Raw genomic sequence first — 70,157 nt, 5'->3', positions numbered from 1 at the left:
TGCTTGCAGCCGAGCCCGGCTTCCAGCTGCCAACTTCGTGCCTTTATCTGTCTCCTCGCCTCTGCCCTCGGGGTATGTAACCGCCATGCCTGTGGACACGCTGAGCCCTGCAGCCCCCGCCGCTCCTGTCCTCCCTTTTCGCCTGCGAACCAAGGTCCCCAGCTACCTGCTACCAAGGCCAGCGGATGGGGGAGCTCGGAAGCTGAGTGCTGTGGAACGCCTGGAGGCTGACAAGGCCAAGTACGTCAAGAGTCTCCATGTGGCCAACACCCGCCAAGAGCCTGTGCAGCCTCCGTTAGCCCGACAGCCCCTCTTCAGCCCTGGTTCTCGCGGGCCAGTGCTCACACCCAGCCGCCGAGCCCTGCCCTGTCCTGGCCGCCGGCCCCAACTGGACCTCGACATCCTTAGCAGTCTCATCAACCTGTGTGACAGTCCTGTGTCCCCAGCTGAGGCCAGCCGAACGCCTGGACGGGCAGAAGGATCTACCCACAAGGTCCCACCAGCCACCCCTCCTCGTCCTCCACCTAGTACGGTTGCCGTGCGCCGAGTGGATGTTCGTCCACTGCCTGCTTCACCTGCTCGGCCCTGTCCATCGCCTGGTACCACCGCCACCTCCAGCCCGGGCCGGCCCCCTGGTCTGCAACGCTCCAAGTCGGACCTGAGCGAGCGCTTTTCCAGGGCAGCAGCCGACCTCGAGCGCTTTTTTAACTTCTGTGGCCTGGATCCAGAGGAAGCACGAGGATTGGGGGTAGCCCACCTAGCAAGGGCCAGCTCGGACATCGTGTCTCTAGCCGGGCCAAGTGCTGAACCGTGCAGCTCTGAAGGGGGCTGCTCGCACCGCAGCTCTGCTACCGTGGAGGAGCGAGTCCTGGAGCGTGTCCCCTACGGGGTGTCTGTGATTGAGCGCAATGCCCGTGTGATCAAGTGGCTGTATGGGTTGCGGCAGGCACGTGACCCTCCGGCTGCTGAGGGCTAGGTCTCCTGGACTCGGGCTTCCCGGAAGGACATTGTCAAGAGGCACCTCGTCCTTTCTTGTATCCATTGGCTGCCTTCCGGCAGACCAGACGCGGCTCCCTTGGGTGAACTCGGTGTAGAGGCCAAGACTTAGTCCTAGACCAGCATCCTCTGGCAAGCAAGGACTGACCTACAGAGGCTTGCTGTAGGCCTTGGCCTCCCCCACCCCCTAACAAGGTTTGTGACACAGTGTGCTTCTGCCTGGTTCCTCTGGTGAGGCTGGGTTTGGGGTGCTTACCCTCCACTGAGTTGGGAACCAAGTGCTTGGCCAAGCTGACTGTCGCCCCGAAGCTCCATTTCCTCCTTCCTTCTCTGTCCTTAGCTGACTTCCTCTTCCTTACCGAATGGGCCCTGGCTTCCTGGGAACTCACTCTGGGGAGGAGGTTGAGAGGATGGGATCTGTCTACTGCTCTTCCTGGTCTTTGGCAGTTGGCCTAGGCGGGTAAACTGTAGGAGGGACTGGTTAGGAGCCTGCCGCTCAGACTTCTCTTTGGTTAATAAACACAAATGTTTGTTTCTCAAGGTCTGAGGCTTCAGACTCTTCTCTGTTCACAGTGGAAGGAGTGTGAGAGGTCTTGGGATAGGGCCTTCAAAATGTAATGATTGTTGACCCCAAGATCTGGTACGCAGGAGGTCAGTGGCTCACCTCTGTCAGTGCAGGAAGGCCTCACCTGAGATTTACCCTACAGACTCCTCCACAGGAGATGGCCAGCCAGTGAGCAGAGCCAGAGCTGAGAGTGGCCTCTTCCCCTGAAAGGAAGGAGCCTTCAAGGAAAAGGCTGGCAGAAGGAAGGCATGGAGCCTCTCACCCTGAGGGCTTCCAGCACCCCCGCCCCCAGCCCTGCTGAGTTCCCTAGGGAAGGAGGTCCAGCAAGAGAAAGCTCTGACTGTGGGTCACCAGGACACAGTGGGGACTGGGGGCTTGAGTTTTTGGAGGAAGAGGAACTTGGGGAGAACAGCCCAGATTGGTGGCCTTACCTGTGACTCTGGGTGACCCTGGACAGGCCAGTCTTACTTCTGGACCTCAGTGGAGAGCTAAGTGGTACAGGTCTTCGGTTGGAACCTTATATTCTGGGACTTTTGAACTGCTCTATATCCCAGTGCCTGGGCCCTGCAGAGCAGCTAACCGTGGGGCCATGGCCAAACATCTGTCCAGTCTCCCAGGCTAGTCTTCCCCATGTGACAGAGCATCAGGACTCTCTGGGTGCACAAAGGGTGACCTGGGGGATGGCTGGACTGTCTCCCAGGGGGAGGGGGACTGGGTGGTGTTTCCCCCCTGCAGACTGCCTTGGCTCCAGTCTTTAGAAACAGGAAACATCAGGGGAGGCCTGGCGACAGGGTCGATGCTGGTTTTATTTTAAGCATAAAGAGATTTCCGTTGGGCTGTTGACAAACATCTGGGTCAGCACAGCTGTTTGTTTACCACCAACCCCCAAAGTCTTGGGTGGCTTAGAGAAAGAAGGGGAAACTGAGGACAGGTTCTGCCCACTGGGGATACAGATGGAGATGGGCACAGGAGGGCAGTTACCTTCCACCGGGGAATTTTCATTGTCCCCGTGCTGAAAAAGGAATGGGACTGGGCAGAGATCCAGGCCAGCCTCGCACAGTGATGGCTCTCAAGATGCTAAAAACCACCCTGCCCCTCTGGGTACCACTGGCCTTAGGTCAGTGTCTCTCTCTGGCTGTGATCCTCCATGCCCCAGGAGGGTAGGTGAGCTGGCTGCACTTTGCATGTAAAGAAATTAGGGCTCTGGCCAGGTGGTGGCGCACGCCTTTAATCCCAGCACTCGGGAGGCAGAGGCAGGTGGATCTCTGTGAGTCTGAGGCTAGCCTGGTCTACAGAGCGAGATCCAGGACAACCAAGAGTATACAAAGAAACCCTGTCTTGAAAAACAAAAAGACAAAAAAAGGAAAAAGAAAAGAAGTAAATAAATTAGGGTTCTAATTTTCTCACTCCAGGAAAAGTGGGTGAACCCTGTTCCTGGAGGAGGGGTTAGTGCTGGCCACACCTCTCATTGGATACTCAAGGTGATGTTTGGAGAGGCAGGTGTGTGGTCTTAGGGCAGAAAGTAGAAGAGGGAGTGGTGGTGATTTGTGGGCCACCACAGGGCAGGACTCTAATACAGCCTGGGCCACAGTCTGTTCTTCCAGACACTCCACAGCCAGCATCACCCTTGCCCCCTCCCTCGACATGTACCCAAACTCTCTTCCTCACCAGTTTTATGGTTAAGCGTGTACTGGGTACCCATATCGGACACGATCCCCATCCCGATGTGTGGGGAGAACAGGTAATCTGGTGGAATCTAGAGCTGGTGTGCCCAGGAGCCTCAGCTCTGGAGGGCGTTACTGGAAGTGGTAATGGGGCTGGACCAGGCTCGATTTCTCCCTCAGGTGCTGCCTGATCTTGGGAGAGCGCCCAGTCTTCTAAGAGTCTGTGGAAGCAGCAGGCTGTGAGGGTCCCCTCTTCCCAGCAGCCATAGTGTCCGGGGCACCAGCTCCTCCATTGTTCTGCCTCTGTTATGTGAGAATCAGCAGTCAGCCCAAGTGCTGCTGCTGTTCAGCCCTACAGAGGCCCGGCAGCTGCGGCCCTGGCTGCTGGAGCTCCCAGCCAGTCTGGCCTCAGCTGCTGGGTGCCTAATTAGGCAGAGATGAGACCTCCTTTCTGTTCCTCCCTATTAGCTGACCATACACATGCCAGCTTGGGAGAATGCAATTTGGTGATCCATTTCAGTGCTGGAGATGTAAAAGGCCCCTGGGAAAAGCCCCGTAGACCAGCCTCAGTTTACCCTTCAGCAGAGAATGGATTGCTGCTGCCTGTAGGGGCTGTCTCTGGTGGAAATGGTTATTGCTGCTAGCAAGGCATTCCAGGAGATTCAGGACAGACCTCCATCTGGCCTGGCATCTTGGGTGCAGGGGAGCACAGAGCAGTGAGGAGTCAGGACAGTGGGGACACAGGCTGGAACACAGTGACAGCTACCCCCTCATACACAGAAGGTACTCGGTTTATCCAGGCATGGGCAGAGCACCCCTGCTAGCTTGGTATTTGTTTTGTTTTGTTAGTTTTGTCTTTTTTGGGTTTATTTTATTTTGTAAATATGAACATTTTGCTTGCATGTATGTATGTGTACTACGTGGATGCCTGGTGACTGTGGGGGTCAGAAGAGGATACTGGGGACACTTTCAAAATGGAATTATTAGATGGTTTGTGTCACCATGCTAGGAATTGAACCCAGGGCCTCTGCAAGAGCAACAAGTACTCTAAACTGCGGAGCCAGCTCTCCAGGCCCCCAGTTAGGTTTTTTAACAATATTATATACTTCAAGTAACACACTCAGTTGCCCAGTTCCCCCAGCTTGTTATTAGAAAACCTTGAAATATGAAGGAGTTAAACAGTGAACACTTACCCACCTCCAAATGCACTTTAACGTTCTACTGTGTCTGTTTTGCCTGACGTCCATCTGACCACCCATCCACCTATTCCTTAAATCAACACTTCTTACAACGCTTTTCAAAGTAAAGTGTGAATCTCAGGGTATGGTATATTATTGTATGTGATGTGTGAGTGCGTGTGTCTGTACAGGGGCTCTTGCCTGCACATGCACACACGGAGGCCAGAGGTTCACATCTGTAGCTGGCCTCTGTTGTTCTCCACCTTTTTTTTTTGAGACAGGGTTTCTCACCGAACCTGGAATTCCCCATGCGCAGGTGTGCTGGTTAGCCAGCAAGCCCTGGAGACTCACCCTTGTGTGTCCCTGCCATGCTGAGGATCCGAACCCAGGTCCTCACGCTTGTGTGGCCAACATTTCACTCACTGAACCGTTTCCTCAGCCCCTATGTATTTTTTCTTTAAATAACAGTGAAACACACAGCTCTTAAAAGGCCTCACTTTCGGAGTTTAGCCAAGTGTGTGCGGTGCCCCAAACCCCAACACCGTCACGTGAACTGTACCCCTCCCCTCCTAAGTCCTACTCTCACCAGCAGACTCTCTTTGCGTATATGTGGGCTAAACAGCCACAGTGAGAACATCTTCCCCTCCCAGCCTGATACTCTAAAGTTCAGGTCTTTCAGTGATCCCCCCCCCCCCCCATACCTACCTCTGTTTCTAAGGAGCTTTCCCCTCTTGCTCCTGGTTGATTGTGGGCAAATATCAATTGGCTTTGTCGTCTGGGGTCTTTATAGTGAGCCCAAGCAGGGCTCAGCCCTTCCCTTCACCATGTGGTCAGTTTTCTCATTTGTCAGCAGTCATGACTTTCCGGTGATTGAGTTGTTGGGAGGACCTGCACTCATGTGATCAGCGTGATGCACAAGTCTGGCAGCTGTTCATGCTTCCTTTTGGTTGATATCAAGGAAGTCAGCTTTTTATTCACTGACTTCTCTAACTTGGTGCGCCACAATTTTTCATTAAGTGATTATCCGATGTTTAGGTCACAACTCTACAAATACCGTCTCACATCACAAATCTCCTTTGCATACCATGCCGTCGTTTTCCCATGAGTTGCTGTTTGCATTGCTCTTCCTGTTGGCCTGGTGCCTCCTAACCCGGCCACAGTTCCCTCAGTTTCCCCAGAGTTGTAAGACAGCAGCGCATTTATTGGTTTCGGTTTCCTTTCTGAAACTCTTCAAATGCTTTTGAACAAGCGCTCCTCGTGTCCTTTAAATTGGAAAAAGAGAGTCTGTAGAATAAGATTTTGTAAGAAAAGCATCCATAAGAGCCCACAAGTGGGGACTGGAGAGATGGCTCAGAGGTTAAGAGCACTGGCTGCTCCTCCAGAGGACTTGAGTTCAATTACCAGCAACCACATGGTGGCTCACAACCATCTATAATGAGACCTGGTGCAGGCATACACACAGCCAGTTGTACAGAATACTGTATACATAGTAATTTTTTTTTAAAGAGCCTCAAGTGCTAGGAACCCAGATACATTCCTATGTAAAAGGGGGATCATTTAGTCACTCTGCAATCAGTCCTTGACCACAGGATTTGGGGCTAGGTTTTGGGTGTTACATGTATAGATATGGTAATGATCTCCCTGTCCTTTGGCGGCCTCAGAGAGGGATATGGGATAGAGAGGAGGCTGTAATGGCAAGTGAGCAGGAGGAGGTGGGGATTGGGTTCAGAGGAAGTACCCTGAGAAGAGGCAGGTCAGACGGGTAGGGTACACTGAGAATTTGTTTCCATCCTGGAAGAATAAACTGACTGTTCACAGGGCTGGAACAGGGAAGCCTGAGATGTTTGAGCTAGGATGTGAAGATTAGGTAAGAGTTAACCAGGATGAAGGGTGGAAACAGAAAAGGATTCTAGATGCCGTGTGCAAGGCCCCTGTGGTTGAAGTCTGGAGAAAAGGTGGGTTTGGACCTGGAGCACCAGGCCCGGTTATGAGGAGCTGTGGCAGCCTTTGAATCATGTGAGAGTCTACCCTGCCAGACAGCCTGGACTATACCCTCATGTTCACGCTGTGCTTGACCAGGCCGTCATGACCTGGACCCTGTTTCTCCACACCCCATGCTACCTCCTTACTGTTCTAGGAGCACACGAGACATTTCTGCCCAGGGCCTTTGCACATGCTGTCTCCTTACCCAGGGCCTTTGCACATGCTGTCTCCTTACGGGTGCTGGAGACCCGCAGGACGGATTTTCTCTGCTTTTCAGTGTCTGTGTTACCTCCTCAGAGAGCTCTTCCCTGTCCACACCTGAGCCCACAGCAGAACCGTCAGCAGTGACCTCTGTGCTTCTCTCTGGCTTTAGTTCTGCACAGGTCACATGCTGTGATGTGTTACACAGGCCACACGCTGTGATGTGTTACACACAGGCCACACGCTGTGATGTGTTACACAGGCCACACGCTGTGATGTGTTACACACAGGCCGCACGCTGTGATGTGTTACACACAGGCCGCACGCTGTGATGTGTTACACACAGGCCGCACGCTGTGATGTGTTACACAGGCCACACGCTGTGATGTGTTACACACAGGCCGCACGCTGTGATGTGTTACACACAGGCCGCACGCTGTGATGTGTTACACACAGGCCGCACGCTGTGATGTGTTACACACAGGCCGCACGCTGTGACTCCTGTTTCTGTCACTAGAACAGGAGCTCCAGGAGGCAGGGACTTTGCTGTAGTGTCCCCAGCCTCTGGGGTGGAGCAGGTGCTGGATGAAGGGATGAGTGACAGAGGGAATGGGTTCAGGTTCTAGCTGGGTCTTTCCTCTACCTGTTTCTTTTCCCAGTTGTGTGAGGCAAGAGAGCAGCTCTGGACTGGGATGCTTAGCTCCAAGCTTTCAGAAGCAGAGTCTGGGGGAGAACAGAGCTGGCCTCCTGCCTGGCCTCTGGGATTTGAAAATAGCTCGGCATGGCTCCTGGTGAGGCCCCTACCCTCCTATGGTGTCCTGCTGAAGGGGCGAAGGGTGGCGGGGGTGGGAGGGGGGGCGGGGGGATCTGTCTGGAGCCTCCTGCCTGGTGCTGGGCTGGAGCCAGGTCACCTGACAGCTGGGCCCCTGTTTTGAGGCTCTGCCTGGCAAGCTGGCCTCCTCCCCACCTGAGGGTAAAATAATCCCTTAATCCTGCAGTTTGAAAAGCTTGCTCTTGCCTGGGATCCAACTTCACACCTATACTGCTTGGCTGGTAAAGACATGGGATTAGATAGGAAGGCTGCTTTACTGAGGTGGCATTCTGGGACAGAGCATTGCTGTCGCTGGAGCCCAGGTAGGCCTGCTCACCTCTGCCAGTGGATGGGTGTGTGTGTGTGTGTGTGTGTGTGTGTGTGTGTGTCTTCCTTTCAAAAAATGCCTTCTTCTCTTGGGATTGGTGAGGTTGGTGGCCAGGAGCATATGGAGTCACATAGGTAGTTTGGATTCAAATCCCATTTTGGTACCTCCATAGAGGGTGCACTGCCCAGCCCTAATGTCAAGTTCAGCAAAGGAGAAGTACCACCATCCCCAACACTGTCAGGATGAGTATCCTAAGTGCTACACAGGGGCTTTCAACTTGGATTTGTTGTCAATATTTAAACACTTGAAGTGTTGGAAAGAAAACCATATACCCACTCAGTAATGAATTCCTCTGTAACCACAGACACCCACAGAGCAGGATGGGGTACAGGTTCAGCATGAATTAGATCTGGCTCCATTATGGTCTCAGAAGGGGAAGTCACGTGCCTGAGGTCACAGGTAGGGCAAAGGCTCACACACACCCTGCCTCGTTTGGTCACTCTGGGTATCTGTGGATCCCTCCACAAATGTGGGTATGTGATGGAGGTAAACGAAGATGCTTGCCCCAGCCCTCTGTCTCTACCTCAGAGCACCCACAGTCTCCCGAGAAGTGGGGTTTAGAGCATGCTCAGTACCTGGTGTCCCCTCACAGTCTCAGTGTGGGCAAGTGGCTGAGCGCCAACAGACTCCTCCAGCAACTGTGCAATATCCTTTCTCACTCCACTGCTGTGCTAGCAATAAAAAAACAGCTGTCTGAGAAACTGCTAAATTCAGGCCAAGCTGTACCATGAAACCTGTGTAGCAGTCAAACGTGCTCTATGCACACACATTTGGTCTGCAAGCACGGAAGAATGCTGAGTGGCAGTGACGGGTGCTTGCAGGGACAGGAACACGGCTGCAAAGGCATGGGGACTCCAGTAAACACTCTCCCTGACCCCTGGAGATGGAATTCACTGGCTGGCTGGGGTCGGTGGTGGGAGGGAGACTTCTTCCTTTTGTGCCTTTGGAAGTTGGGATCATCTATAAATTTATTATCTATGCAGAAAAAGTAAATAGAGTTCAAAGGAAGTCCCCAAGAAGCTCAATACAGACAGGCCCAGCTGGACGCCTGGACAGCCTTTTGGGTTTGGCCCAGCTTGGCTACGCGGCTCCACCTCTAGGGTAATATTTTGGTTTTCACACCTACAGGAAAACCCAGCCAATGGGCATCAGGTTCTCTGCTGGGTGCCCGCCAAGGCTGGTTGTGGGTATGACGAAGCCCCAGGAATGGCGTGGTCTAAATACCTGAGGGATGATGCAGCCTGTCCGAGAGGGATGGAGAGATGCCACTTTTCACAGGCTCCCAACTTGCCGCTGTGGCTCTATGCACACCAGTCCTGCCTTCCTTCCTTCCTTCCTTCCTTCCTTCCTTCCTTCCTTCCTGCCTTCCTTCCTTCCTTCTGCCCTCCATTTTTCCTGTAAAGTACCCATTCAAATAGGCCTCGAGGGGATAAAGCAAGTGAAAATCCCTGCCTGTGGAGCTAAGGCAATGAAACTTTTGGAGACCTACATAGATGTGTGCTCCAGACTTCCTCACCACAAGCCTCAGTTGCTACATGTGCTAAAGGATTTGAGTGTTGGGGCAGGACTTGCCTCTCTAACAGTTGACCATCTAAAGTCTGAGATTCTGTTTCTGCCTCTTGCTTGCTGTGTGGCTTTAGGGAAGTCACCCATGCTCTCTCAGCCCCAGTTTTCTTAGCTGCAACCTGAGACTATCGATAACACCTACTATGATAAGAAAGATGCAGGTCAGATGCTACAAGGCCTGAAAAGGTCAGCTAGCAGCATCATCATTATCACGCCACCAGAAGGAACAGTAAACAGAGCCTCCCAGGTTGGGAGAAGTTTTATTTCCATGGAGACAAGTGCCATGGGCTGGGCTTTACAAGATCTGCATGTATTTCTGGGAAAACTAAACCAGCCAGTATCCTTCTAGCCCTCTGGGTGTTGGTGCAGCTAGCCCGGGGTCATAGCACTTGGAGTCAGAGCACATGAGCAGTACAGGGGAAGAAACAGACTGTCCCTAACTCCTGGAATCATCTGCTTCCTTTAAGAACACTGGCTATCGCCTGTGCACATGCTCAACCCATGGCGTGGATGTCACTACGAGGCCCCGCTACCCACAGCTGCTTTCCTGTGTTCACAGATGCCAGTTCTCTCCTGGGCACCTGAGTCTTGAGTGAGGGCAGGACGGCAGAGGTGGGTAGAGCCATGGCATTCTGGCTAGTCTCCCAAGGGGTTCTATCCTGCTCTTCCCCAGGGAGTAGCATGCTGGACTCCAGGGTTCACCCAGATCCATTCTGGGAACACCAACTTGTAACTATAGCCATATTTCTGGGTCAGTCAATTTGGTGTCACTCAACTCCCCCTGGCCAAGGTAACCAGAGAAGCAGCATTGTTGGGGGCGAAGTGGGACAACTTGGTGGCCTCTGACCTGTGCAAGCAGTCACGTGCATCTCTGGGAAGAGCACTGATCTTGGAATCTGATTCTCCAGAACATACTGCTGGGAGGTTTTGGGGGGAAAAAAATCACCGTTTGTGTGGAATGGAACAGTCGGGGTAGAAATGGGGAACCTCAGTGAGCAGATACAGTGAAAGATACAGGGGAGGGGCTCAAAGCTACACCCCAGGTTTAGGGTAGATCCAGGAGAGCCACCCCTGACTTTGAAGACCCCCTCCTGGGTTGGGAAGCTTATTCCTCCCTAAACCCCAAAACCCTGGGTCCCTGTGCAGTTCTTTGCTCTGGCAATCGTATTAATGTCCCATGATCTGGCTACTGCCACTTCATGGATGAATTACAGTTCTGAGGCAGGAACCAAAAAGTGGGTGCTTTTTGCTCAGAACTTAAACGGGAATTGGGATGTGAGGGGAGGTTTGTGAACCCGACAAAGGAATTTTTATTTATTTATTTATTTTTGTGTTTTTTTCGAGACAGGGTTTCTCTGTGTAGCTTTGGTGCCTTTCCTGGAACTCACTCTGTAGCCCAGGCTGGCCTCGAACTCACAGAGATCCACCTGCCTCTGCCTCCTGCGTGCTGGGCTTAAAGGTGTGCACCATCACCACCCGGGTCAGGAATTTTTAAATTATTTGCTTTTCTGTGGAGTTGAATCCTGAAATAGTAACTCATAGACACCATACCATATACCATCAGTATAAGTGTGGATCCCATCTGACCTTGCATTTGGTCCTTTTGCATGTGTGTGTGTGTGTGTGTGTGTGTGTGTGTGTGTGTGTGTGTGGTGTGAACTATGGGCTAGGCACTGTGCTTTGTGCTTCTCCTCTGTTTTCACTGAAGCCTTACAACCCTCTAAGACTGCTAACATTTCCTCTTCCAAGATCGGAAGTCAAGGCCCAGAGAGATTAAGGTACTAGCTTAAGTTCAAGAGCCAAGATCTAAACCCGAGGATTATGATCATGCCTAGTGGGTTTTACCCCTGGTCACTGGCTCAAGGGTAGAAAGGAAAAATTGGAGGTGGCTTTGTTATGCACAGATGAATTCCTACGGATCAGAAGCTGTGTGGTGCAGAGGTAGGCAGTTGGAAGAAATTTCTCTGTGGGTGGAATAGAGCCACATGATGGGAGCACAGCGTCATCAGCATGGTTGGGTGGAAGTGTGGAATGACCTGGGATGGAATGGCATCTTGTTGACTGCCCCACATTCACTCTGCTGGTGGCAGGTCAAGTTCAGCAAAGCAGCATTACCATGTTATTGGCTAACCCCGTCACACTGAAGATAAGGCAGTGTGGTCTAATGGTCAGGGCCATGTGCTCAGGAGTCAGGACCTGTGTGTGGTGAATATATGTGTGCATGTGGAGGCTGGAGGTTGATGTTGACTGTCTTTCTTAGTTACTCTTTGCCCTATTTTGTAGTTAATGTGTTAGTTATTGTGTGTGTGTGCATGATGTGTGTGTGTGTGTGTGTGTGTGTGTGTGTGTTTGTGCATGCGTGCGTGCGTGCACACGTGCATGTGTATGCCATGGTGCATGTGTGGAGGGTGTCTCTGTGTAGCTCTGGCTATCCTGGAATTCGCTTTGTAGACCAGGCCAGCCTGGAACTCAGAGATTCGACTGCCTCTGCCTCCTGAGTGCTGGGATTAAAAGGATGCACCACCATGCCTGGCACCCATCTTATTTTTTGAGGCAGGTCTCCCTCTGGACTTGGAGCTCACTGTTTAGATCCCTGAGATCCACTTGTCTCTCTGTCCCCTGGTCCTGAGTACTGAAGTTACAGATGTGCACCATGACCTACTGTTTATGTGGGTGCTGAGAACCCACACTCAGGTCTTGATGTATGTACAGCAAAGACTTCACCCTCTGAGCCTTCTCCCCAGCACCCAAGAGTCAGGGCTCTGGCTTTAGATGTGACATCCTCCTTGTCTGGACCCCGGGCTATGGGGAAGCCACCCGTTCTGTTGACCCTCAGTGTGCCCATCCTAGTTTGGTTTCCGTTGCTGTGGTAAAACATGATGGCCAAGAGCAAATTGGGGAGAAAAAGTTTCACTTGCCTTACACATCCCAGTCACAGTCCCTCAGTCATAGTCCGTCCCGAGAGAAGTCAGGGCAGGAACTTAGGGAGGGCCGGAACCTGGAGGCAGGCACTGACAGATTCCTGGAGGAATGCCACTTACCAGCTTGCTCCCCACGACAAGCAGTCTGCTTTCTTATACAACTCAGTACCACACCCGTCCAGAGGTGGCGCCACTAACAGTGGGCTGGGCTCCCTCACATCTATCAGTAATCAAGAAAATGCTCCACAGGTTTGCCTACAGGCCAGTGGGACAGGGGCATTTTCTCAGCTGAGGTTTCCTCTTCCCAGATGACCCCAGATTGTGTCAAGCTGACAAAAAACTCAACCCGTACCTCGCTCATCTCTAAGACAGAATTAGACCAGCCCTGAGGGTTGGTGCTTGCCCCTGCACTTTCCTGCCCTCTGCTTCCTTGTTTCCCCAAACCTCCTCAACAGACTGTAGTGCTGGCCGCTCTTGAGGCTACTGACCGCCAGAAAAATGCAAGTCATTAGGTGAGACCCTCTCTGAAATATCCCTAGGAGAGGCTTGTACCTCCGGGAGGAAAGCCCCTTTGCCTCACTTTCTCTTCCTGAGTAGGACTCAGGGCGTGATGGTGAGAGCCCAGTTGCCGTCTTGGATCAAAAGGTTAAAAATGAACCACTTGAGTCAGGCTGAAGCAACCTGAGGTTAGGCAGGAACTGAGAGGTTGACAACGCGTGGAATCTGGATCAGCTCTGTTCAGACTCTTTCTATACTTCTTTTTAAAAGATGAACAGCTGGGGACTGGATGGTTCAGTGGTTAAGAGCACTTGCTGCTGTTGCAGAGGACCTGGGTTCAGTTCCCAGAACTCACACGGTGGGGTGGCTCATAAACATCCCTAACGCCAGTTCTGACCTCCAAGGCACCAGTGTGCATGTGCTAATGCCATGCATAAATGCAGGCAAGAACTCAAACACGTAAAATAAATCCAGAAGCAGCAACAATACCCAGTGATGGACTGGAGAGATGATTCAGTGCTGAGAGCACTGGATTCTCCTCCAGAAGACTGGGGCTTGATTCTCAGCACCCACATGGCAGCTAACAACCATTTATAATTCCAGTTCCAGGGAATCTGATGCCTTCTTCTGGCCTCTGTGGAAACCAGGCACACATGTGGTATGCATACACACATGCAGGTAAAGCACCCAGACACGTAAAAATGAAAAACTTGTGTTAGAACAATTTTGCATTTAAGAGTTATTCCAAAAGCTGGGCATAGTGGTGCACACCTTTAATCCCAGCACTCTGGAGGCAGAGGCAGGTGGATTTATGTGAGTTTGAGGTCAGTCTGGTCTACAGAGTGAGTTTCAGGACAATCAAGACTATGTAGAAAGAACCTGTCTAAAAAAAAAGAAACCAGACAGACAACAACAAAAGTGTTATTTCAAAGCTTGTGCAGAGTTTCTAAAGGTTCCACAGCACTTCCCCTACCATTAGCATATTAGTATGTAAGGGCCCCGGCAGGGGTGAAGCTATTCTAAGGAGAGACACTTGTGCCCCTCCTTTGGGCTACGACACTATTGAAATTGTGGTCCTTAAGAAATTGGAATCTCCCCAAGAGTCTCATGCTGGGAAAAGAACAAGGCTGAAGGCTGTTACTAGCCGAGGAGGAATTGCCTCCAAGAGAGGGACCTCACTGCTCAGTTACGCATACCTCTGCCCTTCTGCTTGAACATAAGCCTCATGTTGGGACCCCAGGAAGGGCCTGTGGGGAGGGGACTTCAGTGGTCACTGATGACTTTGTTCCTCTTCCCCATGTGAACTGAATACATCTCCTTTCTCTGCTTTCCACTATGACTTGTCTCCTTAACTGGCCTATTGAGAATGAGGGGTCCAAACCTGGCTTGTTAGGGCCCAGGCTCACACCTTAAGAACTCGTATACTGCTGGGTGGTGGTGGCGCACACCTTTAATCCCAGCACTCGGGAGGCAGAGCCAGGCGGATCTCTGTGAGTTCAAGGCCAGCCTGGGCTACCAAGTGAGTTCCAGGAAAAGGTGCAAAGCTACACAGAGAAACCCTGTCTTGAAAAACAAACAACAACAAAAAAAGAACTCGTATACTGCATGCATCAGTAACGTTATACTGCATGTATCACAATTAGTCAATATTGTCACATTATCATTAGCTGGTTCGTTTATACCACGTCATATTTCCTCAGTTTTTCTCCCCAAGGCCCCGGGCCGAGGGTTCGTCTTGGACTGCTTTCCATCCAGCTGTTTCATCTCCCTTGGCTCTTCTGGGATGCGGCAGGTACTTGGTGAATTTTCAGATGACTTCCTTGTGTTTGGGTCCTGTGACTGGAGAGGGCCAGCAGATCCCTCCCCTTTGGGTGTGCTCTCAGAAGGACTTACTGGTCCTCTGGTAGATTGTCTGTCATGGTGCCACTCTGTTTTCGTTCTCTTCTGTCCTAGTGCAGTCCATGTTTTGGGAGTGGGCAGTTCCATCCGGCTAGTCTGGGTAGCCCGCATGCACATGCAGAATGCTTCTTCGTGGGAGTTTATCTCTTCTTGATATCTCATAATTGGTTTATGTAGACATGACTCATACCTATTTATCTGGGAAGTTGGAGTCCACTGCTGCCCTCCAGGCTTGTGCAAAGGATGCTGTCTGGTCCTTAGGGGCTTCGGCTGGTTCTGCAGACTCCTTGACATGGGAGAGGAACACCCTGAGGTGGGCGTCTCCCGGCAGCGGCGTGAGAGTCCTTCCATCCTCTCGCCTACCTGGTGAAGCATGACTGCAGAGGTCCCTCAAAGCCTGGCCTTTCTTTATCCTTCCCTCTGACCTCCACATTATCTTGCCCTGACTGACTAACAGGGAAGGCCAAAAAAGCTAGATACCGGCAAGTAGCATTAGCCTCAGCCAGGCTGCGGGGGATAAGGTTGTACAGCAGCCTCTTAGCTGGTTGCAGATGCGCGGTCAGTCAGAACCTGCTGCCCCCCCAGAGCCTGTCCACACAGCCAACAGAACCAGGCAAATCCAGAGGTCAGACCCTGGGCCTTGCACACTCTAGCACCACGCCTTTTGTTTGTTTGTTTTTTCTTTTTTAAACACCATAAACCATTAAAGGCCCGGTTTCTTTTCTTTTTTTTTAATATAGCAAAAGCTTAACTGCTAAATGAGGGCTATTTGAATTTTCCTTTTTGTTCTTGAGACAGGGTCTCATTATGTAGCTCTGATTAGCCTCAACCTTGGATCCTCCTGCCTCGGCCTCCTGAGCGCTGGGATTTCAGGCATGTGCTTTAATGCTCCATTACACTCAGTCCAGCCTCATGGGAAGTAGAAGGAATCACATTGCTCCAGGGAGGGCGAGTTATGAGAATCGAATTCATGAAGCAAGGAAAGTATGTGCACAGAGGTTAGGTAAGTAACGATAATTATTATCGATATTGATAATTATGCATACATTGATAGAAGCAGAGAAAGAGATAATGTTGGGGGCGGGGGAGTTGGAGGGAGAGTGTGGGAGGTGGATATGAACACAGCACACTGAATACATGGATGCAGTTTTCAAAGAGAAAAAGACATACTCCAGAATTTACAACATTCCTAACTGTTGTGGTGTTTCAGTCGGCTAAGAGCTGAGGGGGCTGACATAAGAGCTGAGGGGGCTGACACCTCATTTTATTTTAGTATGTATTCTCTATATATTTCTTAGCATATATTAATTATTTTAATTTATTTTCAGCCTGGGAATCTCTAGCCTAAAACCCTGGGGAGCACCCCGACAGTTTCTAACGAGAAGGATCATTGCAGCTGCAAAAGGCGGCTGGCTGGGGACCCATCCGTGTCAATAGGACAGTCTCAGTGAAGGCTTGTGATGGGATCTGGGCTGCCTGGGTGATCACGAAGAGGCCTGGGGGATGAGCTTTGCTCTGGGTTGGATACCATCGAGATGTTGGGGTGATGTGGTGTTCTTAGTAAATCTCCGTAGTGCAGGCAGACAGGACAGGATCTAGACCAGAGCTAACCCACATGGAAACAGTGGTCCCTCCTCTTGGGCACAATTTGGAGAAATCAAGCTAGGTTTGTGGCCTAGATGTGGTCATGCTGGGTTTTGTACAGACACAGTGATGGAGAGGACTTGTTTCTGTTCATCAGCCACAAAAGGGTATCACTTTTGATGGTGTTGTGTGAAGTCCTTATGCCCCACACAGGCCAGACCTGTCAACTGTGAGCCTTGGACTATCTTGCAGGGACACCTGAGCCTGGCAGTACCTTCCTGAGTTCAGCTCCTGGAAGTTGACCTGTTTCCTTTCTTCTCAGCTGACATCAGCACCAATTCGAGTGGACCTTTTCCCCTTTGAAGAGTGGACTGGGGTGTGAAGAGTGGACTGGGGTGTGACTCAACGTGAGACCAAAGAGGAAGTGTGGGAATTTGAAGACCACGCATAACATTGGAAAAATGCACAGGCCCCTGAGCCCAGGCCCTGAGCCACCAAACATGCAGATTATTACTCCAGACCAGTCACGTACAAGCTTTGTGGTCTTTTGCAGTGTGCTGTTCCAGGTCACCCTATAGCACCTCTTCTGCCCTGCTCTACTAGTCTGAGCAGTCGCAAGGCTCCAGTAGGGAAGGACAAGGTGGTGAATCACCCCTTGATGGAAGACTGTCAAAGAATGTGCAGCTCTTCACACACACACACACACACACACACACACACACACACACACACACACACACAATTGCAGGTTATGTCCACATGCAGAAGTCACGTTCCATATTAAGCAGGCATGTGATTAGGTTCTGCAGATTATTTTATTTATTTTTTTATTATTTCAGTCTGTGGGCGTTTTGTCTGATTGTGTATCTGTGTTCCACATGTGTGCCTGGTGCCTCCTCGAGTCCGGAAGAGGGCAAGGCAGTTGATTCCCTGGAACTGGAGTTACAGAGAGTTGTGAACTGCCTTGTGTGTCCTGGAAAGCAAACCCTGGTCCCCTGGAGGAGCAGCCAGTGCTCTTAAACACAGAGCCATCTCTCTGGCCCCTCGGCAGATAATTTATAAGGAGGAACACCTGAGTAGAAGATAGGCCAACTGCTTGCTGGAGCTGACTTGGCCAGAAGCAGGGCTCTTGGCACTGCCCTTTTCCTTGTCTATGAGGTACGGTGTGATGGTCGGAGCCTGGCAGCTTGGTCCATGAGGGGAACTTGAGCCATACTGAGACAAAACAATAGTTAAAGGCTTGGGGTTCTTTTCATGAGGAGCTGACCTGTTAACCTTGGCCCACCTTACATAAGAGATGAATGGATTTTAACTCATTTAAACTACTGTCTGACGAGACACTGCAGTGGACACATGAGCATCCTTTTTTACCCTCCATTTCCTCAGTTCCTCATATCAGCTCTGCCAGCTGCTGGCCTCCAGGACCCCTGGCTTCCTACCAGGCAGGAAGGGCTCTTCTCTTGTTTTAAGGCTCTCTTGTCATCATGTTGAAACTTATATTTGAACTTGATGTTGGAAGTGAGGTCTGATCAGAGAAGTGGGCATCTGCAGCTCACGGGTGGTGTGCACAGTTCCCCGTGAGCATAGAATTGTGGGGATCCCGCATGCCTGGACACTTGGTGAGACCCAAATCAAGCACAGGGTGGTGTGTGGTTAGCTGCCTAGGCTGAGGCTTCAGTGTTGGAGCCCATCGGTGGGACAGGATACAGAGTGCTTGCTGTTTCTACTAAGACAGGTGTTCTTGGACATGCACAGGCCAACAGTATCATTTGCTCATCTGGGTTGTAGCCACCAGAAGTGCAGTGAATCCATGAGGTATCAGGGAAGGTCCTAGAAGCTGGGATGCCCACATCACAGGGAAAGGCACATGTAATGTAACTGCCTCTGAATTCCTCTACAAAATTGTATTCTTCCCAGGATGGCTTTCTTTTTATTTTCAGTGTGTGTGAACATGTCTGGTCCCTCCTCACATGCCTGCCATCATGTAGAGGCATATGTAGGGAAAAGTGTGAGCGTGCTGCGTGGCCTGATGGGGATCTCACAAACTGAACACACCTGCAGCCCTCAGGGAGGTCGGGAGGCCAATGTTGGGTTCAGTCCTCAGCTCTGGGAAAAAAAAGGAATGTCTTCTTAGTAGAGAAATTCTACTCTGGAGAGCCACTGAGGGCTTAAGTCAGGAGGAACACAGGGAGGCAGGGTCCTCTTAGGAGGCTAAGGCATGAGGTTGGCTGGGAGGGTGCTACTAGAGAGGGTAGGTAGGCTACATGGCCTGCTTCCCTTCCTGCCAGTTAGGAGATGGTACTTTTGTGCCAGTTCCCTGCCCAGGGAAGAGAACTCTGGCCGGGGACAGCAGAGCTACCCACTAGGCCTGGTTATTCCATTCCTGGTCTATTGAATCCACTGAATTCTGGCTCCATTAGCTTAGCCTATATCCTAATGTCTCTGAGCATCGGTGTCCACACCTGGAACACAGGGCAGTAGAACCTACCAGGGTCCGGGTAAATGGTATTCAGGTAGTTAGTACTGAGAACACACAGCAAAAGGTAGTTACCCCATGTGTCTCCTGGCTGGTCTCTGTCCCTCTTTAGCCTAAGGCCAAGGCATGCATTTCCTTGCTCTTTCTAATACCCTGGCTCCCGACAGCAGACAGAGTGACCTTTGACCCCAGCAGTGGCATCTGGAGGATTTCCTCTTGTGCTGCTTGCAGGTCTAGACAGCAGATCTTCTTCAGCCCTGCAGTGAATCAAGGGAGTGGAACAGCAGAAGCTGGTTGTCGGGGTGGGGTGGGGGTGGGGGGATGTTGTTCTCATGGTTGGAAGGCCACATTCTTCTTCATTTGCTCTCTAGCCTCATCACACTGGCCTCCTGTGGCTACACAAATTCACCAAGCTCATGCCAACCTCAGGGCCTTTGCATTGGCTGTTCTCTCTAGTAGGAGGCTACTCTTCCTACATCTAGAGGCTACATCCTCTTCATCTGCCTGTGTCCTCTGCACCTGCTTAGTCCTTGATGTAAAGATTGTCTCCTTAGGGGCTGGAGAGGTGGCTCAGCTGTGGTGATGTATTTCTAATCTAAGAAATAAAGCTTGCCTGAAGATCAGAGGACACAGCCAGCCACAGAGTTAGTTATAGAGGTCAGGCAATGGTGGCACACACCACACACCTTTAATCCTAGCACTCAGGATGCAGAGATCCGTCTGGCTCTCTGTGAGTTCAAAGCCACCCCTGGACCACACGAAATTAATCCAGTTTAAAAGAGTAACAGCTAGGCAGTGGTGGCACACACCTTTAATTCCAGCACTTGGGATCACACACCTTTAATCCCAGCACTAGGAAGGTTGAGACAGGAAGTGATATGGCTGGACAGAGAAAGGAATATAAGGTGGGAGGAGACAGGAATTAGGCCCTTTCAGCTGAGAACTCAGAAGCATTCAGTCTGAGGATTCTTGGAGACAGGATCTTTTCTTTTCAGCTGAGGAGTCGGCGAGGTGAGACGTGGCTGTGGCTTGTTTCCTCTGATCTTTCAGCATTTACCCCAATATCTGGCTCTGGGTTTTTATTATAAGACCATTTAGGATTTGAGTAACACCCAGTGGTTAAGAACACTTGTTGCTCTTGTAGAGGACCTGGGTTCAGTTTCCAGCACCCACATGGTGGCTCACAATTATCTGTAACTCCAGCACCAGGGGATCTGATACCCTCTTCCTGGGTACTGGGCATGCACATGGTGCTTATACATGCATGCAGGCAAAACACCCCCACACATAAAATAATGTGGCTTTTTTTTATTTGTTTTTGAGACAGGGTCTCACTCTGTGGCCTTGTAGACCAAGCTGGCCTTGAACTCACAGAGATCTGCCTGCCTCTGCCTCTTGAATACTGGGATCAAAGGCATGAGATTTACCAGCTAAAATAAATAAAATCTTGAAGAAGAAGAGAAGGAGGAGGAGGAGGAGGAGAAGAAGAAAAGAAGAAGAAGAAGAAGAAGAAGAAGAAGAAGAAGAAGAAGAAGAAGAAGAAGAAGAAGAAGAAGAAAAAGAAGAAGAAGAGGAGATCGTCTCCTAAGGGCTGGGGAGACGGCTCATTCAGTAAGTAAGGTGCCTGACACACAAGTGTAAGGTATAAGGACCCGAGTTTAGATCTCTAGCAACACATTAAAAGCTGCACGTGGTGGTGCATGCCTGTGATCCCAGCATGGGTGAGGCAGAGACTGAAAGGTTCCTAGTGCTAATTGGCCAGTCAGTCTGGGATCTCTGGGTTCATTGAGAGACCCTGTCTCAAAACACGACGTGGACAGCAATTGAAGAAGACATCTGATGTCAACCTCTGGTCTTCCCAGTAGACACACGCATGAAAAGGAACACACACACACACACACACACACACACACACACACACACACACACCCCAGGTCTCTTCCTTGGAGGTCTCTGAGTGGTTTCTTCTGTAATCCTCTCTGGTCTATCCTGTGTATTGTCTACGTTTGTGATGTTTTCTTTATTCACCTCATCATCTTGACTACTTTTAATTTGCTCTTTTGCCGCCTTCCCCTAAGCCTGTTCAGTTCAGTGAGGTGGACTGCAGACATCTGTCCATACACTGCTCCACCCCCGTCCCTCAGTCAGGCCCTGGTCCAGATAGTTCTTCAACCAATCACAGCTGTGCCAATGAGTGCACCCATGAAGGGATGACTAAACGCTGATGAACCCACCAGGTCTGATGCTGCATGTGTCTGAAAAGCTGCTCCACTCGAGAGGCCGCTGCTGCTGTGGCCAAGGCAACCGTGCCTGCTTTCCAAAGCATCTTTAAAAGAGAGGCAAAGGCTCACACAGGCAGTGTGATCCAGTTCCCAGAGAAGGATCCATTCCTGAACCTCCCACAAGGGCTGCGCGTTTTCTCTCTGCCCCCCAAGGGCCACTTTTCCTGTTGCCCTTCGTTGGGTCCCTGATATGAACACAGTGAACTCCAGTATAGAAACAGCCTTTTCTGACCACACACAGTGCTCACAGGAACAGTGTGTGCTGCCTGGCTGGCTCCGCCAGGACCCACCAGGACTCGCCAGGTACCTGTGAGAAGGACAGGCTGGTCTTGTAGGTCTTTCTAGAAAATTCCTTTAGCCCTTGTGATGGGCAGCAGGGACAGCACTGTAGCATTTTTATGGCAGGTGTCTCCGCGGAGCTCAAGGAAGGAGGCAGCTCAGGGCTGTATGTGAGCTGGAGTAAGTAAGTGGCTGTTCACCTGGACGAAACTCTCTTCCTTCACCACAGAAGTGGAAGGACACCGAGCTGAGGCAAGAAGAGGTGGCAAAGATTTGGGGTGGGAATTCCTATTATCCCTGATCCAGTTCCCAGGAACTGGGGCCCCAGGAGATGCAGCCTGATCCCCAAGCCACCCCTTCAGCAGCGGCAGTGAGTCAGCACTGCCGTCCCCAGGCTGACGTCAGAGGCTGGTGGTGGGTGCTTTGTGGGACACTGAGGCTCACAGAGGACCAGGGCTCTTCAGAACCATGTCTGGCATCTCTAGGCAGGACACCTCAGGTCCTCGTTTATCTGAGGCAAGCTGGGGCTCACATGACACCTGAGGCAAGACTTAGGGACAGAGAGGCTGGGGCAGGGGCAGTGGTGGGGAGACAGAGAAGAGGAAGTAGAATTCGTCCTGCCTTCCTGCTTCCTGCAAACAAGACTTGGTTTGGTCCCGGCGGCCCTACCCTGGTCAGATATGTGTAACCTGGCTTTGGCCAGTCAGAATCCCAGACCTGTGCTGGCCAGAGAGGATCTTCCTTGATTGGGATCTCTGTGCCAGAGCAATTCTCTGACTCAAGATGCTGAGCTGGGGCATGAACTGAGGCTGCTGGAACCATTGCATCAGAGACCCTGCTAAGAATGCAGTCGACCAGGGGTATGACAAGTTCCAGGTAGAGGCATCACTTGAGTGTGTGGGGCTAGCTGTAACTGAAACCGTCCCAGGTCTGTGAGCGATCCCATCTTCAGGATGCTGTTTTTGTGACCCGGTCAGGAGGAAGGAGGGTGAGAGGGCGTGATGGATATTTAGAAGCAGGAGTCCAAAGGTAAACTGATGGAGGGGCTGCCTCCCGGGACCCACAGCTTTGCCTTGCTCTACTTCTCAGCATGCAGTAGCCTAGAAACATCACAACACAAAGGTAAATGGTGTGAACACAAGAGCAGGATGCTCCCTGCTTGCCAGGACCAGGAGAAATAGTACACATCGGAAATGGGTGGCCTTCCTCACTCCCTTTTCCTTCCGGGGAACTAGCATGTGCATACATGGTGTGTGTGTGTGTGTGTGTGTAGGCCAGAGGTCAACCTCAGATGTCATCTCCTAGGAGCTATCCTTTCTGTTTTTCATTTGGATCTGGAGCTTACCCATTAGACCAGACTGACTGTCCGGTGAGCCCCAGGGACCCACCTGTCTCTGCCTCCTCAGGGCTGGGATTACAGGAGCTGCCACTGTGCCATCTTCTCATGTGGGTTCTGGGGATTATGCTCAGTTCTCATGCTTTGCCCACATGGGCACTTCACTGATGAGGCCATCTCCTCAGCTCAGGAACTAGCATTCTGCCAGGAGACTAGGACATTGGTACGTGTGGCTTCATTCCTCCACAGCACAGCACAGCTGGAAAGGGAGCATTACTGGGTCCATTTCTCAGGCAGGACAATAAAGGCCATGGGAAGCTGAGCCATTGGGTCTCAGCGCCAATATGACCCCCTGCCAAACCTTTCCCAGTCACATACAGCAGACGCTAAGTAAAATTCTGCTGGGTAAATGCTGAGTAAGACGATTTGAACTGTCTGTGCCGCAGCCTGCTCCTAAGTCCTTTCCAGTCCAGCAGGAAATGCCCCTGAATTGTTGGACTCCAGGGAGGATGGAGCCATCCCTGCAGGCCTAGCTTGCCCGGGAGACCTCAGGAAGGTGATTCCTGGCTGGGCTGGGTGAGGACCGTGGAAGGGAACACAGTGAGGCACCGGGTAAGAGAGTGGCTGTGTCCCCCCCCTTTTCAGTTAGAGCTTCTTAGAGGTCATGGGGAGAGGTCATGGGGGCCCCGTGACTGCTGAGGCCTCACCTTCTCCGGGGACAGAGGGGCAGTGCTGTGTTGAGTGAGGCAGGAAGGATCCCTTGGTACTGGTGTCGGGGCTGACGGTTGCTTGACTGAGCCAGGGTAACTGAGGAACCCTGAAGGCAGCCACGCAGGCGGAGGGCTAGCTTCTTGTGGCAGAAGGATCCCTGGAGGAGATGAACTCCTAGCACCGACAGGATCTCTGTTCTAGAACCTTCTTTAATGGCATGTGCCTATTTTAATGCAAAGTTCCTTCCAGTTGTGTTTTTGAGGCTGTCTGGGGCTACCCTATGATCCTTGTAGCCAGTAAAGGTGGGGTAGAGCTGGGGTGGGGGACACATCCCTAGGGATCCTCCTCATGACAGGAGAGGACCAGCTTTTCCAAGGGAATCCATGGCCCTGAGATGGGACAAATACAGCTTCATTAAAAAAAAAAAAAAAAAAAAAGCGGTGTGTGTGTGTGTGTGTGTGTGTGTGTGTGTGTGTGTGTGTGTGTGTGTGTTTTCCTGTGTCATATACGTGCATGTGGAGGCCAGAGGTCAGCTCAGGTCTTCCTCAGCTACTTCTCCACCTTTTTTTTTTTCTCTCATTGACTCAGCTAGGTTGGCTGGTCAGCAAGCTCCAGAGACGCCCCAGTCTCTGCCGCCCCAGTGCTGATTACAGGTCCTCACGGCCACACCCAGCCTTCTATGGGTGCTGGGGATCTGAACTTTGGGCCTCACATTTGCATAGCAAGAATTTTTACCAGTGGTGCCGTCTTCCAGTCCTCATTTTCAAATAAGTACATTTGGAGAAAGCTGCTTCCCCCAGCCCCCTCACGGGTGGCCTCAAGGCTTGGGGACACAGGAAAGGCTCTGACAAGTCCCGCGGTTGAGAAAGCCTGTTCTTTTTATCTGACCCGCTGTTTCTCTCTCACTTAATCCTACATACTTTAGAGAAGAGCCTTGGTTATTACCTGTGGAACACACTCTAGGGCACACTGGAGTAAAAAGATCCCTCTCATACTTCTAGAAGCTTCTGAGAGACCTGACTGTCAGCCATTGAAGTCCAGGAGCCCCAGAGCACCGGGAAATAAAGGCTGGCACTGGGGTCATGGGTAGGGGAGTGGGAACAGTGCCCAAGCCTTGGAAAGAGAGTCTGCTGTGATCTCCAGGCTGGGGAGACTTGGAATTGGAGAAGGAGAATAGACTCTTAGCCTCCCCTGGAGGAGGGCACCCCCAGTCTGCAAGCTTCTCCCACCTGCTGCAACCCCACCTTCTGAGGTGTCAAGTTCAGTCTGCCTCAGGTCATGGCAAGGCGTCCCTGCAGTTGGCAGGAGGAGGAAGAGTGTAGGTACCACAGAGGCCGTGCCTCGAGCACCCAACATTTCACAATGGACGGACACAGGGAGGCAGGTGACTCTTTGTAATTTGGGGGCAAGGTAAGTTGTCTCTGGTGTCCTAGAATGTCAAGGATGAGCCCTGGGCACTGATTTCTGGGTGGGGCCCAGCTTGCACAGAGCCATCTGGGTTGAGAATCCTCCTACGGCATCAGTCTCTGTAGGGCTGTGTGTCAGGCACCCATTGGCCGCAGCATCATGCGTGTGCCATGCAGTGAGTAGCTGGGGCCTCGGAAGTAGTGCCAGCGGATGCCATTGATCTTGTGCAAGTGTTGATGAACTGGATAGTAGATGCCGTTGAGGTTGGAAAGGCCACAGGCGTCAAACCACCACCCTAGTGGAAGAAGGAGGACAGAGTTTGGGGGAGGTGGGATGTGGTGGCCTGGATTCTAGGAGGGTAGGGCTGGTGGACTGTTGTCTTTGGGTGCCAGCTTGCTGAGGGCAGTGGACTGGGTATGGGCAGAGGTGAGGCCAGAGCTTTGGAGGGCAGCAGAGGCTCTGGTCACAGCTCAGGCCCCTCTGTGACTTCCTGCTGTCTCTCTGACACCCCTATCTCCCTGTTTTGCCCTCGACGACCTCCTACCATGCTCTGTCATGTCTTCCCGTTGTTCTCTCTAGAGGTCTCTGTCTGTGTCATCTTGCTTGTGTGGTTTCTGTCCTTGCTGAACTGTCTTCCCGTGGGGCTTGGTCTCCAGTGTGGTTTGCACACCTCCTGCCCATCTGTTGGGCTTTATTTCTCTCCTTGCTCTGTCTGCCGACATCTGCACCTCTCTGCCTCGGCCACTTTGTGTCACTGTTGGCCTCCTCTGGCCCTGTTCTCTATGACTTGAGTCTCTTCCACCTGCGTTTCTCCTATCCCATCTCCTTCCCCCGGCCTTTGCTCCTGCCAGAGCACTGCCTGACACGGAGGTGTGGAATGGACCTGCCTTTCCTGCCTCTGCTCTCCCCCATGCTGTTTCCACCTGGCCTGGGGAGTAGGGGAATCCTCAGACAATTGATGGACATCATGCTTTCCTGGAGCTACTCTTGGTGTCTCCCAGCTGGTCTCTAAGGAAATCTAGGGGTGTCTCTATAGGAGGTACAACCCCATGAGGACTCCAGTGACCTGGAAGAGGGAGGTTTGTCTGGAGCTTCACCAGGAACACCGCCTCCAGACATCATCTGGACACACGCACTTCTATACATCATCTGGGCACACCCACCTCCAGATGTCATCTGGACATACCCTCCTCCACCTCCAGATGTCATCTAAACACACCCACCTCCAGACATCTGAACACACCCACCTCCAGACATCATCTGGACATACCCTCCTCCACCTCCAGACATCTGAACACACCCACCTCCAGACATCATCTGGACATACCCTCCTCCACCTCCAGACGTCACCTAAGCACACCCGCCTCCAGACGTCATCTGGACATACCCTCCTCCACCTCCAGACATCATCTGGACACACCCACCTCCAGACATCTGAACACACCCACCTCCAGACATCATCTGGACATACCCTCCTCCACCTCCAGACATCTGAACACACCCACCTCCAGACATCATTTGAGCACATTTGCACATGCAGTTATCATTGTCCATGTCGCTGGTGCTGAACTTGGTGCCGTGTGGAGCCAGGCTGTTCTTGAGCCCCGATGAGCTGCTGCTAGCGTTCACGGAGAGGCTAGAAGCCCAGGAGAGAGGTTAGGGTAAGAAAGGGGTGCAGAGTCAGGTTGGTGCTCCCCAAAGGGCTTTGTTCTGGCAACGTTTCCTTCCTGATGTTTTTGCAGGGGAAACAGCCTGCTCTGATGCCCAGGCCATTGTCCCTCCTGGTGACCCTCCTCACTTCCCTGGGGTCACAGCACTTACTGCTGCTGGCTCTTTCTTATTTCCTGAATTTGGGTCCTAGAGAGCTCTGAGCGGGAGACACAGAATAAGGACAGCAGTCAGCATCTTTTGAGCATCTCTGCTCTGGGCTAGGCATTGTTACAATGTCTTGAAAGGGCTAACTCATTTCCATTTACACCTCACAATACCTCTTTCTACGTGAGGATGTGGGGATGCAAGAACCAAAGGAAGCTGCTCGGTTTTCAGAGTCAGTTACTGTCAGAGATCTGGTCCAGTCTGGAGTGGCTTGGTATGGGCAGGGCTGCATCCTTTGCCTGCCAGCTCACAGCCCTGTAACTTCAATGCATTGCAGCCGCTCTATTCCACACCTCTGCCTGAAAGCCTTCCCTGGACACACCAGCCCCCATGGATCAACACTCAGAAAACCCCCAGCTAGGGGACAGAGGGCTTCTAATTCTTTGCCAGACTCTGTATCCCTGGTGACTATGTCCAAGCCTACAGGGTGATAACGACTGTGGGATGGGGGTAGGGCCGAGTGCCTGCATTCAAACCCCAGCATGGCCGGTTGGTCACTGCCTGGCTTTGGGAAAGCATCTTCACCCCACTGAGGCTTAGTGTCTTCACTTATTCAAATGGTGACAAGAGACTTACTGTGACTTTGTTCACCTTGTGATTTAGTGACATCAGCAGATGAAGTACACTGAGGGGTGGGGGTGAGGGGGGGCTTGGTGAGAGCCATATACATTCGGGACTGGGGATTTAGTCCTTGGGACAGGTGAGTCTGGCTGAAAAATCTTGCCTGAGCAGCCGAGGCAGGGGTTGACTTGGGAGCCACTAAGATGCTTCCATAGTAGAGGGAAGCAGATGGCTGGGACAGCCAGGGCAGGACCTCGCAGCCAGCCCTGCGGGCCCAAGGAAGCATGGGGCCTCTATATGGCTGGCTCAGTCCATGCCTCTCACCCAGAAGCTCTATCTGTCTGTGGCAAGGCAGGGCATTCACGACCAGCCATGAAGGCCCAAGTGTGCCCTTAAATGTGCTGCTCTAGTCCTGAAGACCAGTGTTGCATAGAGGTGGAGCCAGCTAGAGGCTCCAGGGAGGGGACTCACAGGCTGCCCACCCACTTACAGGCTCTGGCTTCTTCCTCTGGCCATTAAACTCAGTCATGTCCCTCTTCTTTCTGGGAACCAGAACGGGAGTCAGTGATTCTCTGGGGACCTCAGGGTCCAGGAAACCTCACTTTGATCATGTATGCCTGAAGAAACCCAGGTACTTGAATCTCTTGTGAATTCCCAAGTGAGAGCATGAAGCGTGTCCCACCATGTTCAGAGGGTTCCTGTCACTGCATCTGACAAACAAGGGCGCCTCCTGCCTGTCGCTGCTAGCCCTTTCATCCCCTCCTCTGGGCTTTTCTGTGGGTCCTCCCACCTTAGCTGCTGACCTGGAGTTGGGACCCAGTACAAGCTGTCATCGTCTCCCCCTGCTCCTCCTTTGGCAGTTTCCAGGCCTTCCAATGGTTTCCAGGACACCCATGCCCACCTCCAAGCCAGTCTTTCTGGCTTTTCCTTTATAAGTGGACACTTTATGGCCCCAGAAGCCCTAGCGAATATTTTATTCAGGTTTAGGAGATGTGTAATCCAGCTGGATGTATGTGTGTGCGTGTGTAGATGTGTGTGTGTGTGTATGTGTATACAAGTGTACATATATGTTTGTGTGCATACGGAGGCCAGAGGACAATCTCGGGTGACTTCCTCAGGCATTTTTTTAAAATTTTTTTGAGACATTGTATTTATTTCATTGGCCCAGTGAGCTCCAGTGAGCCTCCTGACTCCACTTCTCCAGCACTCGGGGTATAAGCATGTGCCTCCATGCCTGGCTTTAAAATTTTGGGTTCTGGGATTGAACTTGGATCATTATGCTGGAAAGGCATGATCTTTATTGACTGAGCTATCTTTCCATCCCTTCCTGCCATTTTTGAGGACACTTAACTTTCTGGGATTCCCCTCCAAAACAAAAGCCTCGCCCCTCCCAGGAGACCTCTTTGATTGTCCTGATACAGCCCCTGGATATTGACCCTGGCAGCTACTGCCTCTCTGGAGGAAGTGGGTTGCCCGTGAACATGTCTATCCCCTACCACACTATTACCACACTGGGATATGAGCAGCTTTGAGGAGGTAGGTCCAGGCCAGAGTCTTTGCCAAGTGACCAGCACACTCCTGACCTTGGGCAAGTTTCAGTACCCTGTCATTAGGGCTCTGCAGCCTGCTAAGTACATGCTGCTCTTTGAGGCATGACAGAGCGGGCCGCAGGGAGCTCTCCATGGTTCAGAGACAAAGCCAGAGGTGTATAAAAGACCACTCTGCATGCAAGAGCTTAGGGAAGGCAGAGGCCTGAGCACAACTTTGTGTGGTGGAACACAAACCTCGTAGACTGTTAGACAGATGTTGGGGTGGTGTAGTTCTGCCTTTGAATCTAGCATTTAAAGATCTCCAACATTTACCCAACACTCACCAAATGCTAGGTGCCTTACCATAGGTTATGATGCCAGACTCTGGCACTCGCAGAGCAGGCCGGTGGTATACGAAGGCTGCAACAGGAAAAGCTACTACGATTCTATTTACCTGGGGGGCGGGGGAGTACGATCAGGGCGTCCACTCAGCAAATGAAAGGGTAGAGGGATTTGCTCAGGGTCACTCAGAAAGGGGTGCAGGTGGGACATGGCCTTTCCTTTAAGGGTCATTGGCATCAGTAGGCACCAGCAGGGTGTGTCAAGTTCTCCCTGATCAGCTCGGAGGATCTGGAGCTCCCGGCTCAGCCCTGCACAGCTCTAGAGATGCTTCCTCCAGCTCTGCCTCCTGCACCTCAAGCAACAGGGTAGGTGGAAGGCCCACTCCGCTGGAGGAAGCTAGGGCATGTCGTAAGAAAAGAGAGGTATGGAGAGGGATGCCAGGGGAGTCCCTAGGCATAAATTTACAGGGGGAGAGTCATTTGGAAATTCCCTGGGGGGAAGTAAGAGCTTCCTCAGCTTTCCGGAAGTTGTCTGCAGTTATAGAGGGGACAGATGTCAGGGGGCATCTTTGCAGCCCCATGGGTGAGTCCATGAGCTCATTCTGGCCCCATTCAAAGATAGCCAAGACACTGGCTTAATTTAAAGATCACTAGGTGTCTCAGAGGGGCGACATCAGAGAGTGGAGACACAGTGGGTTTGATAACAGGGAGAGAACTAAGTTCAAATCCAGGATCCATCTAACTTGTCATTTTAGACAAAAGACTCAGTTTCCTTATCATTAAACCATGTATAGTAATGTCTGTCTCATAAGACATGAGAAGAGAATTACACTGTATCCAGAACATAGCAGGTACCTGGGAAATGCTTCATTTCCTTACCACACACCATAAACCAGGCAGAGGAAGGGGCGGGAAGCCTGTTGACTTGACCATAGCCTTGCTCCCAACACCGCTGACGAGCACAGAGGATGCTGATCAGAGCTGCCAATGGCAGTGCTGGGGAGGGTTCCTCTCCTTTCTCCCAGTGTGGGGACTTTTGCACCTTACCACAGGGCACAGGACAAACTGAGAAGTCAGTCCCCACTCCTGCTGTCTGTAAATGAATGGGGTGACTAACCTTGGAAGATCCCTTCTTGCTCTAGGCACGGTGGCGTCAGTGACAGTCTCTTCACCCCACCCAGTGGCCAAGATGTGCTGAGTGCTAAGCAGCCACCTCCAGATCCCGTGACGTGCACCCAAATGGGGGCCAGATGGTGGAAGAAGGAGAACGCCCAGGGAATGACCCTGGGTGAAGACTCTGCAGCCACTTGCCTTGGGACCCCAAACCACCCACAAGCCTGGGCCCCAAGCCCACCTGTACCGCTGCCTCTCATTGCCCAGCTGGAAGTGCTCATACTGGATGGAGGTCTGGCGGCCTTCCCAGTCCTGCAGCTCCACACGCAGCAAATAGGCCGTCCTGCTGGTGAGGTGGTGCACAGCCTCGTTGCCCAGCCAATGTTCTCTAGCCACATTACCAAAACCCTGTGGGGGAGGAGAGGAAAGGGTGGCTGTGTGCTGAAGAGGGATGGGGCGGGGGTGTCTGTGTCTGAGGAGCTGGGCCAGCCCAGGCTCCATGGCCACTTATCCAAGGTCAGTGCCTGATGAGCAAATTCATAAGAACAGTGTGCATGGGCCTGGGGCAGGGGCTCCCTCCCAGAGACCAAAGATAAAGTGTTTGTAAAATTCAAACCCGCTAAAAATAACTGAAATCACATTCCTCCAAAGTCAGAAACACTCAAAACTCATTTGTGGTGATGGAGATTGGAACAGTAGGGGGCTGGCTCAGCGGGGAAGAGCAATTGCTGTGCAGGCATGAGGGCTTGAGGTAGAATCCCCGACCCCCACGCACAAAGCAGAGACAAGAGGACCACAGAGGCTTGCTGGCCACCAGCCTAGCTCCAGGCGAGTAAGAGACTCAAGGGAGTGAGAAAGGGGGTCACAGAGCAGGATACCTGACACCCTCCACTGGCCTCCTAGCGTGACTGGGAGCGCAAACCCACGTGTGTGTGTGTGTGTGTGTGTGTGTGTGTGTGTGTGTGTGTGTACACCGCACAAGTAAACTCACACCCACAGATAATAAAATAAACATAAAGAAGGAACAGCCACTACCTTTGGAGACACACCTAGGGAGAGGGGGCAGGGGGCTTTCCAGGAAGATGGGTATTTAGGTGTGAAGGGCAGTCACATGGGTGAGCCTGTGGGGAGATTCACAGAGCTTTCTGCTTTATAGTTGCGGACTCGGCTGCTTGCAAGTTAAGCCTCAGCAGGAAGGAAGCGGCTGAGCAGCTGAGCCAGCTGCCGGGCAGGAGTGGCAGGAGCACATTTTCCCAGAGGCAGGAGAGAGGCCCAATAGTTTCAGCAACAGAGAAATGCAAGGCCATAAGTCCTCAGAGTGTCTTTGTGACCCAAGCTCCAGGGTAGCAAGAAACCGATGACCTTGGCAGAGAAATTGCTCAGGACCAAGGACAGGGGCACACAGAGTCTGCTGTGGTCTTGATCTGCCGGCTGCTTAACGCTTCAAGTCTTTGTCTGGAAGATGGCTGGTGGACACCGATTGCTTGTGAATATCTTTTTGTAGTTCTTTTACTTTTGAAAACTTTAAGGGCTTTTAAGTCAGCTTGCCAAAAATCCTGTGTTCAAAATTTAACTGAAAAGGTAAAATTGGAAGGCAGTTCAGCCCTCGCTGCCATCCTATACAACACACGCGTTCCTAGAGGCAGCAGCCCCACCTTGGAGAATTACCCCTATAATCCTAGTGTTGTGAAGGTGGAGACAGGAGGAGCAGAAGTTGAAGGTCAACTACAAGGAGACTTTGAGGTCAACTTGAAATACAGGAAATCCAGAAGAAGATGAGGAGGAAGAAGAAGAAAAATTTGTTTTGTAGATGTGTTACAGATGTATACAAAGATGAGGAAATTCATAGAGCCTTTAATTCTAGTACTCAGGAAGCAGAGGCAGGTGTGTTTTAGGCCAGCCTGGTCTACATAGTGAATTCCAGGACAGCCAGTACTAGAGAGAGAGAGAGACCCTATCTAAAAAAAAGAAAGAAAAGAAAAGAAGAAAAGGAGGAGGAAGAAGAGGAGGAGGAGGAGGAGGAAGAAGTTAATTTAAGTCATATAGTCAGAGATGATGGGGAGTTTTTTTCCCCATTTCATTCTTTGCATTATTCTTGTGTGTGTGTGTGTGTGTGTGTGTGTGTGTGTGTGTGTATGTGCATGAGCATGTGCTGTGCGTGCATATGCATGTGTGTTTGTGTGTGTGCATGTGTGTTCAATGTGGGCTGTGTGTGTGCTTTGCACATGCGCATGTGTTGTGTGTGTGCACTGTGTGTGTGTGTGTGTGTGTGTGTGTGTGTGTGTGTGTAGTGCAGAGGTCAACCCCAGGGGTCACTCCTCAGGAGTTGTCCTCCTTGTTTTTGAGATAAGATCTCTTGCTGGCCTGGAGCTTGGCGATTCACTAGGCTGATTAGTCTTTGAGCTCCAGGGATCTGTCTGTCTGTGTCTCCAGATCTGGAACCACAGGTTTGTACCACTCTTCCCAGATTTCTTCTATGGGTTCTGGGGATTAAACTTAGGTTCCTGTGTTCACCCAGGAAGCATTTCACTACTGAGCTACCTCCCCAGTCCCTCCTGGGAGTCGTTAAAAAGTGTTACCAATGTGCATGTGTTACTTTTGCAAATATTAAAACAAAAATAAAATTCCATTCTTAGGACACATGTGAGAAATGTCAAAAGAGGGCTCAATTTGAGGTCGGGGTTTGGAAAAGCAAATGAGCCCAGATTTAGATGAGCTGGGCTTTTGCCCTGGGGAGAGGTAAGGGCAAACCAGTTCCCACCCACAGCATCCTCTTCACAGGCTCTGGGCTGGGAGCCCCCAGAACAGCATATTACCTCTTTGTATTCCTCCCAAGTCCTCTGGAAACTCATGCTTCCATCCTGCCTGCGCTGGATGAGAGTCCAGCCACCTCCGTCAGTCTCCATGTCACAGAACACCTGGTAGAGGGACACACAGCACAGCTGGAAGCTCTTGAAGGTGCCACAAGCCAGCCTAAATGTAACTTGACTGAACTCTGCCCTTCTCCAGCTCTTGAACCTGAGGTCAAGAGCATCAGGAAAAGCCAGACTCAGACTCCCCACTCACTTCGATTATCTTTCAAGGAGGCAGGTGAGAGGCAGGAGAAGGACACCCTCTAAGAACCTCCTCCTCATTTGTGAAGTGGGGATGTTAATACTGTGAACTCTTTATGCCCCAGTTCTCCTCTGCAAATGATATAAACCATGGAAAACATTCCGAATAGAGGCGCACACACACACACACACACACACACACACACACACACACACACACACGAGGTGCTTCTGATTTGTTAGTACTGCAGGGGTGCAGCCAGGGTCAAAGTTCACATTAGACACGTGACAGGAACAACTTGAGGGAGGAAGGACTTATTTTGCTCATGGCTTAAGAGTGTTTTTGGGACACAGCTGCTTGGCATTCATTATGGGACAGAACATTATGGTGATGAGAGCGTGCGTGCGTGCGTGCGTGTGTGTGTGTGTGTGTGTGTGTGTATGTGTGTGTGTTGCTTTGACTCATGGTAGATAGGAAACAGAGTGAAGAAGGACTAAACCTTGATATATGCGTTTCTATTGACCCACTTTTTCTAAGAAGGCTCTATTGTCTATACTTTTCAGAACCTTCCAGAATAGCACCACTAGCCAAAAACCAAGTACTTGGCTCATGACCTCATGAGGTCAAACCATAGCAAGCAGAGGGAATTGGATGCAGTGTAGACGCAGGACTCGCTATTTCTATGGGCAGACTGGATTAATGTCTTCTGAGCACCTATACACTAAACTCTGTTCAAGGCAGGGGTTGTATGTATGAATAGATGAAAGGTCCCCTTTTTCAGAGGGCTTGCAGCCTGGCTCAGCTCAATCTTTCAGCCTAGATTTGCTCACACACTCTTCCAACTGGTTCAGTACATGTTCGTCAGACAATGAAGAAGGGTATATTGCCTGGCCCTGCACTAAATGAGTTATTGGTAAATAGGAGATAGATAAATCACAGGGCTGGCTGGCTTTGGAGGAGGCTTTGATAGGGCAAGCTGACTACTGGGAGTATGACTGCTTGGGTAGCTACAAGGAGGTAGTCACTGGAGACTCCTGGAAAGCTTCCTGGAGGAGGTGGCTTTGGAAGAGGGTATCAAGTGATGATGTACTTCTAAGTAGAAATGGATGGAATTTTCAGAGAGAGAGGGGGAGAGGGAGAAAGAGAAGCAGGAGTAGGGCTCAACAGACCCCCAGAAGAAGGGAAGGGAAGGCAGCTGTTGTGGCGAGTGCAAAGGGTACAGGGAAGCTCAGAGAGGTGTGCAGCTAAGAGAGACCAAAGACACAGAGATCTGTGCTCAGAACTCTTGTCTCCCAGGCTACCTCCTGTGTCTCCATCAGAGGCTCCAAATTCCAGCCGTTCACATCTGCCCACATTCCACCGCAGCTGAACTTACTCAACTTCACAGGACACATTTACTTTCGAAGTGCTCACACCCAGAGAGTAAAAGCCCATTGGAAAGGAAGCCTTATCAGTATTGTAAAGGGGAAGCCAGAGACACTCGCCTTATCCAGATGCCTGTAAATACCAGGAAAGCAAGAGTTTTCTGAAGAACCGGCTAGACTGGCCAGGGCAAGGTCCTTGGCTTGATCTCTTTGTGTGGAAAGGGGAGTGTGGCAGCTTATGTAGAAACACAAAAGTCAAGCTGGGGTCAAACAAGGCTACTGCCCTCAACGCATGCAGAAAAGTCAGACTGGAACTTTCCCTAAAGGATTGCTTCCACTCCCTCTGGCCTGCCCCAAACCTCGCTCCTGGCATCTGTACTTCCCCTGACCCCCTATCGCAGGGGGAGGGGCGGGTGGACAGACAGACAGATGACTGTCAAGCTCAGGGCACCCTTGGAGCCTCTCACTGGATGCCCCCTCCCCCATTAGCCCATCACCAGCTTCACAGACCCAACTCCTGCTTCTCCGGGACTGTGTGAACAGAATAACCTGCTTGGGCAAAGATAAACAGGAGTGCCCAGGGCCATCCGTGACATGAGCGGCCAGCCATCTTTACCAACAAAGAACAGTTTCCTGAGACTTGGCTTAGAAACCTGGTTCTGGAGAAGATGGTGATGGGTATACTGCCAGCTTTGTGAACTTCTGCTTCATCCCTTCCTCAGAAACCTGCCTGGTGCCAGTTTCCAGAAACAGAGCTCCCGCCTTCTCTGGGCTCTCAGATCGGGGATAAAGCCTAGTATTGATGTTGTGCAGTGAAAGGGTCTGTCAGAGAAGCTCTCGGCTCAGCACCATGTCAAAGACCCCGTCCAGGAGCGCCTAACCTTGAGAGGCCTTGTCATGTTGGCCACACGGATGGTGTAGATGCCGCTGGTGTTGGCTCCGGAGCGCTTGATCTCTGCACAGTCCTGGAGCAGCTGCTTAGGTATCTTTAAGGAGACTGCAGCGGGACAAAGCAAACGTCAGCTGTAACACAGGCATGGCAGTGCCCACCCGGAAGGCCAGCACTGGGTAGCAGAGGTAGGAGCGTCTGGATTTGAGACCTACCTGGATCGTAAGATCTTGTTTCAAAATAAAGGAAGGAGAGAAAGAAGGGGAGGAGGAAGAGAGGGAGAGACTGAGAGAGGGAGAGAGGAGAAAACATCAGCTGGAAGTGAGTGAGGAGAGAGAGAGAGAGAGAGAGAGAGAGAGAGAGAGAGAGAGAGAGAGAAGGAGGAGGAGGAGGAGGAGGAGGAGGAGGAGGAGGAGGAGGAGGAAGAAGAAGAAGAAGAAGAAGAAGAAGAAGAAGAAGAAGAAGAAGAAGAAGAAGAAGAAGAAGAGACTAGGCTGGCACACCTGCTTGCTCTGTGCACATTCTGCCTGGGGAGGGATGGGGACAGGAAGATGAAGAAGGTCTCTTCCAGGAGGGGAGGGTAAGCTGTGACCATCCAGGCGAGGTGGGGGGTGGGTATCTGTGCAGAGGGAGCAGCATGCTATCAATATCCCCGGGTAGGAACAGCTCTCTGCAGGGGATGGGGTGAAGGGAGGCTCATCGGTGTCCACCCTGAGATTAGGGGCGCTGGCACAGACAGGGTGAGGAAAGGAAGAACAGCAAGAAGCCTGGGCTTCTGCAGACTCAGCAGCTTCAAATGCCAGCCGGAGAGACCTGACTCAGGGCTCTGGCAGAGTGCTTTGCCCGAGTGGATCGGGCTGGAGCAGGGGATGCCCAAGCTGCCAAGCTCCAGCACATGGAGAGGGCACTTCCCATGTCCCAGGGCCGGAAACTGAAGCACAGGATGAGGACTGACTTAAGGGATCCCAGCCTCCCCTTCCTGGAGTGCCTTTGGGAGGGACCTGGGCTTTCCTATGGCCCACCAACAGGCTGGATCTCCTTGCAGCCCCGGTTAGAGACCACTCATCCTGCTCTTTCTGGAAGTTGATGACTGGCCTTCAAGGGTCCATATATATTCCCCAAGCAAAGTGTTCTTGAGAGCTATTAATTTAATGACTGGAATCTACCATGACCCTCTGGATATACAGGGAGTTAAAAGTCATCTGTCTATCTCACTTAGGCTTGGGATATGATTCTACTAGAAGCCAATCTCTTTGAGAGGCAGGGACCTAAGGATGGAGCTGAAGTTGTGGAGGGATGGTTATCAATACAAATAAAAAGACAGGATGCTACTGGGGGTGGGACTTCCTGTTTGGGCCTTGTACCTGGATGGTGGCTCCCAGATACTGTTGTTGTAAGACACATTTGAAGGAGGCTGTTCCATACCACAAATGAAATGTCTAGAATGTTTCCTGAGTAGGGGCCTCTAGTACCAACATGTCAGCAGCCCCCAGATCCCCACAGCCCATAGGGATAGGGAGGCCAGACAAATACAGGGGAGGTAATGGCTTAGATATAAGCAGGAACAGGCCATGCTGTACCTAACAAATCAGGGCAGAGCTGGGAGCTTGGCCTCCGGTTTCTAGCTACTCTCTCCGAAGCTCTGTCCACAGCCCATTTCTTCAGTGAATAATAGCAATAATAACAGTCCAATAAAAGTGCTTTTACCTGGGACTGTCGTGTTGGAGGGTTTCCTAGGAGCCAGGGTCTGTTGCGAGCATCTTGGGGTCAGGAAAAAATGATTCCGGGGACGGCATAAAAATAAAACAGGACTGATACGGCCATGAAACAGCTCGATGGAATGTGTGCCTGGGTGCTAACCCTGTCCTGTTCTACTCCCTCCTGGCCCTGGGCACCATGCAGAGTCCCTGTCAGCGTGGCCTTTACTGTGTCCTCTGCACAGATGTGCTGGAGGCTTCTGTCCTACCATGTAAGTGAGAGGTCACGTGACTTGAGAGGTGAGGGAAGCAGCCAGGCTTGAACCCTGCTCTCTCCACTGGCTGGTCCTTCCCCTCTCTACCCTTCCCAGGGCTTGGGTGTCACAGCTGAGTACAGGGAGACTGGGCAATGGACTGCTGACAGATGCTGCTTTCACACGGGCAAGGCTGTGACCCTGTCCTCACGGTGTGACTCTGACTCCCTGAGATAGCTGGGCTTTTCCCCCCTCTTCTCCCCAGGTACCCCTGGCAGGGAGAAAGCTCTGCAGAAGAGGACGCTGACTCTCCACCAGGCTTCAGCACGCCCTGACTCATCCTTTGCTCAGCTTCCCTTCACCATCTCCCTTGGGCTCTCCATCTGTCCAGAGGGCGAAAGGAACTCCCGAAAGCCTTTTCCTGGTGACAGTCAGGCAAGTGGACAGGTGTCTGGACAGTGAGTGATGAGTGCTTGACACAACCTCCCACTGGGCTCCGGGAACAGACATTCAGCCACAGCAGAAGACAGTAGAACTGTGGGCCTGTGGAGAAAGGCACCAGCCCAGGCCCTGTCCCTGTCTGCGAGACTCATTCTGGTTGTCTCGCTGCCAGGGCTGTACACAACCCCGTAATGGCTTCTGGTCACTTCTGGGTTAGAAGGCATCTACCTCTCCTATTCATGGCTTCCCTGGCCTGCTGGACTGAGGGAGAAGTCATGGTGGGATCCTCTGCTCCGGTTTCCTGTCAGGCTGGGACTCCTTCAGATGCTTAAAGCTGGGTACCTTACTGAAGGCCCAGCTCCTCCAAGGTGGTTGCAGGTTGTCCTACAGCAGGAGCATCTCCCCTTTGGCATTTTCCCCGCCAAGCTAGGCCAGTATCCACTCCATACTAGTCTGTGCTTTCTAAAAGAAGTCCCACCCCACCTAGCCCCTCTTGTGCTGCTGCTGGCCCTAGGCTGAAGTGCCCTCTTCCCAGCTCAGCCCCTTAGCCTTCTGAGCTGTGGAAGCTGTAGGTGGATAGCTAAGAGTGCCTGGGATACAGTGGGCCCTCAGTGAAGAGGCATTTCCTCCTCCTTCCCACTGAGACCTGGCAAGCGGTGGGAAAGTTTTCAGGAGACAGAGACCACGGCAGCTGTGTGCTGCTGGGTTCCTGCCCCCCCAAGCCCTGCCTGGCACACAGTGGGTGCTCAATAAATGCTTGTTGACTGAGTGACTGCAGATGGAACCGGGCATGCCAAAGAGGGCTGTGGAGCAAGGTAGGCATGTCTCTCTATGGCAGTCTGGGGACGCCACATTTCTTTCCGCTTCCATATGGCTCTCTAAGCCCAGAAGCAGGAGCATGAAGGGCAGCAAATTCTTGGGACTCATTGTGTCTGACTCCTCCATTTTATGGGGAAACCGAGGCTCAGGGAGGCATGTAGCAAGCCAAGCAAGAGGAGCTGGATGGCTGAGTATAGTGACACATGGCTTTAATCTGACACTTGAAAGGCAGAGGTAGGTAGATCTTTGAGGCCAGCCCAGTCTACATAAGAAGTTCCAAGCCAGAGCTATCAGATAAGACCCTGTTTCAAAGGAAAAAAAAAAAAAAGAGCTGGGACACAGACTAGTCAGTGTAGGCTGCGGTTGTCTGGGCTGTTCTCATCTCTATTCAGTAGATGGGGAAACCGAGGCCAGGAGTGAAACAGGAGCTTCCCTCCGCTCTGTGGCTCTCCACCCCGCCCATGCATACTCCCTCCTGCTCACCAGGGCGCTGGTCCTGGGCTACAATGCGAACCAGCCGCTGAACCAACTCCATCAGCTGCTGCTGCTGCTGCTGCAGGGAGCTGGAATTGCTGCTGAGGGCCTGCAGATTCTGCTTCAGGTTAGTCAGGGCTCCAGTCTGGTGGCCCAGGAGGCTCTGCAGTTGTTCCCTCTTGTCTTGGAGGCTGTTCATCTGGGCCTGGTGCTGTGCTTCCAAAGCCTGCAGCCTGCTCTCCAGTGCCCTGCCAGGTGGGACACACAGGGGTGAGCCCAGTCTCTCTACCCGCAGCGCTCACCCCATCCCCAGCTTCCATGGGGTTGAGTATGACAGCTATACACACTGTGCAAAGACTCAGAGATGCTCAGTGTGTGACTCTGCCACAGGGTCACACAGCCTGGTAGTCTGTGTCCACTGTAGCTCAGATCAAGAAAGAGAGAGCGAGAGAGAGCAAGAGCAAGAGAGAGAGAGAGAGAGAGAGAGAGAGAGGAGAGAGAGAGAGAGAGAGAGAGAGAGAGAGAGAGAGAGAGAGAGAGAGAGAGAGGCAGGCTGTGGAGTCACATGAATAGGAGTGAGTAGAGAAATGAGGTCAACAGGGTGGGACCCAGCAACAAGCAAATAGTCACAAGCAAAGGCCAGAAGCTGTGTCTATGACTGGTGTGCCTCCCCTCAAAGGAGCTAGTCTCTAGGGAGTGTGAGCATGATACTGCTCATATATGAGAAAGGGAGGCATAGGAGATGCCCAACAGCCAGGACTGGTGGGTCCGTTCTGTTCTGGGGCTCCCAGGATTGTGCTACAGCCACGGAGAGGATGGAGGTGGAGGATGGAGGTACTGGTAAGGCGTGAGGAAGAGGAGGTGGGGACTAACATGGCATGGCAGAACCTCTGGTAGATAGAACCCCAAGTGTGGGAGACAAAAAAGAGAGGAAGAAGAAAGGAACGCACGGCAGTATGGAGGTGCTGGGGACAGACAGACAGGGTGTGGAAAGATGCTAAGAGCCTCAGTGTGGATGTCTGGAAGGAATGAGACAGACACCCTGAGTATGACAACTGTACACACCGCGGAGGCTCAGAGGTGCTCAGTAGCTCAAGTCAAGGAAGGCTGAGAGGCTGTGGAGTCATATAGGTGTGAGCAGAGGAACAAGGCTGGGCTCCGATAGAACAGGTACCTGTGACTGGCTTGCACTGCTGGTGTTTCTATATTTGTTCACCTAGTACTAGGGGTGGAACCCAGGCCCTGGGTCATATTAAGTGAATATTCCACTTCTGAGTTGAGCCGGCCACTTGCTTTTATATCACGTGGGTCTATTAGCACAATAAGCACAAGGCATATCTTGGTATAAAAAGCAAAGACACATTTAAGAAAAGGACCCTTTCCACTCAGCTCTCCTTCTTTAGGAGTTTTCTACTGTCTGTGGGAGATGAGAGTACTTGTGTACCACTGGGTAGATCAGTAAAACGCTGGACACGACCTTGATGTCCACTGACTGGGGACTGGGAAACAGACACCGAGGAACTCTGGGAAGTTGGAGAACGGAACAAGGTGTGTGCATCATTCAACTGCAGAAGCAGGTTATGGGCCTTGGGTGTCAGATTTCCCTGCCTGTCTCTGCCCCAGGGTAAAGACTGTTTTTGTCTGTGTAAGTTCAGGTGTCTCCAGTGCGTACTTGTACAGAGCACCAGACTGACAGTGAGGACGGATGCTGGGAACTGCTTTGTCTAGGAAGGACATGTGGATGGATCAGGGCAGGCTTGTGTACTTACGGTTATGGAAGCCAGTGAAAGTTCACAATGTGGATTGTAAGATGTGAAAATTGTATCTTAATAAAGTACTGAAAATTTAAAACAGAAAGAGGGAGATGGGTGTGGTGGGGCAAGCCTCATGCTAGTCCCTGAGGCTGAGGCAGGAGGATAGTAAGTCTGAAGCAACTGGGTTACATAGTGAAAACCCGGCTGAAGCAAAACAAACTGATGAAACAAAAACAAAACTCCAAACAAGGGCAGTGTGTGTGTGTGTGTGTGTGGGACGGGGGCAGGGGGATATTGAGGGTTGACTCAGAGGTAGAGAGCTTACTTAGCATGTGCAAGGAACTGGGTTCGATCACCAGTACCACACAAAGAAGCAAAGTGGGGCAGAAAAAAAATCAAAGGAAAATGCACAGTCTCTGTTGATGCCAAATGCTGGGAGCCAGGCCTGGTGCTGCCTGGGCTAGCCTGCTCTAGCATCACCAGCACCTGTTTGGGTTCTAAGCCCAGTTCTGATCCTTACCTAGCCCTAACCTCACCCTAGCCTTGTCCCTAGTCCTAGGTCCATCCCACAGCGGTCCTTCACCCCAATGCAAGTCCAGGCCCCGGTCCCATCCCGACACTGGCCGGCTCCAGCTTCCCGCCCCAGCTCCAGCCCTGCCTTGCTCACCTGTTGCGACTCTGCAGCCGCTGCAGCTCGTGGCTCTGCATCAGCATCTGTCTCTCCAGCTTGTTGGTGGACAGTGAGTTCCCCAGCATTTGGATCTTCATGTGTGATGTCTGGTTGAGGACCTGTCCCCACAAAGCAGGAGGTTTGTGGGGGCATGTGCTATACAGGCCCAAGGGCCTGCTACTTGAAGCTTGTCAACCCACTGCAGAGTCCTAAGCTATTAGTTTCCATAGCTACTAGCTTACCACGGGCCCTACCTGACTTAGCTGGTGTCTGATTTGCCCTTCCTCATCACTGGTTTTGCACACCAGTGCCAATCTTCAGGCTGTTCGGGCTCCAGAGACACATCCTTGACCCCCACATGTCATCAACCCATCAGCCCCATCTTCCAAATGGCCCCTAACCATTTCCTTTCCCTCCAAGGCTGTATGGGATGTTGGCCTCTCCCAGCTAGCTTCAGCTGTTAACTTGACAGCCCAGAGTTATGGAGGGAGTCCCAGTTAGGAGAGTGCTTCTATCGAATCGGCCTGTGGACATGTCTGTGGGGCATTTTCTTGATTGATGATTGATGTGAGAGGGCCCAGCCCACTACGAATGATGCTACTCCTGGGCAGGTGGTCCTGAGTTGTATAAGGAAGCAAACTGAGCAAGCCATGGAGACCAGCCATAAGCAGCATTCCCCCATGGTTCCTGCCCTGACTTCCTTCAGTGATGGACTGTTATCTGGAAGTATAAGTTAAATAAACCCTTCTCTCCCTAGGTTGCTTTCAGTCATGGCGTTGTTTATCATAGCAACAGAGAGCCAACTCACTCACTGTCTACTGTCTCTCAGTCAGTGCCCTGCACTGGCCTCCCAGGGCTCCCTGCTCTTGCCTTATCCCCTTCGTCCCTTTCCTACAAAGCAGTCGGAGGCAGCCTTTCATGCTGTGGCCCCTTTGCTCAGAATCCTTCTGTGGGCCCATGACTCAGTTTCCCTCTATACCTCCCTGCTCTGTCTCCCAGAACATCGCTCTCCTCCATGTTCCTGGAGTAGCCAGCAGGCTCTATCTCTGAGCTTTTATACACGCTGTTCTCCTTCCTGTCTGGTGTGTTCTTCCCAGCATCTTGGCCCAGGTTGTAGGAGCACGGCGTCCCAGTGTCTTTCCGACCTTGCTGTCCGGACTCATAGCCTCCCATTCTACCCATGCACCCAGCACCCCCACCCCTCTCTGTGCTGTGCTGGCTCCCTGGCATGGCCATGGAGTAATCTACAGGGGCCGTGTATCCCGCGTGCCTTCTTGGTGGGTTCCAGGGCAACAGATGCTTTGCGTATTGCACTAAACTGGAACCAGGGTCTCTCATGGTGTCTGGCACACGGGGGGGGGGGGGGGGGGCCTTTAGCAAACAATTGCTCCTTCCCTCTCCCTGCTTCCTCACTCCCTGGTTGGCCTGTTGAGGTCACAAGGTCTTTTATCATCCAGTTCTCCCAGTGTGCCCTAATCCCTGGAGCAAGGGCTTTGTCAGTGTTGCCTTCCCGCAGTACCCAGCACAGTCTTGTCATTAAGGTCATGCAGAGAAGTCAGACCCAGTGCGGCAGTCTCAGGGAGAGGGCTGGTTATGTGAATGTGTCATCAGGGAGAGGAGGCCAGGGGCCTTCAGGCCCAGAGAGGCCCCCCCCCCCCCCCACACACACCTCATCGGGATAGTGGCATAGACACCAGAACAGAGAAAGGAAGCCTGAGGCACAGCCTGGCCTCCTGGTGGCCCTCCTGTTACCTGTGCCTCCATAGCAGTCAGCTTGTCGGTCTGAGCCATGGTCTGGTTCATGAGGTTGGTGCCCAGTGCCAGCATGGTGGCTGTCTCATTCTGGGCTGTGTGCCGCTGGGTCTGTGGCAGGTTTGACCTCAAGTTCCTCCGGATGGACTGCTCCAGCTGTAGGGAGACAGTGTCAGGGCAGGGGCTGGGAGAAGCCTCCTGTCCCCCCTCCCTCCGTCCCCCGCCCCCCGAAGCTCCATGGCAGAGCACAGAGCAGCAGCTAGGGGTAGGTACCCGCTTGAGATTGTGCCATGGCAGGGCACTGCTCCCCTCTTCCAGGTTTCCTCCACTGGCCTCTGTCTTTAGTCTGTCTTGTTGCCAACATTCTGTCTCCCACTGAGCGGTCGGAAGCTCTTGTTGAAGCTATGTAAGCCACACCCCTCCTTTGCTCTGTGTTATTCCACCGTTCCCATTTCACAGGAAAAGCTTGATTTTTTTCAGTTTCCTCCATAGCCAGCCTACCCCTCCCTCCACCCTTCCTTCCATCTCTCATTCTTCTCCAGAAGCCATGTGTTACATTCGGTTATGCTGTGGAATATTTGTCTAATGATACAAAGATGTGTTGCATTCTTTTATGTTGCATTTGTTTAACTCAGTGAAACTGTGTTACTTTTTCTGTCTAAAACACCTGATGGTCTAATAAAGAGCTGAACGGTCAATAGCGAGGCAGGAGAAAGGATAGGCAGGGCTGGTAGACAGAATAAATAGGAGGAGAAATCTGGGAAGAGAAGACAGAGGAGTGAGGAAAGGAGGAGGACTCCAGTGGCCAGCCACCCAGCTACACAGCAAGCCACGGAGAAGGATAAGAAAGGTATATAGGATAAAGAAAGGCAAAAAGCCCAGAGGCAAAATGTAGAAGAAGAGAAATAGGATAATTTTTTTTTTCGAGACAGGGTTTCACCATGTAGCTTTGGAGCCTTTTCTGGAACTCGCTCTGTAGATCAGGCTGGCCTCGAACTCACAGAAATCTGCCCGCCTCTACCTCCTGAGTGCTGAGATTAAAGGCATGCACCACCACAGCCCAGCCTTTTTGTTTTGTTTTGAAATAGGATAATTTAAGTTAGAAAAGCTGGCTAGAAACAAGTCACAGTAAAGCTAGGCATTCATAAGTGAGAATAGGTCTCCATGTATTTATTTGGAAGCTGGGTGACAAGCCCCCAAAGAATGAAAAAAAAAAACCCAACCCAACTATATCCATGCCTCCACACGTCTCTCCCATACAACCATGTACCCGTCTTAGGTCCTTTGCAATTGTTATTCCCCCAGTACTCTCTCCCCACTCACATGACTTACTCCCTCAGGACATTTCATTGACGTCACACTCTCATCATTCCTTACTTTTATGCCAAGCATCTCTTTTTATCTCTTATCCTCCAGAATGTCAACTACAGGAAGCCAGGGGTACAATCTTAATGCTTAATATTCCATTCTCCATATCTAACCCACCACCAGATACACAATGGGTGCTCAATAATTGTGTCCAAGGAATTGCTAGGAAATGGGGCACAGCATGGATCAGAGTGTAGCTCTCATGCCCTGCCTTTCCCCCAGCTTCCTAGGGAAGAGCCAGCCTATGGTAGGGTGGGGTGGGCTCACGTCTTTCCCTTGTACAGGTTTCCAGGTCCATCTGCCAAACTGAACTTTCTTTTAGCCCTGCTGTCTGCCAAACAGAGAAGAAGTCACAGCATCCAAGAGCCCTGGACCCCTTGAGCTGGCTCTCTTTCTTTGGCCATGGCGTTGGTCTGCTGAGAAGCCAAGATCAAGTTGGAGAGGTGAACAGTGAGTCCTCAGGCTGAGCCACTCCGTCATTGCTCCTGGCTACACACACTGCCTGGGTCCCTCCTCTGTCTCTCAGGCCAGAACTCAAGCTTCCTTAAGATCCATTGGGGCCACTCAAAGGGACCCTTGGAAGGTCAGGGCTCTCAGGGAGGGATGGGGATCTTGACTGGGGGTCAGGCTCACTCAGGCTGGTTCTTCCTTCATTTCCCCCCTTCTCTGTCCACCCTCCCTTGTCCCTCCTCTGTCCACCCATCCCCTTCTGCCATGAGCACTTTGGAAGTTGCACGCTCCACTGCTAAGTCCCAGTGGTGCCTTGGGAAAGCGCTGGAAATGCCTAGAGTGTGGCCCATGGATCAGCCTCACCTGGGAGTTGGTTAGAAACATGGATTTCCAGACCTGGTCCAACACTACTGAATGTGGAACCATCGGGGAGGCAGCTGTGTGTTCTTTAATAAGCTTCCAGCTAAAACTGAGACTTTGAAGTGGAGCACGCAAGGAAGAAGGGTGGGCCAACGTGGAGCTTCTCCAGGCCTCTGCCCTCACCTTCCTTCCTCCTCCGCATGGTCACTGGTCCTAACCCTTTCTTACAGCACATGGAGGATATGTGCCCACAGATCCATCTAAACACTAGGGACCCACCCCTTCTAGCTGCCTCCTACTTTCTCTATCCCCAGAGTGTTGGTCCTTGCCTTCTATCTTGTTTGAGACAGGGTCTCTTTCTCACCCCTGCTGATTAACTGGCCTGAGAGCTTCTAGGGGAATTCTCCTGCTTCAGTCTCCCATCTTGCAGGAGTGCTGGACTTATGGACATGTGCTGCCTGCATCTTGCTTTCCATGGGTTCTGTGGATCCAAACACAGATCCTCAGGCCTGTGTGGCTAGGGCTCTATCCATTGGGTTGTCTCTCTAGTCCTGTCCATGATCCTCTAATTCACCTTGTCATGATTTCCATGACCCCTTATTTCATACTGGAACTATCACCAGCATAGCTGACACCCAAATACACCCTCCTTTTAGAACCCAGCCACTGCCGAATCCTTCCTCTCCTGGTCTCTTTGTCTTCTTATTCCTTCTTTCCTTAGGCTGGGGGGTCCTCAGTAGGGGACCAGAGTGTCTGTGAAGAGATTTCAGCAGTCCATGACATTCAGTGAGTGCAAGATAACATTGGATTTGGATTTGTGATTGCAATTAGGCATTTCCATCAACTTTAGCTCAGGTCACGAAGAAGAGCTGGCCCAGCAGGCCCCGTGACACCATGGCAGAGAGAAATTCTGAATGCTTACATCCTTAGCAGGCTATCTACAGAATCTTTTCTTTCCATCTCACTCAGTGTGACTATGGAATTACAGGAGTTACCAACCCACCACTGGATTGAGGCAATGACTTCACTGTCAATTTGGTCTTTAATATTTGGATTATAGCCACAGTATTAGTAGATGCTCTTCCAAGGGCCTTGACTTTAGTTTTTCTTGTGTGTGTGTGTTTGTGTGGCCTTTTGAGACAGGGTCTTGCTCTGTAGCCCAGCACTTGGGAGTCTGATCTTGAGCCCACAGCAGCCCTCCAGCTTTAGCCTCCTGAGTGCTGGCATCATGGGCATCCGCCACCATCCCTAATTGATTGTATATGTTTCTAAGAAAATCCATAGGCTTTCTCTGGGGCCAGAAGCTGAAGGGCTCAGTGCTCCAAAGACCCTGGGGTGCCGCCCGTGTGTTTCAGCACTCCTGAGACTTTCACAGCTCATGACTTATCATTTCCTATGAGGAATTCTTCCTGAACACCTCTCCATATCTACACAGGTTTCAGACAAGCATCTCTAAAACTGGATATGGTGAAGCACTGTAATTGAAGGCTTTCCTCTGTCCCACCCGGTCACGCAGCTGCTTTTAAAATAATCACTCAGAGGCTTATATTAGTTACAAACTGTTTGGCCTATTGCTCAGGCTTATTACTAGCTAGCTTTTACATTTAAATTAACTCATTCCTATTAATCTATGTATCGCCATGTGGCCCATGGCTTACTGGTTCTTTCACACCTTGCTTTTCAGGCAGTTCGAATTGTCTGTCCTGACTCTGCTCTTATTCATCTCCTTCTTCAGTTTGAATGCTCTGCCTAACCTTATTCTGCCTCATCATTGGCCAAACAGCTTTATTTATCAACCAATGAAAGCAACACATATTCACAGTGTACAGAAAGACATCCCACAGCAAAGCACACCTATAATTCCAGCACTTGGAGTTAGACAAGAGGATGAGTAATTTAAGGGTATCCTCAGCTACCTAGTGAATTCAAGGCCAGCCTGGGCTACCTTGAGGCCTTGTCTTTTGAGACCCTGTCTCAAAAACAAATGAGTAGAGAAATAAGGAAACAGCCAAACAACTAGCTTTTCCAGCATCCAGCACAGGCCTCTGAGTCCCACCTCTCTCCATGGCCCTGGAGCTCTCAGCCTGCCCCCATTTTGATCATGTCCGTGAATGGCTCCACCCAATCCTGAAGCCCCAAACCCAGACCTTAATCTTGACTTCTTTTCTGTTCACCCCACACATCCTGCTATTAAGTCTGTCTGCTGAGATCCCAGTAAGAACTTCCAGTCTGGGGCTGGAGAGATGGCTCAGAGGTTAAAAGCACCGACTGCTCTTCCAGAGGTCCTGAGTTCAATTCCCAGCACCAACATGGTGGCTCACAACCATCTGTAATGAGATCTGGTGCCCTCTTCTGTATACATAATAAATAAATAAACCTTTAAAAAAAAAAAAAAAAGAACTTCCAGTCTGTTCGCCTCCTCCCTCAGGTCCCCAGGGACACTACTAAGTGGCTGGCTGGGGCCCACCAGTGGCTAGGGTGCACAGAACACTGCCAGCTCTGCCCTAGACTCTTCTGCTCAGCATGAGCCTTCTGGAACCTGAGTCAGATGCAGACTCCAGGGCCCCAAGCTTCTACTCAGACAGTCAGCAGCAAGTTCATTTCTGAGTAGAGAACTTTCTAGACACCTCTCCACACTCAGAGCCAAAACCGCTTCTCCGACCCATGGTAGGTTCCAAGTTATAATCCACAGATAGGAAGCCCTAGGTTCCATGAGGCCTCCCTCATGTCTACAGAGCCCGACTGAGGACTCAGGGTGACTTAGGGCCCTCCTGAGTGATTAGGGCTCCCTAAAAGCAGACTCACTGATTTTCCCCAGTGGGCCTGTGACTGTAAGTAGCAGGGCGGGGCATAAGCCATCCACAGCTGGATCCTGTTATCCAGTACACTAGCCCACCCACTGGCCTGGGCCCTTGGCAGATAATCCCAGCCAGATGGCCTGGTTCAGCCAGACTGGGGTTCTGGATACCAACACCAATCTAGATAGGTAGCTGGGGCTGGCCCCAGGCTGATGCACCAGCCAGAGGGTGTGGAAAGGAATCCTCTTGAGAACCTGACCCAGGCAGTGTTCTGTTGTCTTCCAGGCATTACCGCCCTTTAGGATCAGACCATCAGCACATTTTCTAGCACTTTGGAGCAGCAAATTCTCATACCTGAGCCAGCAGCATCCCCTCTCCCCATGCACTGCTCCTTCACCTTCAAGTTCCAACTCTGCTGCATTCCGGTCTGTGGGCCCTGACAGCGTTTTGCGTGCTCCTGGGCCTCGCTTTCCAAATATGCTCTATGGAGGCAGTAAGTACAATTCTCTTTTGTGAAGAGGGTGTGTGGAAAGGGCAGAGGAGACGAGAGCAAGCCTCTCAATAGGCAGAGACTAAGGAAGAAAGGAAGGGTCCTCCATGCAGACCTGGGTGTGTGGCTTTGGCGGCTGGGCAGGTCCAAATGAGCCTGTTTTATTGCTGTGTTATCTATAACACAGCTGGGTCTCAACTGGCAAATAGCTGAATAGCTGAGCCCCAGTCACCCCGTGGGCTCCACTCCACCAAGAGAAGGAACAAATGAGTCCTTAGTGTGCCCAGCCATAGTGACCAGTTTCCAAAATGAAAAACACAGACTCAGTGTCTGCAAATGTGGGATTCCACCAAGTCATAATCTACACTCACCAGGCCTTAAGTGGGAGTGTGTGACTGCAAAGGGACATGAGAACTTTTAGGGATGCTGGCAATACCCTAGACCATGAGATGGCAGTACATGGATTTTCCTATATGTGGATTATGCCTCAATAAAAAAGAACCTCGCTAACACAAAGTTCTAGAAAGTGTCCTATATAAATTATAATTTGAACTGTTTTTCTTACGTCAAGGTGGGACCTCAGGCACACATCCACTCAGGAGTTTTTGTTGAACTCTTTCTTGCTATGTACCAGCCCTGCCCTTGGTATAGGGAGTTGGGATGAGCAAAATTGACAAATATTCTGATTCCAAGGCTCCTACTAGACAAACGAGTTAGCCTGTAGTAGTGATGTGCACCATGAACAAAACAGGCAGGATGAATGTTCAAGGCAAGCTGGCCAAGGTCATCCGGGCTGAGAGGATGGGATCCCAGTGGTTGGAGGGAAGCCAGGAGGGAGGGATTTCAGGTGGAGGAAAAGCAAGGATGAAGGCCCCGAGGTAGATGGGAGTGTGTGTGGGGTTTGACAATCGAGACTGGCGACAGCAATAGACTCCATGTGTCTTTCAGGGGGAAAGGTGCATGAGGCTCAGGGTTCAGAAAAACAACTGTTAGTAGAGAGGGGGTCATGCCTTGGATCAATGGTGGCCATCCTCAGCCCGTGGCTGGGTGGCCTCAGACAAGTGTCTCCACCTACCTGAGACACTTCATTGAAACAGTGACAATCACAGCTTCTGCCTCCAGGGTTGCTGGGAGCTCTGTTGAGATGGTGGGGTAAACAGCTCGGTGTGGTCATGTAACCAGCAGGTGACAACCCCAGTACCTGTGTGTTACAGGTTACCTCACGGCAATGCTGGCTGACAGCATGGCTGAGCCCTATCACTGCTGTTTCATAGAGGTGTTCCAGACGCATGTGAGTGAACGCAGCCATGATCAAACACCATCAACAGCGTGGACTCGCTCCTGTCATGGTGGAGGTCCATGACACGGCACGGCCCTACTCTTGTGGAAGAAAGATGCTGTGAGCCTCAGTGACCAGCCTCTGGGGAGGAGTAACAACGGGGAACAGCATTTTCTATTTGTACTATGTATCTCAACTATGTTTGTATTTTAAAAGTCCAATGAAAGGCCAGAGGGCTCAGTGGGCGAAGGAGCTTGCAGCCAAGCCTGAGGACCTGACAGTGATCCCAGGAGCCCACGTGGTGGAAGAGAACCACCTCCTGCAAGTTACCCTCTGACCCCCACACACGTACCCTAAAATGAAGAAGTGTTAAAGGTATAGTGAGGGTGAACACAGGTATAATTAGTGTATTTAGCAACTAGCGTATGTGCCAGATAGTCTTCCGGTTCTTTGAGACAGAGTCTCACTATGCAGCCCAGGCTGGCCTCAGACATGTGATCCTCCTGCCTCTGCCTCCTGAGTACTGGGGTCACAGGGGTGCACCACCATGCCTGACACCACCAGGTATTCATTTTTCCCTCAAAGATTTATTGTATTTCTAATTGTGTGTGTGTGTGTGTGTGTGTGTGTGTGTGTGTGTGTGTGTGTGTGTCTGAGTGGAGGCCATGGGTTAACTCAGATGTTTCTTCTCAGGTACTTTTCTTTTCCTCTTTCTCTGTCTCCTTCCCTCCCTCCCTCCTTCCCCCCTCCCTCCCTCCTTCCCCCCTCCCTCCCTCCCTCCCTCCCTCCTTCCCTCCCTTCGCCCTCCCTCCTTCCCTCCCTTCCGCTCCCCATGTCCAGCATTTAAATGTGGCTCCTCAAGTCTTACAACAAAGCACTTTACAACCCATTTTCCAGCTATCCTCCCAGCCCTGCACATTCGATTTTTTTCCTTCTTTAAAATTTGTATTTATTTTTATTTTTTAGTGCTGGGGGTGGAGGGGAACCCGGGCCTTGTGATAGGAGGTGAGCACATGGATACTGGTGCACGCCCTCAGCCACTGTATGCTGACCTCTTTAAAAGCCACATGCAGCCAGGAGCTATAGCAGGAGTTATACTCTAGAGCTAACGGCCAAGTGTGGTCCAGACCTCTGAGAATTGGGGACCAGAGCTTCAGCGGCTCCGTGTGTGTGTGTGTGTGTGTGTGTGTGTGTGTGTGTGTTTCAGTTTCAACTCACATGCCTCTAATTTTAACTCTTTAATATGCTTTTTTAAAGTCAAGGTCTCATGTAGCTCAGGCTGGCCTTGAACACCCAGTTCCTCATGTCTCTACCTCCCAAGTGGTAGGATTACAGACCTGCTCCACATTAGGCTACAATTTTAACCTTTTTTTTTGAAGGCAGATATAAACACATGGTTCAAACTCCCAAGGAGCCAAGAGGAATAGTGTGAACAGCAAGCGCTCCATCCCTGTCCAGCTGCAATCCCTCTTGCTGTGGCCACTGGGAGAGAGGTCCCAGTGGCCATCCACATAGCTGAGCCTGTTTACACCCCCTTCTCTCAGCTTACTCAGTACTTCTTTCTCAAGGGGAATGGCTGAGTTACAGGAATGCTCTGCCAGGCCGTGCGCTGCAAGACCCCGTGGGCCAGAGCTGCTGGGTGGTACAGAGGGAAAGGGACACTTCACTCTGGGATCTGGTCAAAGCTCTAGCTTCCCACCTCCCCTGAGAGCTGACAGTTCCAGCACAGTGAACGCTGACAGTGAAGGTTGCCAACATACAGACAGTATTGTCTCGATATCAAGATGTTTTCAAATAAGAAAGTCAAAACAGCGATGAGTCATGCTTAAGGTCTAAGCACATAAGACCTTTCTCCTTTCCCCCGCTGTAAACCTGCAATTTGCTAGGAATCTCACGAGAAATGCCGTTTACAGTCAAAGGAATGTCTTAAGCCCCTTTCAACTCCTGTGACCCATGGTTTTGTTAGATTGTTTCCCATCCAAAGAACCCCAAGAACTACCCTGTAACCCCACTTATTTAAAAAGAAGGGAAAGAAAAGAGTTTCTGAGCGACCTTTAGAGATGTCACCCTAGAGCCATCAAAATCGAAAACGTGGTTTCTGCTGAGGCACTTGCTCGAGACCTTAAGTATCCCTATTTGAGCGCACCATCTCCTTTCCTATAGTGTCTCTCTTTCTGCTGACCTCATGCTCCAAGTCTCTTTTTAAAGTGAAAATCCAACTGTGCGTCAGACTGGCTCATCCTGAATCCTTTCCGGCAAGGAAGTCAAGAATCTGAGCTTCCTCTGAGTAGAGAGAGAGCTGTGAAAAGAACTCAGACAAGAATCTCTGGCTTCGGCTCGCCCTGCTTGTGACGTCACCTGTAGTGACATCACTTAGCTTCCAGCACCCTCCTTCCTCCCAGCTCAGCTCCAGTGCAAGGCTTTTAGCTACCCTGGTCCCCTGCATCCCAGAGGGAAAGTGTGACCGGCCGGTCCTACTTGGCAAACGAGTTAACTGAAGCTGGGAGTCAAACACTGTCCAAAGCCAGTGAATGAGGCTTTTGCTAGGCTGGCAGAACTGTTTCTGGCCTGAGTCATCAGCAGCCGAGGCAGACCCTGAAGATGGCACTCTGGAGAAGAGTGTGTGTGTGTGTGTGTGTGTGTGTGTGTGTGTGTGTGTGTGTGTGTGTGGTACAGGGTCATGGAGGAGGTTGACGTGACTGTATGTGGCAGAGGCTGTACAACTCACAGACAGGCTTTGGGCCCAACTGCTTGCCTTTCCTGCTTGGAGGAGACAGGAAGAGGGTGTGCATCCCATCCCCTCTTCAGATTCAGACTAGCTTCTTATGCTGGAGGAAGGAGGCAGAGGCAGGAGCATGATGGCCTTGCTGAGGCTTTGTCTTTTTAGCTGGATGCTTTCTCTCCCTGTCTTTTTATGCACTTGGACCATTTCAGCAAACATTGAAAGTGCCCAAAGGAATGCAAGGAAACCACGCTGGAGCTGAGGGGGAGGACCAGGGAGCCTTTATGAGTCTCATATCAAGCTGAGCAAATGGACAAGAATGCTGGCAAGGAGCAGCCTATGCCAGGCCGATGGACACTGCTGGCCCCCATCCCCATCCTCTCCCTCTGAGATCAAGTCATATCTCTGTAGAGCTTTCTGAGGGAGGTGCCCACAGCTGCTCAGAAATGATCTTCCTTCACCCCTGCATGGTGGTCCTGCTGTGTGCTATAACCCAATGGAGGCTGGGTTAGAGTCAAGAGCAGGGGTTCACAAGGCTCTGCTGGCCTAACTTCCTGAGGGAGGTGGCTGTGCTTTCAGCTTAAGGGTCCCTAAGTATCTCTTTATCCTGAGACCCCACAAAATATTTTCAGGTTTCACTTTACTTTGCTTTACTGGAGGAATTTATTATAATCCCCACTTCGCAGATGAGCAAATTGAGGCTCAGGGAGTTTTTTTTAAAAAAAGGTTCTGTGTAAGTGGAGAGACCTGAGCTGACCTGGGTACCTGACTCCAATGTCAATTCCCTGCCTTCTCCAGGCTCCAAGGTGATGTTTCCTGGGAGACATGCCCTGCCTGTGGATCAATCTTTTTCATCTCCACACTTCAGTGCCCCCTCCTGTGACAGAAAACAGAAGCAGAGAGGCCAAGCTATTGCAAAGACAGGAGGCAAAGTCGCAGCTGGGAGTCACAAGTCATCCTGTGGCCGAGCCAAGGATGGAGTGTTACAGTTGGGACCCCCAGGCAGAGATCTGAACCCCCTGGATTTCAAGCCTCCGCATCTATGAGAAATTGATCTTGGCTTAAAGCATGGCTCTCATCTGATCTTACATTTCCTGCCATGTGATCTTGGACAGGCCATCCCATCGCCTGGTGCCTCAGTTTCTTCGTCATGACAATCTCATCTCCCAAGGGCCACTGTGAGAATGAAATGCTAAAATCTATACAAAGTACCCAGCACAACTGTGTGGTACACAGAAAGTGCCCAGGAAGTGTCAACCTTAATTTCTCCTGTTCTTATCTTTTGGTTATGCTGGGAGGCAGGGAGTAGAATGATTTCCACTTCCTAGAGAAGCCAAATATAGGTGATTCCCCCAGGGTCCCACAGCCAGCCAATGCACCTCACCACAACTTCAGCTGCTCTGGGCCCTGGGTAGCCCTTAAGGCCAACACAGATATATTCCAGGGCCACTCTGAGGCTGAAATAACTGAACGTGGCTGAGGTTGAGGTGACCGAATGTCTCAGAGGAAGTACAGCTCATGGATACGTCTGGGGCTTGCATTTCCTGCTCTCAGGAGATGAGGAGGATATACATCCTAGCCTGAGCACTCTAGGCACTGGAAGAGAGGGAGCTAGACACACGTGGCTCTGGCCCACAGGCTGACTGGCCAAGCCACACGAACAAATAAACCTGTCCCTCTGGGGCAGGACGGGCCTTAGGCAGCCACTGTTCTTGCCTCCAATTGAATATCAGCCAATTGCTCATCCCCAGGCCAGGACTTCTGGAGCAGCAGTTTTTAAGCCCTTCTTGGAAGAATCATCCTGTTCCTCTGAGAGGCAGGGGCCATTTGCTCCACCCCATCCCCCGCGTCGACTGCCCAGAAAGCCAGTGGAGAGGTTAGGAAATCAACCCCAAGCTATTTCATTCGGCAACCAAGATTTATTTCTTGTGGCAACTGAGATTTATTTTTTGTTTGCATAACCGAAGGCTGAAAATGCCAAGAATTTACAGGCAGCCTGGGGAGGCCAGGGCTGCTGGGAGCCCCTGTCAGCCTGGGAGGGTCTCGAGTAGGGCCAGGACCCCACACTAGGTTCTTGCTGAATGCCCTGCTGACCCTTGGCCTGTAGGCCAGGCCACTGGGCTGAGGGGCCCAGATAATCTATTTGCTGCCAGGAGCCTGCACATCAGTGGAGCCCGATTCCTCCTTCTGTGGCTGTGGACAAGAGCAGAGGAACCTCACCCGAGCACCTTGGCTGAGGGTGGGCACCAGCCTTGGGGGCCTGGGTCCAAGGTCTCCAGATTGGATACCCAGAGAGAGAGGAGCAGGAGAGGGGGCTTAGGGACTTTGGGGGAGCATCTGAAGGAGACAGGAAGAGACAGAGGAGAGAGAAGCATAAGATGATGGAGAGAGTAAGACAGAGAGACAGAGACAGAGAGACACACAGAGAGAGACAAAGACAGAGATACAGAGAGAGACACAGACAGAGACAGAAAGAGACACAGATACAGACAGAGATAGAAACAAAGAGAAAAAGAGAAACAGACACAAGGAGAGACACACAGAGACAGACAGACAGAAAGATAAAAACAGGGAGAGGAGACAGAGCCTGGGGCAGTGGGCGGACCCCAGAACCCTAAAGCAGCGCTTACACAAAACAGGTAAGGAAGCAAAGGGCCTGAGTTCAGTGGGTGGTGTCTACCCTGTGGCCCTAGAGACTCCGGACGGTATGCTGCTCTCAGGCAGTGGACATAGGCTAGGGCCCAGCCCTGGGGTCTGGACTGAGTGTTCTTCCTTCATAGATAGAGAGATGTGGGGACAGGGAGAGGTCATGGATGACAGTCTATGGCTGAAAGACCTGAGACCAGTAAATACTGTCTGTGACGAGTAACTGGGAACTCCAGTAAGGAGAGGTAGATCTGTGGGATGGCGGCTGTGGCCAGGCCAGGTCTCAGGTGAGGAGTAGCCACCTCTGTTGTCCTGCTTTATAGCTGCTGTCCCAAGTAAAGGTCCCTGGGCCCCCTGGGAGGTCTGTGGCTAACCACACGACTCAGCATGAATCATTTCCATTCACTGTCCATGCCTGTCCCTCATCCCTCCTGGCCACACAGTTCACTCAGGTGGAGGCATAGAGCAGAACTGAGCACTGATTACAGCCCACGATAGGCATTGTGGGTCACGAGCCACAGAGCAGAAGCTTTCTGCGAGGAGAGAAGAGGAGGGGCGAGGGGCGGGGTGAGTAGGGTAAAGAAAGGCAAAGGAGGGGTGCAGGGAGGAAGGGCGAGAGAAGGAAGGTGAGGCTGGGCTAACGTGAGTGTGGGTGGTAGGACCCCAGCAGCCGCACAATGGGGACATGGTGACTTATAGGCTCCCTCTAGTATTGCCCTCCAGCACCCAGCTTCCAGTCAGGAGAAGACATGTGCAGCTAAAGGGAGAACCATTGCCCACTTCTGCCTCAGTTTCCCCGTAGGTAAACTGAAGGAACAGGCAGGGAGCTAAAGACGCGTAGGTAGGTGCCGGAGCTCACAACAGGGAGGAGCCCCCTGCAGCTTCAGGAGAAGGACCTCGAGGCAGAGAGCTTGGGCAGGCTTAGCTGTGCTGTTGTGGTGAAGACGTGATCAAGAAATGTTTTCAAACTCTTAAAAAAAAGGTCAAAGAGGAGACTTTGAGTTTTGGTGGCTCTGAGGCATGCCAGGTAGAGACAGGAGCCTAAAAAGAGTCCCAGCTGTCACAGAAGGCACAGCATCCCTGCCTGGGATGAGAGGCATGTTCAAGGGGTATGTGTGTGTACTGGACAATGTGTGTGTGTGTGTGTGTGTGTGTGTGTGTGTGTGTGTGTGTGTGTGTGTGTCTATTCAAAGGAGCCAGAGGCATCTCAATTGGGGACAATGAAAGACTTAAACCTTCAGGACTCACACTCACGTCTGTTTGCAGAGGACCCTAGATCAAACAACCTGGACTCACAGAGAAGCCAGTGAGCAGAGAATGTCCTGGGCATTGTCTGGCTAAATTTTACTAGACGAGGGCAATGCTGTTACTTAGTGAGGCCTGGGGAGGCAAGGCCTCTTTTCTCAGTCATGAAGGGAAGGTACAGTTGGAGCTTCAGGGTCAGAGTTCTCCCCTCTGGGCTCTGCTGCTACCCAAGGAGGTGACATTCAAGCCAAGTGACTTGAGGTCTGTGTAGGTCCATGGTCTGATGTGTACTGGGCTTTACAGGTGCTGGGTGACCAGGCATGAATGCTGGGGGATGCGAAAGGAAGTGTTCAACCCATGAGGCTCCTTAACCAGAAGATGGCAAGACTGCCCACCAGAGACTGACCCAGGTTGGGAACCCGTTGAGAATATGGCAAGGGTGGGTGCAAGATATTCCTTGCCCCAAGGGATATCTCACTGTCCTTTGTCCCATGTGAATAAGAGCGACCATGACTGAGTTCAGAGTTGGGGTGACTCACGTATGGACTGTGCAGAGGGCCTACAAACCCATCAACCCACCGGCGCTGCGCCCGGTGAGCTGCGCCACGCTGGTGTGGTTCATGCCACGGGAACACAGCAAAGAGGGATGCCTGAGAGTCTCACAGTGCTCCCAGCGCCGCCTGACCTACTGTCAGAGGAGGAAACAGGTTTGTTCATCCACAACCACATGACCAATCAGTACCTTCTGGCCCACCAATGTGAGGTCAGGCTGGAGGACTCTCCCAACATTCCTCAGTCCCACAGGACTCCCTGGGTTAGCAACCTAGACACCCAAGAAGGATCCCGTACCATAGAAATAATTGGGCCGAGTGACTGGTCTTAAAGATCATCAAATCAAATTCTTCTACTGACTCAGCTATTTCCCAGACACCAGGACTGGGGGATTCAAGGGACAAGAGGGTGGGGCTTGGGGTAGAGGGCTAGCAGGAAGTAAAGGCAGTGCCCAAAGGAGAAATAGCAAGTTCTAGGCAAGTGAACACAGAGAAGCCAACAGCTGGTCCCGGTGGGGCTGTGATGGATGGCCTGGGTGCATGAAGAGTGCTTCCGGGCAGACCCAAGAGGATGTTGCTGGCTGCCAGCATTGTACTGAAGTCTAGGAAGATGAGCTGAGTTGTGGTCATAGGATCTGGGACCTGGGAGGCAGAGTATGGGCCAGAGCTATTGCTGTTCCCAACGCCTCCATCTTCCTGACATGGGGGATGCTTGGGGATGATTAAATGCCGAGGAGTAGACTGGCAGAGAGGGGAAAGTCCCTAGGGACATGGGTGGGGGAGGTGAGGAGGCTGAGGGGCCCTATCTGCTCTGAGCCTGAGGAAGATCTGGGGACCGCGAGGCATAGGACAATCCCCATATTTTCTACTGTTCATTATAGCCTGGGATACATCTGGTGAAAGGTGGATGGAGAGGGGAAGGGAAAGGTTAGAGGGGAAGGCTTGACTCAGACATCTCATAGGACTCGGGGACAGCCGCCCACAGAACCAGGCTCCATGTAGCCTGGAGCAGTCAGTGTGGGAAGCTGAGAATGCCTTCCAGGGGGACGCAGACACAGGATGGGGGTGGCCTAGAAGTGCCGAGGGGCAGGAGGGAAGGAGAAGCAGCTGGGATGCAGCAGGGACAAGGAGGCTACATGTGTGGTGGGAGTGGGGGTGTAAAAGCATGCGGGGACAGGTTTTCAATGCATGTATTAGAGTCTGCTCACTACAGGGAGTCATCCAGGGGTGTGTTATATAAATATGGGCTTGTGTGTGTAAAGACCAACTGTGTGTGTTCTATGGGAGAGCAAACCTTTCCTACCAACAGAGTGTATGATTTAAGAAGTTCAGGGTCTGGCAAGATGGCTCAGTAGATAAAGGTACTCGCTGACATGCCTGATGACCCGTTTGAACTCTGGGACCTAAATGGGGGAAGGTGGAAACGGCCAGAAGCTATCCCTTGGCCTCCACACATGTAGCATGTGCATGCCAACATACATGTACACACAGATAAATAAGTTAATAAATGTGAAAAGAATTTAAAAACTCTAATAGTTTGGAAACCACAGGGGTGAGAGGGGCGTTCTGGATGGCCATTATCGTCCTTGGCTCATTGTCTGCCAGGCATGACTGCTGTCTACCCTGTTTTAAACCTCCATGGATTGGTTCAGTCCCTTCCCCACATGGCTCTAGGTCTCCTTCTCTTTTCTTGGTAGGTGACACCTCCTTAGGGACTCTGGCTGGCCACATCCTGGACCCACAGGACAGGATCTGCCCACACGCTCCTAGCCTTCTTCAAGCCTGTACCCAGTGCATAAAGTAGGCATAAGCTGTGTCGAGAGGATGGCCAGAGACCCCTCTGGTCCTGGCACTGCGCCCAAACTGCAGTGGTGTACTTACCTTTTGGCCTGGCCATCTGACTTCCAATTTATCAGGAAGCCTCAGAATAAATCAGAATCAGATAGCCACCCTGCAGGCCTCCAGACCCTCATGTATGGAGCTTGCAGTATCCATGGAGACCTCACACTTGGACGTTCTACCCCATATGCTTAAATCAAATCCACTGGTCTCAGCCTGTTCACAACGCTGTGGTAGCCAAATCACTGAGAAACCAAAGTCCCAAGGGCCTCTGTGGCCTGCTCATCCCTCCCTGAATGCCTTGTGCCCGCCCCCAACTTATGTGCTCTTGTGCCCTCGCCTCTGCTAGGATGCCCTCCAGGTACCCATTGCTCTCTTAACTTCCTCAGAGATTCTGCAAGGATCTGACCTGGGAAGCCAGCCTGTGCCTTCTTCCTGTCTCTGCCTCCATAATGTGTCACTGCCCCACACAGCAGACAACTTTTTTTTTTTTTTTTTTTGCACCCTTTCCCCAGCCCATTAGATAAGAATGTATTGTTCTGTTCCTGTGGGGATGCCCGACACTTAGAATGGTCCTGACTCATGGTCAGCGTTCAGCAAATTCCTCTTAGATGAATGAATGAACATCTGTGAGAGGCCTGGCTTCCTGGCCAAATGATGCTCAGCCTTGCCGATAAGGCCTATAGCCATCCTCATTGCAGGCCCTCTCTGGACCCCACATCCCAGAGGCTCTCTACAGCATAGAGCACCGGGCCCTCTGTCCCGTGATGAACATCTCTGGGCCGATGCTCCACCTGGTGATCGCGCAGTCCCCTAGCCACCCACTAGCCCGTCACACAACCCCAGCTGTACCTTCAGCAGCCACTGGGTGTTGTTCTCTAGTATCTTCTCCAGCTGGCTCACACGCTGGGCCCGCTGGGCTCGCAAGTCTGCCAGGGGCAGCCTGGAGGCAGGCAAGTCCCTCTGGAGGCTGTTGGAGCCCCCCAAAGCCTCAGGTACCACAGGCCCCGGCTGGCAGATGTCAGGCTCCGGCAGCACAAAGGTGTAGCTGCACTGGCCGTGCTGGACCCGTTGAATCTGGCGTCGCCCACTGGGGGCTGGCCCTCTCTGCTGGGCTGCAGCCATGGTGGCCAGCAGGAGGAGGCCGCCTAGCAGCATGGCTGGTTGGCAGAGCATCTGAGAACAAGAGGTGGTGAGGTGATCTCGTCAGAGGTACTGGGGTGGGTACCCACCCACAGCCAGCCCAGATGTGCTGAGCAGCTGGGGCCTGCGAAGACAGACTGTGGCTGCAGAGTCCTACCGTTGTAAGTCCTGAGGGCCAGCTCCTCTGGGCTATTTATACTCGGGGCAGCCACAGCTGCTGGCTTCCCCTGTGAGGCCTCGCCTCCTGCTCCCACCCCCCCACCCCCCAGGCACCTCTGTCCTCTCTGTCCCTTCCTGACTCTTCCTTCTGCCTCCGAGGCTTTGATTGTGCTGTGGGGCCTGTTCTCCCTGGCCAGGCTGGAGGCCACCCTTACACACAGACACACACACACACACACACACACACACACACACACACACACACACGTGCACACATGCACACACACACACACACATGCGCTGGACCACAGCTCATGCAAGGCTCCCTCCCAAATGGGAAGCCTCTGAACCTTCTTCCTCTCCTCTCCCCAGCTTTCTCTTCTCTCCACCCCCACCCCTGTCCCCCAAAGCATGGTTCTCAAGTTTCGGCCCCTCCACCTTCCCCCTCTGGTTCCAAGTTAGGCTTGGAACACGGGCAGGCGGTGACCCCCAGAGCAGCCTGGGGAGGGAGGGAGCAAGGCGAGGCTGGAGAAGCAGCCTGGAGACAGAAAGCCTTCCAAGGCTGGAGGAGAGTCCTGTGGGTGCCCAGCACAATTGGCTCCTGGCCTCTCCTCTCCCTTGGGGCCTGGGGCGGGGGCATTCTGCCCTGTGGTGGCTCTGGCTTCGTGGTGGCGCCGGGAATCAGAAGTCTCCTGGGTAGGCTGTCCCAGGACTTCCTGTTCTGGGTGGTAAGTCTCGGGCTGGGGAGTATCCTGGCCAGTACCCCTAGAATCAGAGGTGGCTGGCCCTAAATCTCACACTCCTGCTGCAAACCCGGAGCCGAGCCCAGCTCTTGTTTGAGGAATATGCTGGAAGTCCTGGCTCAGGGACTGGAGGAATTTTCAGTTTACTGTTCAAAATCTAGCTCTACCGGTTACCAGCTGTGTGGCTGTTACCAAGTTGTTTCAGCTCTGTGCCTTGGCTTCTTCTTGAGCAAGAAAAATGCCAGTACCGACTTCACAGAGCGTGAACGTAGTTGAGTCAGGCCATGCCGTTCAGGGACGCGCGAGGGAGGCCTGGTGTCACCATTTGCTTGTGTTTCTCCCTCCTCTGGATACAGCAAGGAAAGCCTGAGAGTGCAGGGCTTTGTCCCCGGGGCCGTGGTCACCGGGGGCCGTGGTCACCGGGGGCCGTGGTCACCGGGGGCTGGTAGCCATGCTGAGTGGGCTGCCTTTGGGTTCTGCCCTTCAGGGTGCAGGCAGCCTATCTTCATGGTAGTGTTTCTTCTCTTTCGTATTTTGAACTCCTGATGAACGAACGAATGAAGAGTGAATGAATGAATGAAGAGTGAGTGGATAAATGAATAAAAGCTTACTGGGGCCTGAGCCCTGGACCAGGTGTGAGGCTCGGGCAGGAAAAACAGATTCAAGATGCCTGCCTGCCGGTCAGAGTTCAGTGGGCCACCTCTGCCTTGGTCTCCTTGACTTCAGATGGCTCCATGGAGGAGGAAGCCCATGAATTCACACCAGCCTCCTGTGTGCCCTGTACCTGACACACAGGAATGTAGACTAAAGGGCAGCTATGGTCATGACACACTTCTTGACCCCAACGAGCCCTGCAGGATTCCTCTCTATTTTACCACAGAGAAAACAAAACCTGGCCCAGAGCAATTGAGTTGTTTGCTCAAAGACACACAGTCTGAAAGGCCTTGCACCGGATGGGGGCAGGGATAGAGAAGAGGGCAGGATCAGAGGCCATTACCTTCCCCTCTACGGCCCATCCCCCTGGCAGTCCACCATTCTCTGCTTCTTAGCCCGGGTAGTGGGCAAGACCCTCCGGCGCCCCAGCCTGTCCGAAGCCGACACAGGAAATAGTGTTTACACCCCCTGTGGGTTGTGGTGCGGACTCCAGGCGACAGTGGGAAGCCTTCTTCACAGGAGACACCTTTAATGATGGAGGGAACAAATGAACGAGTGAATGGCTGAACCGTGACTTCACTTCTGAACAGGGATTGTCGAACAGACACAGGGCTATGCTAACAGCTCTCGGCAGAAAGAAGAGACAGTCATACTTCACAGAAGAACATCGGCAAGACCAATAGAAGAGCTGGGTCTCCAGGGGACACGTTGGGATGGCAACCTATCAGTCGCACTACCTGTGACAATATCCTTTTCTGAGGGCTTTGCACACAAGGGCATGCCACATTCTCTGTCCGGAGCACTGTTGCCCACCAACTCTGCCTCTCCATTCATTCAGCACCCACAAGGGACCCCGGTGCTTGGTGGCTTTAAACACAGTAACAGCTGTCACCTCTCAGGTCAGGAGTGTGGGTGTTCCCTGAGGCCTCCTGCTCCCGTCTTTCCCACGGCGTCATGGCGGTTGGTCTGATTTTATTTGAGGACTTCCTCTCTCATGTGTTAGCCGCTGACCTTCCCTAGGTCTCTCAGAGATGGCACCAGCATAGCGACTTCAGGTATTGAGGTTTCCCATGAGGCCACTGAAGGAAACCGAGGCACACAGCTCTAGAGAGCCAGGTGAAGGCCAAACCACCTCTCGCCATTCGGCTTCAGAAATCATTTCAAGTGTTTCCACTAAGCTGGGCGTAATACTGTATCACATCTTAAAATGCTCAATGAAAGCACAAAGAGCGTGGCTTGTGTTCCGTGTGGAAGCCTGGGCTGTGTGGCTGGGCTTGCCCAGGAGCCATGCTCTCCCTCGATGTCTCTGCACTGGCCCCACATCCAGCCAGCTTTGCCACTGGCTTTTGCACACGCCTCTCTGTTCCAGTTCTGAGTACCCTGAGCCCACCGGCCTGTCTGGCCTGTATGTAATTCTCATGGTCTGTATGTCTGTTTGTGTCCCTGGCCAAGTTACATCGCCCCACTGACTGTTTCTTCTGTCCTATGGGGCTAACAACCACCATTACCCAATAATGATTAAAGTTAGAAAAGGGATCCCATAGTCAATGCACAGTGCATGCTAAAAAAAAGTACAGCAGTCACTTCTCTGTGTGGTCTGAGGATTGTCTGCTGCCAGGGTTCGTAGGTTGGCACCTACTCAAGCCTATGTATCAGATGGAAAGGCCTTGGGGAGGGGGCTAGGGCAGGGCAGGGCTCCATGAACAGGATTAACACCCTTGGAAAAGAGGTCCAGAACAGCACAGCAAGCCTAAGGTTTGGTCCTTGATGGTGGTGGTAGTGGTCGCTGAGGAGAGAGGTGTATTGATTTTGAGTGACATCTGGGGTTGCTGAAGTGCAGAATGTCCCCAGATGCCTTTCTCAGCTAGCACCTTGCTTTGGGTTTCCTGAAAGAGCTCCAGAACTGAGAGTCAGAGATTTCTGCTCCTTCTCAGCCTGTGTGAACCAGAACACTGTCCTGTCACTGTCGCGGAGGGCTGCTTGTCTCTTGCTGGGAAGGCATGCTAGCCTGTTTCCAAGGTGCCCATCAAGTGCTCTCTTCCACACGCATGGGCCCAACCTCTGTGCTCGGAGCCTCTGCTGGAAGTCTGGACTGGCTGCTCACAGACCCCTGTGGGGCTGTCTGTCACTTGACTGGGCTCTCTGTGTGTTCTCTGCCACCTGGAGCCTCAAGGCTCATATTCCGGTATAAAGCTGTACCTGAAAGTCACCCCAGGGCCACCCTGTAGTGTCACTTTCCTTGGGAGGCCTGCCTTGTCTATCCCTTTAATTACTGCTCCAATGCCCCGGCCGAAATGTCCCTATCAAAGCACTCCCCTGCCTCATAAAGACCCAGGCTCCGCCCCCACCCCCACCCACCCCCACCCCCGCCCCGCCCCCGGCTGCAGCCTTTCTTCCTGTCTTAGTTCCTGGTGCCTGTCCAAGGTTCACAGAAGCGTGCACAAAAATTTATTGAATGGATAATCCTCACCATTGGGCAGGAGCTGGCTCAGTACAGTCCCAAAGAGGAACCTGGGTGTCATCTTTCTCCTTCAGGGCAGGGGTTGCAGCAGGAAGCTTCCACCTGGTCATTCTAAGTGTTTCGCCTCCAAGTATAGAGAACTCACCAACTCCTAGGTATATTTTCACTTGGCCAGCATGGAGGCAGAGCGTGGAGAACACACTTCTGCTGTTTGGCACTTTGACTTTTGCTCAAATGTTTGTCAAAGAGAGAATCTGGTGAGCAATACCGCTGAGAAGCCAAGATCTAACATAAGTTACAGCTGATCTGGAAGCTTAGACAGTAGTGGGGACTGTTTTCTTCTCCAGGGTGATCTTTTTCTGTTGGCTTCACCCTCTGACGATGCCCACCACCACCACCACCGTCTTCTCTCAATTCAGCGGCCCTCAGAAACAGAAAGCCTCTTTCCTGACTGCTTTGGAAACGTCCCAGCTCAGGGCACATAGCTATTCCTGGACTGATTGCTGTAGCTGGAGGACTGAATGGGTCAGTCACTTTGCCCTGAATGCTGAAGGCTGGAGTAGTGGAACAGGGCCTGGCCTCTTGAGACCCTGGTAGTCTTCCAGGGAACCCAAGGGGGCACAGAGTCCTTGTCCCACCTGCCCATCTCCACTGGAACTCAGCCATCCGAGTGAGGCATTGTGCTTCCTTGGTGAGCCAGTGGGGTCCTGGGCCTTGCCTTGTATTTATCTTACAGGGAACTGACATCTAGTGCAGGAGAGGAAGTCTCATCACCCAGAGCCAAACACAGGGCCAGTGGTCCAAAACAGCTGGTTTTTCTGCTCTTCAGAACTCAGGTGAGAAATGAAACCATACCTGGTGAGTCACTTGCTAATTTGGTCTCCTTAAGTATTTGGAGCAATAAGAAGACAAATGTCACCAATCCAGATCCCAACTGATGGTCACCCTGCACCTTCCAGATGACATCCCCCAGATTCTTGCTTTTCATCCTCCGGGTAGTGAGTGAGGGCTGTCACCGATCTGGCCACACAGTGCTACCCACCTCCCAGAGGTCATTACCTGGGCACCTCCCACAGCACTGGTGGGCATGGTAAAGTCCTGGCAGGAAGCTCTGGGCATGGTGACAACCCTGGAAGATGATCTGTCAATGTCAGGGAGCCAGGGGCCAAGTTTCATGCAGCAGACACCACGTTGTACTTAATAATCTTTCACCCAAGACAACAATATGTCACATGAGTACCTACACACACACACACACACACACACACACACACACACACACACACACACACCAGAAAGAGAGAAAAGAAAAAAGCATTTTCCTCTCGCGCTATGTGCAGCCTTACCTGCAGCTGTTGGCCAAGACAGTCCTCTTTGAGTGACTTGGGCTTCATATACATGGCAGCCCTTTGGTTTCCAAGGCAGAGAATCCCAGGGAGGGTGAGAGAGAAAGCAGCCAAGTCCCTCAGGCCCAAGCCTTTAGCATTGTAGCTAAGGTCAAGCAGAAGAGACCCACCCCTTAGTGAGGAACAGGATGTGAGGTACCACGCTGTCTCTGGGTGGTATGTGGGCCACCCCAGGGTCGGGTGAGACAGCACCGCTTAAGTGTTAGCACCAGAGAACTCCAGATGGCCTTCTGTCACCTGGAAAGAGCCAGCGTCTCTGCACCAAATTGACACCGAAGGTGAATAGAAGGTAGAACTCTTTCCACGTACGCTGCCGGAGAAAGTGGCCCAGAGACTGCATTGCTCGGTCCCAAGTTACCTAGTGTATCAGCACCAACCCAGCACCATCCCAGACACAACTGCTTCTGGGATCAGCTGAATGAGCTCTGTGGAAGGTCCTCTTGGCCTCTGTCTCACTCCTGAACTCCTGAGCAATAGCATTACCTTGATCCTGCCAAGCCAGAGACCCTGAGGATCACAGCGGAAGACGTGCATCCTTTCAGCCCTGGATAGCCTGGGCCACAGCCATGCCTGTCCTTTCTCAGGCCAGGAGTTCAGCCCCAGCTTGCCTCTGGCTCTCCTCCAGGATGAGGGGACCAGGCCTGCCAGGTCGGGGCAGCAGTGGGGGGGTATAGATCTATTTTGGAACCTGGGACCCTGCAGAGGTCTGGAGGAGCCTGTGACCCAGAGAACCACCAGCCCCTTCTGGATTCTGTTTATTTTCATTTAACAAGCACAGTATGTCCCTGGTGGAAAGTGCTCCCCAGCTGGGGCAGAGTCCATGGGCAGCTCCACAGTCATTTCCCTCAGTCATTTCTCCATGCACATAGGTTTTCAGTGATGTTTTTCTAAACACACACGCGCACACACACACACACACACACACACACGCACACGTACATGCACATGCACACACACACGCACACGTACACGCACATGCACATGCACACATGCACACACACATGCACACGCAGAGGGCTAGTCTCTAAACAATTTCTAAATTTTATTTTACTTCAGATTTATCTTTTGGAAAAACGTCATAACAAACCACCTCGCAGTGCACACACCCTTCACTTAGATCAGGAGTTTTTGTATTTGTCTTCAACTTTAAAAGGACTGAGACAGTCCAGGCTACGCAGGCATGCCTTTTGCACCTTTACAGAGCCACTCAGTCCCTGTAGATACGCACAATCGATATAGACACTTTTGTATGTTCGGAAGGCAGACAGGCAGTCTTCTGTGGGATGTGCTTTTTCTGCCCGCTCTTTCCAGCTCACTGTTTCCAGGTCGGTCTAGATTGCATATCCTGGCTTGGCCCCAAGCCTAGGGTCATTTTCCCTCCTGCTGGGAGGTGCTGCGTCCTGTAATTATACCCTCCCTGTGTTCCTTCAGCCCCGCAGATGGATGCTGGCTCCATTCAGGAACTTTTGCTTTTCCTAGTGAATTTGTGTCTGCTCCCCTCCAGAGCCTTTTGGCCCAGAGCAAAGGTTCAGTGTCTAAGGGACTGAGTGAAGGGTGTCTCTGCTAGGATGTGGCTGTACAGGCTACTTCCTCCCACCGGTTTGAGTCACGGCTCCACCTGCCTCTGGTACTGTCCGGTTTTACCTTTGAGACAATCTGGTGATTGGGAAAGGACCTGTGCACTTTTCTAGCTCTCTCTTCCTACCCAATGACACACAAGAACCTACTTTCCTCAGCACGATCTTCTATAATTGTGTTCTTAGTGGCCTAGGCCTCCAAGCCTCCAGTGGGAGTTTTCTAAGTGCCCCTATTGTTGGTCAGTGGGTTATTTCTGTGGTAGACTTCCTCCCAAGCTCAGGAAAACATTTCTCTTCCATGTCCCCATGCCCTTGGCTCAACCTATGACGAGGTAGGCTCTCTTCCGCAGCATCTGACTTTGGCCCCGTGACCTACTTTGGCCAGGGGGACACTTTCAAACAGAGGCATGCAGAGGCTTGGCTTGGCCTCGTGCCCTGGGGTTTGTTCTTCCGCTTCCTTGGAACCCTGTGGCCACCTTGTGAGTGAGACTGAGCTAGCCTGCTAGAGGACAAGACATATGACCAAGTAAGTCTTCCTATCACCCCGCCTTAGGCTGACAGCCTGGATGGAATATCCTGAACTATGGAGCCCATGTGAATCACAGAGGGAGCACTGGTTCTTCAAGACACCCACTCTGGAGGTTTGTGAGGAAATAGCCAAAGCAGTTCTGGCCAGCCAGTCCACAGGCTGAGACTCCGTCTCTGTAAGTGGATGAACACAAGCATGCCACCAGCTGTCACTGGGATGGAGTGAGCGGTGCATGTGGGTGTCACACAGGGAGGACTCAATCCCCGCAGTTCCTGTCACTGTCAAGTCTCAGCCATGACAAGTGACCTTTCCACTTCTTCTTGACTGTTCTATTCGGAACTTGCTGTCTGACTAAGTATTCTGGAAGGTGCAGACATGGAAATGCAACCCTGGAGATTCCCCGGGCTGATCAGTCTTCACCCTTCCTTCACTGCCCTACCCCTTCACCTGGTGTCCTTGCAAGAGGGCAGCAGACAGGGCTGCCCGTGAAGATGTCACCAGAGATGGAACAATGGGGCTGCATGCTCTAGGCAACCAGGACCATGGCTACCACCAGAGGCTGGGAACAGTCAGGGAGGGACGGTCTGAGTCCCAGAGGGAGACCAGAGGCACCGTGATGACAGGCTTCTGGTGCCAAAGCTCTGGGGACCCCATTTTTGTCACTTCAGGTAGCACTTCAGTGGCACTTCAGGTAGCCTGGGAAAGGGATGCACTAAAATCCACTGACTAATATGGCTGCGGAGGGAGGAGCTGCCCCTGGGTGGGGTCTGTGAGGCTTCCTGGGCACTGGCTCAGTATGTCTCGTCCATTCGCTCCTGTTTCTGTTTCATTGGTGGACTGTGCTACCACAGGTGCCCAGCGTCTCTCCAGGCAATGCCCACTCTGCACAGAGGAGAGGGGCAGACACCGAGAGACACCTGTGTGGTAGGTGGCCACGGGGAGATTCTTCTACAGCTGCCGTCTGAACCTGAAGCCCCCCCCCCCCCCGCCCATGCCTGTGGGGATTGGTTGCCATCTATCTGCCTGGAGCCTCCTCTTCCTGGTAGGATAGGAAACTGTAGCAAACCCATGGGCTTCAATATCCCAGTGCAAGACTCAAAGTGGATCATACAGTTAAAAACCTCATAGATTATGCCCAGCACTCGGGAGGCAGAGGCAGGTGAATCTCCGTAAGACCAACCTTGTCTACAGAGCAAGTTCCAGGACAGCCAGGGCTACACAGAGAAACCCTGTCTTGAAAAACCAAAACCAAAACCAAACCAAAACAAAAACTATTGAGACCTTCTCTGGAAATCTGTCCTGGGCTCTGGCTGGGCAATGCCACCTTTGGTCTTAGGTCCCTGCAAGCCCTATAATGTACCCTGCTTCCAAGCCCCTGCCCAGGGGACTGTACTGTGTACTCTGCCCTCACTGGTTCTTCACAGCCCATTTTCTCTCCCAAGAGGCTGCCACTTAGCTCTTGGGGGCAGTGTAGCAGTGCCAAGGGGCTGAGAGGCACTGACATTTTCCAGCTCCCGGCCCTCAGATGGCATTCTGGGTGTTGGCACTCGAGGCTGGCATTTACCGTACTCCCATAGTCAGTGCTGGACACTGACAACAAGAGTGACAGGGTGCTGTGGGATGTTCTGTATGTCAAATGTGTTGCCCTGATTGGTTAGTAAATAAAACACTGATTGGCTAGTAGCCAGGCAGGAAGGATAGGTGGGACAAGCAGAGGAGAGAATTCTGGGAAGTGGAAGGCTGAGTCAGAGAGACACTGCCAGCCGCCACCATGACAAGCAGCATGTGAAGATGCCGGTAAGCCACGAGCCACATGGCAAGGTATAGATTTATAGAAATGGATTAGTTTAAGATAGAAGAACAGTTAGCTAGAAGCCTGGCACGGCCATACAGTTTGTAAGCAATATTAGTCTCTGTGTTTACTTGGTTGGGTCTGAGTGGCTGTGGGACTGGCGGGTGTCAGAGATTTGTCCTGACTGTGGGCCAGGCAGGAAAACTCTAGCTACAACAGGGAGAGATTGAAAAGTTAGGAAAACAGGTTCTCAGCTCATTGGGTTTGGTGTCCATGAGCCTCAGTTTCCTTGCCTGTAAAATGGGTCTAGTCCTGTACTCAGCAACTTTATTATTATAGGGGGATGATAGTAGACCTGCTTTCAACACCATCAGTGCTTGGAACAAGGGTTGGCCAGATTCACACTATGGGCATTGCTACCATTGTCATTTGGCCATTAGAACATTTACCAAGGACTTCCCATGGGCTAGGGACTCTATGACCAAGGACAATGCAGGTGAGTCTGGAGATGTGCCTCCCTGCTGCTTCTTGCTTTGAATGTGAGTAGGCAGCCTGGATTGCACACCATCCTGCAACCCTGACAGAAAGCGAGGCAGGTGGCAGCAGTTGGTGG

The 70,157-nt window shown here is 51.9% G+C and overlaps 2 protein-coding genes across 11 annotated transcripts in view; one reads left to right on the top strand and one right to left on the bottom strand.

Moving 5' to 3' along the window:
* Fam110a (family with sequence similarity 110 member A) overlaps positions 1-1,206 on the top strand; it is an 11,010-nt gene extending 9,804 nt beyond the window's left edge. For all 10 annotated transcript variants that reach the window (XM_059261609.1, XM_059261608.1, XM_059261617.1 and 7 more), the window contains one exon: positions 10-1,206. In XM_059261609.1, coding sequence (XP_059117592.1) covers positions 86-976 — 891 coding nt within the window. In that variant the 5' untranslated portion in view covers positions 10-85 and the 3' untranslated portion in view covers positions 977-1,206. The remainder of the gene's footprint in view (positions 1-9) is intronic.
* Positions 1,207-24,734: 23,528 nt separating this feature from the next.
* On the bottom strand, positions 24,735-60,256 carry Angpt4 (angiopoietin 4). Its single transcript, XM_059259660.1, has 9 exons — positions 59,933-60,256; positions 43,333-43,488; positions 41,578-41,699; positions 39,166-39,404; positions 35,464-35,579; positions 32,981-33,082; positions 30,406-30,572; positions 26,251-26,381; positions 24,735-25,040 (listed from the first exon to the last, which is right to left on the bottom strand). The coding sequence occupies exons 1-9, from the start codon at positions 60,254-60,256 to the stop codon at positions 24,880-24,882; spliced, it is 1,518 nt and encodes a 505-aa protein (XP_059115643.1). The 3' UTR covers positions 24,735-24,879.
* Positions 60,257-70,157: the final 9,901 nt, after the last annotated feature.

Source organism: Peromyscus eremicus, chromosome 4 (genome assembly GCF_949786415.1).
Source record: "Peromyscus eremicus chromosome 4, PerEre_H2_v1, whole genome shotgun sequence".
Taxonomy (NCBI): domain Eukaryota; kingdom Metazoa; phylum Chordata; class Mammalia; order Rodentia; family Cricetidae; genus Peromyscus; species Peromyscus eremicus.
Note: the sequence above shows the minus strand (reverse complement) of the source record. Positions and strands in the feature narration are given on the sequence as shown.

Coding starts and splice junctions, on each gene's coding strand:
- Angpt4 (XM_059259660.1), bottom strand. CDS start 60,256: ATGCTCTGCCAACCAGCCATGCTGCTAGGCGGCCTCCTCCTGCTGGCC. Junction 41,700..43,332: donor TGACTGCTATGGAGGCACAG/GTAACAGGAGGG, acceptor TTGTGGGGACAG/GTCCTCAACCAGACATCACA. Junction 33,083..35,463: donor ACATGACAAGGCCTCTCAAG/GTTAGGCGCTCC, acceptor TCCCTCTACCAG/GTGTTCTGTGACATGGAGAC.